At 54.3% G+C, this 71208-nt stretch overlaps 2 long non-coding RNA genes across 3 annotated transcripts; one reads left to right on the top strand and one right to left on the bottom strand.

Moving 5' to 3' along the window:
* Positions 1 to 10680: 10680 nt before the first annotated feature.
* On the bottom strand, positions 10681 to 47686 carry LOC119567612. 2 transcript variants are annotated; one of them, XR_006285943.1, is made up of 3 exons: positions 47616 to 47686; positions 35409 to 35506; positions 10681 to 15802 (listed from the first exon to the last, which is right to left on the bottom strand). It is a non-coding gene; the product is annotated as an uncharacterized LOC119567612 (long non-coding RNA). The 2 variants fall into 2 exon arrangements; XR_006285942.1 differs by lacking the exon at positions 47616 to 47686 and having other exon boundaries at positions 10681 to 15226; positions 15632 to 15802; positions 35409 to 35617.
* LOC122463012 lies at positions 47477 to 50630 on the top strand. Its single transcript, XR_006285944.1, has 2 exons — positions 47477 to 47773; positions 50540 to 50630. It is a non-coding gene; the product is annotated as an uncharacterized LOC122463012 (long non-coding RNA).
* The last annotated feature ends 20578 nt before the right edge of the window (positions 50631 to 71208 follow it).

Consider the following 71208-nt stretch of genomic DNA (forward strand, 5'->3'; position numbering starts at 1 on the left):
GGGGGTGGGAGGTAATAGCCCCTATATAAGAAAAAGTCCCAAAAAACGGGAAGAGGTGGAACTAAACGCCTTTCGCTCGGCCCGAAATGAAACATTGGGTTTTGATTTCAAGGCTTCTTTTTTGAAAGGGTTGAATTGATTGACCTAAAACGAAAGGAAATTTCTGAACGGAAAAAAAAGATATTTTGAACGGAAGATGGCAAAACAAAGCGTTGTGATTTCTTCAGCATTTAAGGGTGGTTCCCGCTCCCTGAAATGAGCAAACTGGCGAAATCGACATGAACTCGCAAACTGTTTCACTGTTGACTCATCTAATTTTTTGCCAACATTTTTTGATTGAAATATTTCAGCTAGTTGTAAGTGGGGAGGTTTGTGATGGTCTTTAGTGCCTAGGGGAATCCACACCTGTTTCAAAGCAGGTCCCCCAAGAAAGCTCGCCCTTGCACTGACGTGCTTTACCATTAAGCTAGAGGGATCCCTTGGGTGCCTGAGAAGCAGAGTTGTTACCCATGATCCTCATCTCGGAGCTTACAGCTCCTTTGGCTACCCTGGGCCCGGGCCATGGAGCGCCTTGAAGATAAGGATCAAGGCCTTGAAATCGACTGGATATTCCAGGGGAAAGCAGCACGGAGAGCACAGGACAGGTTTCCACCGGCCACCACTTATCTCCCACAGCTTCTTGCAAAAGAGCTGGTCTCTTTGTTGTGTGCTTGCATAGGGCTGGTGGCCACAGATACTCCCGTATTAATAATTTGCCTCTGATCCTGGGCCTCACCCCACTGCTCATTGAAGTTCATGCAAAGCCACTCGCGAATGTCAATGAGCTTTGGAACAGCTGCCTTAAGTTTCCTTAACAGCCTCTTGTGAGGGACCCGGGCCCCAACCACACACAGTCTAGGGGTGGGAGCTGCACAGCACGTAGGCACAGTGTTCTTTCAGTCTCATCCCTCTACTTGACCACACACATGCTGTCCTCTCCCACCCTTATACACTGTCACACTTGGACCGCACGCGCCCGATTCCACCGCTGCGGAGTGTCAGCAGCTATCGACACTGTGACTGGATCAGCTGCCTCAAAAGTGTGTGTCCCAGGCTCTTTGCTATACAAATCCCCACTCAGCTGAGAAATTTCCATCTCAAACGAGGCTCCTTTTCCATTTTCCTAACCAGGGCTGTTTCCCCTGCCCCGGAGGCGCTCTGTTTAGCGTGAATGCAGTAATTAATACTGATTCAACCAGACTGGGCCCCATTCACCCTTGCCCTTGCTCCCTGACTCTCCAACTGGACTACATCTCCCATAAGGACAGACTGAAAAAATTGGGTTTGTTTAGTGTGGAGAATGGAAGACCGAGGGGGGGGACTGATAACGGTCTTCAAGTACGTAAAAGGTTGTTATGATGAGTGAAGTGACTTGCACAAAAGAGATTGTGGTCGAACTGGGAATAGAATCCCGGAATCATCGAATACTAGGGTTGGAAGAGACCTCAGGAAGTCATCTAGTCCAATCCCCTGCTCAAAGCAGGACCAACCCCAACTAAATCATCCCAGTCAGGGCTTTGTCAAGCCTGACCTTAAAAACCTCTAAGGATGGAGATTCCTTAGGACTTCTCATTGTTCTCCTTATCCACTGGGGACGGAACAAGTAGCCTTGATCACCTTGATCAATTGGTCCTTCAGCCCTCATATAGATTGCGCCGATCACAACACGTCTTCCGTTCTTCTCTTACCCTGGCCTTCCTTCTCCGTGTGCAGCCAGGCTTTTCCACGATAAAATCTTCCCCTCTTTGGAGGTCAGCCGAGTGGTGGTTTCAGATCCCATGGATACCACTCGGCGACAGCTGCAGTCCATTGATTGTCAGGGAGCCTCGCTCTATGCTCGGCCCATCGCATTTTCCTGTACCTGCTTTCAACAACGGCATCCTGCACTTCGCTCTGCTGTCTGTTCACTTCACTGGGGACTCGATCCCGGATCAAAAGGACAAGAAGCAACGGGCTTAAATTGCATCAAGGAAGATTTAGGTTAGACATTAGAAAGAGCTTCCTAATGGTCAGGGTGGCTAAGCACTGGAATAAGTTACCTACGGAGGTTGTAGAATCACGAGCACTGGAGGTTTTTAAGAACAATTACCTGTCAGGGACGGTCTAGATAATACTTAGTCCTGCCTCAGTGGAGGGGGCAGGACTAGGAGACCTCCTGAGGTCCCTTCCCGTCTTACGATTCTACGACGCTTATTGGCCACAGGACTGTCATGATGCACTGCAGTGGCTCAACAAGAGAGGAGGCCATGGTGCATCATGGGAGATGTAGTCCGGCTGGGGAGCCTGGCCTATAGAGAAGAACAGAGGCATGAAGCATCTGAATTACAACCCCCACAAGGCTTTGGGGTAGCATTTCTGAATTGAAACGTTTGGTCTTCACCTATGAATATTTGGGTTTCAATTTTTTCCACTCAAAAAACTGAATTTTCCATGGAAAAAATGTTTTCTAACCAACTCTGTTCAGCAATTTTGAGTGTTCATGGGATTTGGGTTGTAGGGAAGTTGTGGAGAAAGAAAGTTATGCAATAGGGGGGAAAGGCTCCAGATTTCTGGAGCACTGGGAAATACTAGCTGCGATTTCCTGCATTGCGTAAAAGAAACGCATTGCACAAGGCAAATATTATGCAAAAACTGAAATAGCCCACTGATATTTCTAGAGGGGTGGAATTAACACCAAGACACATTCCATGTGCTACTTACGGCCCTGGTCCTGCAAACACTCACCCATGGGCTTTCGGTCTACGAGTAGCCTGCTTGACTTCAAAGGCTACTCAATGCATCTAGCGAAGTACTGTACTTGCATAAGTCTTTGCAGGATTGGCGCCTATGGGCGGCATTTTCAAGAGCATCTAAAGCCCGGAAGGCCCTGCTCCAGTGACACGAACCCCTGGAAGGGTCCTGCACACTCTGAAAACAATATGCCAGGGATGCAAGGGGCATTTTTAGTAATGATGCCAAGAAGTGTGAGAACTCTCTGGCATATCACCAGGCTACTCCAACACCCATCTATGAAGATATTGACAATCCAGTAACAGCCCTGTAAATCTACACCAGTTAAACCCTGGAGCACAGCGCCTTGCCAGCCACAACTAGTTCTCACAAGCCCTCCCTGTACCATAGTCACATTGCTCTGGTAGCTCCCAATGGGCCTCATTCTTTTTCTCTTGTTCTTGGGAAAGGGACAGAGGTGGGTCAAGGCAGCTTGAAGCCCCCTTTGTGCTCTGTATTCTGTGGACCCGCAGGGCTCAGCCCGTAGGATAAGTTAAAGCAGCCTAAGGGCAGCAGTCCAGCCTCTCCCCCCTTTGCCTACCTGGCCGAAAGCTAGTGCTAAGGAGACAGCTGGCTGCAGGGCCCAGCCTCAACTTCCCCTTCTGAGCATCCACTTGCTGCTTCCCCTTCCCTCTAAAAACCGGCCCCCCGCTGACCCCTCCAGGGATCTTCCTGCAGCTGCAGTGCCTGCCCCGCCCAGCTCCCACCCAGTGGGTTTGTTTCACAAAGTCCTTTGAAGCGTGACAAAGAAAACACACACACACATGCACACTGACAATTTAATTAGAACCAAACCCAGGCTGCACCTGGCTGATAGGTGAGGATTAGTTAAAGCATTGGACTCGTCCAAACAGGATTCGCCTGCTCCACCTATCCAAAGCCAGTCATTGAGTAAACACCAGCTGGTTTGGATCCAGGCCTTCAGGACAATAGGCAGAAGGAACTCACAAAAGAAGAATCGTTACTGAAAGCGAAAAGCTGAACTATTCAGTTTGCACCCCGCAGGGACAGTGATTCCAACCGTCAGCGTTTTTGAACTGGGGCAAAAGTTTCCTGTGAAAAATTCGGACTCAATCTTTGGATGGAAACTTTTTGCTCAAGAGTTTTTCTCTGGAGGGAAAAAAGTTTCGACCAGTTCTCTTAAAAAGCCTCCTAAAAATCCAAACTTTCTAGGTTAATAATCCAACGTAGCGTTTACATAGCACGCTGCGTGTTGAAAGCAGTGCACAGACACGAACAAATTAAGCTTTACAATACACACACAAGGTAGGTGTGCAAATATTATCACTCCACTTACAGATGGGGAAACTGAGGCAGGGAGGTGCAGTGACTTGGTCATGGTCACACAGCGCATCAGTGACAAAACATTGATTCTTCCAGACCCCACTGATTTTCCTCAAACCCTCCTCTCTTGAGGCCAGTCCTGACAGGGGCATGGACTTGGTCTTATAGATCTTTTCCCAGCTAACTCTTTTAGGGTCCCGTCTCTTTAAAGACAACCAGATGCCCAATGCCCATATTCTCCTGGATGGCGGCTCCAGGATTAAAGCCGCGTCTGTTTTGCTTCAGCCCAAGAACAATAATTTGCAAACCACTGACCAGAGAAATGGGCCGGCGGAGTATTAACTACAGTCAAAGGAGAGGGGAGAGGCTGGGACACTAACATGAGTCCATGCCCAGGGTGTTCGGTGGGTATGTCCACACAGGGATAAAAACAACCCATGGCTGTCTGGACCTAAGCCCTAAACCAAGCCTCTGGGGTCTCGGGTTACACTCAGGGCCTGCTCAACCACTAGGCAAACTAGGCGGTCGCCAAGCGCGCCAAGTGGTTGGGGGTGGCGGTGGAGCGGAGGTGAGCTGGGGTAGGGGGGCGCGGGGAGAGGGCGACGGGGAGCTGCCAGGGGTGGAGGGGGAGGGGCCGGCGGGGAACTGCCGCGGGGTGGGGGCTGCCCGGACCGAGTGGGGGGGCAGCGACGGGGAGTTGCCACGGGGGGGCACTCCCTGGGCTGAGGGGGGGGAGCTGCCGCGGGGGGGGCCTGCTTGGGTCGAGGGGGGAGGGGGTGGCAGGGAGCTGCCGCAGGGGGTGCTCCCCTGGCCGAGGGGGAGGGCAGCGGTGGGGAGCTGCCACGGGGGGGCGCCTCAGGGCGGCGGGGGGGGCGGCGCAAGGTGGAAGTTTCGCCGAGGGCGTGAAACCTCCTTGCACCGCCCCTGTCTACACTACAGAGTTAGGCCGACGTAAGGCAGCTCACACTGACCTCAGTCTACAAGCCTCGCCACCACAATGCTGCTCCCGCCGACGTGAGCCACCCACGACGCCGACCTCATCACTCCACCTCTGCGGGAGGCGCAGCGTTTCGGTCGACGTAGTTCGGTCCACCCGGGGTCAGGGGGGACGCGGCGTTGACTCTTCCGGCTCTCAGGCCCGGGGCGGGGGGCAGGGCTCCGGGCTCTCCGTGCCCCACCGCGTCGGTTAATTTGGTGAAAGTGCCCCCGGCGAGGAAGCCCCCCACCGCCAACACAAGGCGCATGGCGTGGGTGTGAAAAGCCGCCGTAATTACCCCGGTGGCTGTGGGCCGACGTATGTTCGGCCGACTTCATAGTGTAGGGGTGGCCTGAGTCATCCCAGGGGAGTCAGAGGGAAATTCTGCAGAACTGACTTTCATTGCATCAGATATGAAAATGACTCCACGCATCGGTGTCCTGGTGAGCTGTTTCTCTTAAACCCCACTCGGTTTCCTCCCCCACATTCCCATCCTTTGAGGTGTCTGGACGGTTTGAAGTTGTGGCCCAGAACTGCATCTAGGAACTGTAGGGGGTGGGGGGGAAATGGAAGGTTTGGCTGGTGGGAAGGGGGCAGCTGGGGAGGCAATTCGGGAGTATGGGAGAAAGGCATGAACTGGGTCTCGCTGCTAAAGCTCCCGGCTGCCAAATAGCTCAGGAGGAGGAAACATTTTTACGAATCCGCATGGTTCACACCCGACATGAGACAGATTCCTCAGGGAAGGAAGGGCCCTGTCTGTCATGTCATACATACCACTCCCACGCCAACGCGAGGAAGTCAGCATGAACCGGCATCAGCCCCTTGACTCCCAGGGGGCAACCCCCACCCTACGCCAGGGGCAGATCGGGCCCCCTTGATCCAATGGAGCAACACCGCTCTGCGCCAGCTGGGAAACCGGCCCTGTTCGCTTGGGACGGGCATCTGCTCTCTGCAGCTCTGGGCAGACGCTGGCTGGGGCGCCCGAGGTGGCCGAATGAAGCAAAGCCCAACGGTCAACGTGACGTGGCTTCTCTGCCTGGCTGTAACGGGATAACTTCTGGACACCGTGGCCGATCGATCCCAAAGTTTTGGGGAATGTTCTAGGCATCCGTAGGCAGAACCCTATCGATTTGGGTAAAAATCCGGGGGAGAAAGGGGCACACAGAGACCCCCTGGCACTGGGTTAGCTCCCCATCACCTCTACCCAGGTCTGTAATTGTCTCTGGATCAAAGAACTGGTTGATGGCAGCTGTTAAAACCTCCCAGCCTAACAACTCCCCATCTCAGCTCTGCCCAGCGTTCCCCTGGAGTTTAAAAGGGGGACACCCTGAACGACCGATCCCCCTCGCAGAACGAAAAGCAGGGCCGGCCTTAGGGAAAACGGCACCTTGGGCCAACTCGTACCTTGGTGCCCTTTCTTTGAGTTTGAGAACAGCAGCGCGGGGCGCGGGAACCAGCTCGCAGCCCCACAGCCCGGCCGGGCTGCCCAGGGAGGAGTTTCCGAGCCTGGGGGCTCCCCCGGCTATACACCCCCTGGCCCCCTTGGAGGAGGAGGAGAGCGGGTGCATGGCTCCTGCCTGTGCCCGCAGGAACCCAGTCGCCGGCCGGCTTGCTCTGCAGGGTTGAGCCCGGCTGCCTGGGCCTCCCCGCCAAGCTGGCAGCTCTGGGTGGCATCACTCAGCCCCCCATCTGACCCGCCATTCACCCCCACTCCAGCAGCCGACGCCGGCCAGCGCGCAGCATTCAGACAGCGCCCCCTGGGCCCGCTGACCAAAGAGCCCTGGGCGGTCGCCTACATCGCCCAGCCGTAAGGCCGGCCCCGATGAAAAGAAATAAATCACACAAGCTGAGCTATTCGCACATGTCCCTGCGAGAGAGGGAAAGGGGAGGGGGGCACCCAGGAAACGAAGGGACACCAGGATCCCAGGTGGGTACAAGGAGCTCAGCCAGCACAAGGTACAAAGGATGCGACCCTCTAGTTAAAGCTGCAGCCAGAGGACCATGGCGAGCCTTATTTTGACCTCCCGCCCCCGGCTTCTCGTAGGAAGGGGATTTTCCATGGGAACATTTGTTCTTAGTTATAAGGGAATAAATTATTTTAGTGGAATCATCACAATTGCAGGCCAGGGCCCTTTCCTACGGGAAGGCCTTGGAAACGAGCCCTCTGCGCAAGTAGAAGAAAAACTGTTTTTATTGAAAAAAGGGCCCAGGCTGCAGCATTTGGCTTGAAGTAGAGCCGTTGTTGCAAACTCATCGCTTTTGCTGGGTCTCTGCGGCTGGGGCGGTGGGGCTGGGTGGGCCCAGAATTGCAAACACGACAGACGGACGCTTTCAAACCCAGGAACCTAAAGCCGGTCAGCTGAACGTGGCCTGATTCTCACATGGTACCTAACCCCTGCTGACCCAGTGGGGCTTTGCCCTCCTCTAGCGGACACACCACAGCAGAGTTTGCTACTTGCCTCTTCATTACCAGAGGGGCCCTTGTGGCTCAAGCAGTGAAGGCTCCTGTTTTCAGTCCCCAAGGCCCCCGGTTCAGTCCCTGCAGCTGACCCCAATGCGGGTTTGTTCCCAGTACACCCGGCGGCACCCCTGAGCTAACGGGCCAGGTGTGTTAATAATCCTGGGGCTGTAGCAGACGCGGGTTAGCCTGGGCTGCCCGGGGCCTCAGCCCCTCTGACTGGGGTGCCTGCCTCTAGGCCCCCCAGGGTGACAGCGCTGGGCTGGGAGGGGTGATGCCAAACCCAGTGGAGTCAGGGGAGCCTTTCCAGTGGGCTCTGTCCCTGTCCCTGGGGCCGTCAGAGGGGCAGGGTGGGGCATGGAGAGGGAGGTTCATGCCAGCAGGGCCCACGCCCAGGGCAGCTCTGATCCTCACTGGCCAGGCAGGGACAGCTACAGCCAAGGGACCGGCTGAGCTGGGCCGGGGGGAAGCCCTTCTCCTGCTGCCCTTATCCAGCCTGTCAGACTGGAGCCTGGAGCTCTGCTGGGCACCAACCAAGGAGAACAGGAACAGGGAAGGGAGCTCGCATATAGATTAGCGGGAAGACAATAAACAGGCTCTTTGCTTTGTGATAGGGACGTGCCAGCTAGGGAAGAACAAACTGACTTGATCCTTTATCCAGAGCTGATAAGTGATTGCCAGATGTTCCAGTAAATGGTTAATCATTGTTCCAGCCTGGTAGAGGCCAGTTGGTCCAGAGGCGGCTTATATCCAGCTGGAACACAGCCTGCCCCAGGTCTGTGACATGCTTGGACGATCCAGGGGTCATCGACCGTTTATCAATGGCACCTTCGCGTGACATTTGAGCTCAGAGAGTACGTGGACCGGTAAAGAGCTGAGAAGAAAACAAAACTGAAAAAACTTGTCATGTCACCAAGCTCCATAGGTTTCATTTCTCAGAAAAGGCTGCATTGCACTGAACTAGAAACCATGGTTTGAACACTTCCCCGCCCTGCAATAGCTCTGCACCAGATTCCCAGCGCTTCTCTAGGGGAATCGAAAGGCAGAGAGACCACAACAGGGCTGAGTGCAGCTGCCTGAAGCCAGGGGTTGGGGCCACACCAGGCCTGCTGGGGCTCACGCTGGGTCCCAAAGGGGCTGCCCATCTCTTGGGGGGTGCTGGCATGTGCCATGCAGCAGCCACAGAATCATAGATCATAGAACCATAGAATATCAGGGTTGGAAGGGACCTCAGGAGGTCATCTAGTCCAACCCCTTGCTCAAAACAGGACTAATCCCCCAATTTTTGCCCCAGATCCCTAAATGGCCCCCTCAAGGACTGAACTCACAACCCTGGCTTTAGCAGGCCAATGCTCAAACCACTGAGCTATCCCTCCCCGCTCCCTCACCTCCTCCGTGCCCTCTACAGTCAGGGTGTATCCTCACCTCTGGGGGCCTTGCAGGGGGCTTTACGTCTCACCCCCCCACCCCCACCGATTGGCCACTCCCTTGGCCGCAAGGGCCCGTCCCAGCCAGTGTCTTCTCCCGACGCCCTCTCTGGGTTTTCCGTGGCACCAGCCCTTCTTCCAAGTCCAGTGGCGGTTCAGTCCCCATCCGGGGCCTTCCCAGTCCCAGCTGCTGCACGCCCAAAAGGTCCTTCCCCCTCCGGGGCTCCCCTCAGTTCTCCTCACTCTTGTCGGGGTCCAAGGTAGAACGATTAACCATTTACTGGAACACTGGGCAATCACTTATCAGCTCTTGATAAAGGATCATCCCCTGAGAGGTGCCTGCAGCATGAACTTACCCCAGCATTGTGGGATGAACCAGCAGAATTCGCTGCTGTTTTCTGTCTGCACAGAAAGCCCCGGCCTGTTCTGCCCTGCACTAGTTATGAACCGGGGTCACTTCGCTGAAGTCAGGGGGGACATCGAGAGCAGAAGCCAGCCCTGACCCCATGGACGGCCGTGGGGTCGCTCTGCATGTACACCGGGCTCATGAGAATCCAGCCCACAGCCTCCGGGCTTGTCGCGCTCTGCTCTGTGCATTACTCCGCGGTCACGGGTTGGCAGGGGTGGGAACCGTCTTTCAGTTCTTGCCGGGGTGGGGGGGAAAGGGGGCAATGGCAGGGAAAGGGGGCTCGGGGTATAGGAAGGCCGTTGGCCTGTAACAACCACAAAGCTTTGGGCAAACCACTTAAGAGGAAGGTGCAACTCACAGCCGTTAGGCCCCAGCACTTCCCTTGTGTTCGGGGGTCTTTGTCCTTTGGGGGAGGGGGCACTTCCCTAACACAAAGCAAACAGCCTGTTTATTGTCTTCCCGCTAATCTATATGCGAACTCCCTTCCCTGTTCCCCTCCCGTTCTGGGTCCTGCTCCGAACTGGGGCTGAAGGACAGGGCTGGGGGTGCAGAGCCAGGCTGGGGCAGAGTGGGGCTGCTATTGGAATGTTTTCATTTAACACCCTCTTGAGCACTGCACCCCCTGACCACGGCACCCACCAATAAGTCCAGCCCTGCCAGGCCCTTTGCAATGCGTGAGCAATGCATAGGAGACGGATTGCAGCAGGGAACCAGGCCCTGAGCCCTGGCAGAATAAAACAGGGAACTTTGCACAACTTTACAGGCCAGCTGCAGGATGTCTGTTTGTTCAGCTAGACGGCTTCCAGGGAAAACCAAAACTGTCTGTTGGCAGAGGGATGGGGCAATCTGTCACAGATAACTGATTTAACGATCAACTGCACAACACTCCTTCCTAAGAATTTTCCTTGGCTTTGTGTACGTTCCAATTCAACGAATCCCACAGGCTGAAGTTGGGACATGTTTAAGTTTGAACATGTAACAGGAGGAGGAAATTCGCTTTACCCCACGGCTTTCTGGGTGGGTGGCTCAGATCAGGTCCACCCTGGAAAAGCTTTGCTGGTACAGCTCGACCAGCATGGCTAGATTGGCTAACCCGCTGTGACAGGATCCCCGGGGTACAACCTGGGGCTGTGGGGCTGCTGTGCCCCCTTAACTCTCCAGCCTGGGCTGTCTCTCACAGAGCTATGCCAGTGACAAGCAGCAAACCCCTTCAGGTGCTGTGATCACTCAGCCATCAGCATGTGGAGCCCCACGCCCAGCTAAATTGCATGGATGTTCCCTGAGACACTCATGAATCACACGGAGAGAGGCACCAGACAATCACCCCAGCCCTGCACCTCAGAAATATACCATCTTACACTGCTCAAGGTTCCCTTGGACAGGGCAAGTTGGTTAGTTACTTCACCACTGACAAAAAGGTAGTGGACGTGCAAGCGCCCTTGTTAACCTGGGCTGAGATTCCCCCAAGCACTTCAACCCAAAACACACTGTTTTAGGTAACATGTAGGACAGATTTATTAACTACGGAAGGATAGATTTTAAGTGATGATAAGTAGCAGGCAGAGAGATAAGAGTTGGTTACATATGAAATAGACATAAAATCGCAGTCTAAATTCTAACTTTCACAGACTAAGCAAGATTTGAATCAAACAGTCTCTCACCCTGATAGATGCTGATAGGCTCATAGGCAGCTTACAGTTTATAGGCGCTGACTCAGTGGGTTCTCTGGGGCTGGAGCCCTCCCTCCCAGCACTTCCCGCCCGCCACTGATCAGCTGTTCAGAGGCATGCAGGAGGCGCCGGGTGGGGGATATGGCAGAGCAAGGGTGGGGCACACTTAGGGGAGGGGTGTATTGAGGCAGAGAGAGGCAGGGCAGGGTGGGGCCTTGAGTGAAGGGGTAGAGTGGGGGTCGGGCCTGGGGCAGAGTGGGGGTCAAGCACCCCCAGTAAAATTAGAAAGCACCTATGATCTCAACACTCAGACTGAACTCCCTTCCAGCCTGGGACCAATCTCCCTGGTTCAAAGTCTCTCTCTTCCAGATGATCTTCCAGGTGTTGAGACGGGGCAGGGTTGGGGGAGGCAAGTGATGACGTTACTCTCCCGCTTTTATACTTTCGTCTAGCTGCTAGAAAGATCCTTGCTGTGACATGGGGGTCAGGCAATCCACCTCGGGTATGTGCCCTCCCTAAGGAGCCTCGGGAGAGTGAATTCTTCTTGATCGGCTGTCAACACCTGTCTGACTAGGTGGTTGCGCCTTTGTCACAACTGAAAGGCTGGCTGTGGCGTCTCCCAAGATAGTTCAGTAACACGTATAGCAATATTTCATAACTTCACGCACAATGAGAGTCCTAACATACAGCCCAACCGGACATTAATGTTCAACAGATGAAGACTTCTTAAATGATACCTCCCAAGGCACACTTTGCACAAACCGTCGCAGAGTCATATGACAGTGGTGAATAGGGGGGTGCTAGGATGCTGCTTTGGGGGCACGGAGAGTCACACCTTCCAAGTGGAGATGTCGTTTATCCCGGCAAAGTGGGCATTTGCCAGCAGAGCTTACACCAGTTCCCCAAGAGAAAAAAGCTCTCCCAGCAAAAGCACGTTGATGGCGGGACAACAGCATCTACACTAGGGCTTTTGCCAGTATAGAAAGATCACAGAAAATCATACCCCTAAGCGACACGGCTACACTGGCAAGTTTCCCCTGTAGACCTGGCCTTAGCCACAAATTTATGGGAACAAGCTGGACTTTGGAAAGTGGCTTTGGAGACCAAAGACTCCTTGAAAAGCTCTGCTCTGTTATTAAGCTCTAAGAAAATCGGTATTGGAAGGCCTGGAATCGGTTATTTAAGAACCCGCCCTGCGCTCTGCCTTTGAATCACATCTTCAAGCCTTTCTGGGCAAACGCGAAGGGTAGAAATTTACAGTGACAGGACGCACCAGGTGTTTGCTGCGCCTACCTGAGGACCCACCGGCTGGGCACACCTTGCGCTCTGAAGGAGTCCTGCTGGAAGGGAAATGCTGCAAGCTGAGAGCTCCGGTGTGTGCCTGGAGATGTCTCCATGATCAGCCGCGGGCAGAACCAGCAAGAGTTGGTCCTCCAGTACCTAGAGGGTCTGGGAGCAGGGGGAGGCCAATAAGGGCCCAGCAGGCTGGCTCTAAAGGGCTATTTGCTTCTAGGAAGGGCTAATCCAGGTAGAAACCAAGATGGGGAAGGCTGGCTCTCCCTGCCCTAATCCCAGTAACCTGGCCGGTCAGGGCCATAACTTTGACAGTATTTGCCTTGAACCTCTGAGAAAGGCTATTATGTTCTGGACTATAATGTCCAGGTGGCTATTTGCAGTTCATGATTAATTCGTTTTTCCATAAACCCGTGGCGAACCCGCTCTGTGGGGTGCTGGGCTCAGGTGAGCCCTGAACACCTACGTTGAAACGAAACAAACCTGAGATTCTCAATAGATCCAACTCGCAGTGAAGTCAATGGCAAAACTCCCATTGGTCTCAGAGGGGCATGTTCACGTCCGTAATCACATGACTCCAGGAGTTGGGGAAAACAATAACAAAATACTCAGAAAAACTAGAATGGAAGTGAAGGGCCCACCCCGAGGAGCGTTATAGTTACAATAGCACTGGGAGGTCCTGTTGTACAAGTTGCTGCACAGACACACAGGGAGAGACAGTCCCTGCCCTGAAGAATTTACTATTTAAGGTAGACAGAGGAAGGATTATAACACCTATTTCACAGATGGGGAGGTGAAGCATGGAGAGACGACGCGATTTGAGCAAGGGTACCCAGGACACCTGTGGGAGAAGAAGAGCTGGCACTTGGATCTCCTGAGTTGTAACCCAACACTTTGGCCATGGGGCCATCTTTCCACTTGGCTCAAGCTGCAGGACCCAACTGGCTGGCAGGCAGCAGATGCCACCTTGGCACTCTTTGTCCTTGCATCCGGGGCTGCAGGAGGCTGCATCAACCGGTGGAGTAAGTTTGCGCAACTCCAATCTTCCAAAGGGGCGGTTATCCCAGCCAGAGATCACCTGAGAGCAGCGGAATTCCAGCCAGGCTCCCTCCCCTGGCCATGCTCCCATATGCCCCCTACACAAGGGTGCAGAGGGTGTGAGGGAGTGGAATAGGGCAGCTCTTCTAGTTCTAGACCATCTGATTCACCCAAGGTGAGCGAATCCTTATTTCCCCAGTCAAGGCAGTTTTATACCCTTTGCGATGCTAGATCACTGCAAAGGGGCCATATCGGGATGCAGGCATTTATTGTCAAATAGTGACTGCCCAATAAATAAATTACAATAATTTAAGCCCACTGGTCTGGGAGAGTCCTAACCCAAGAACCCCATGTCAGATTACTTTCAAACTTGGTAGAACTATTCTACCTTGGACCCAGACCCAACCTACCCATTTTGAGGCCATTGTGACTGGATGTGGGGGTGAAAATCAGGTAGAATCTCGGTTGCAAGCTTAGCTATGGATTGACTCTCATTTCTCCATGATACTGAAAAGATCCAGGGTTCGGAGGAGCTCAGTAAAATTATTATTTCTCAGGGTCTGCCTAAAACCGGGACACTAGAACAAATAAATGCTCTCTAGAGAAAGTGGTTGGCTCAATGAGTAGCTGTCAAACCTACACAGCTACCATATGCGATGAGTTTGAGTCCTACTCGTAATGACTTTCTAATACCAAGAACTAAAGGACTCTTTAATCTAGCTGAGGGAGATAGAACAAGAAACCAATGGCTGAAACAAGCTTGACAAATTTAAACTAGAAATAAGGATTGTTGATGGCGCACAAAAATCAGGTTTCTATTGGAATGACAATTGTAAGCAGAGCTTGTCGGGAACTGGAATTCCTGAAATTCCAGCATCTTGGAATTTTTTCTGCTGAATTGGAATGAAAAGCCAATATTTCAAAAATGTCTTCTGAAATAAAAAGTGTGAAAAAAGTTAGATTCAGGACGATTGAAATATTTTGATTAAAAACATTAAATCACTTTGATCAGGTAAAAACATTTCATTTTGACTTTATTTTTTTGATTCAGTTTGTTTTGACTTTTATATTTCATTACTATATTAAAATATTGTAGATATATTTAATCTGATATATGAATATTATACTTACATTTAAACAAAATGAATCATAATGCGAGGGCTGAAATGAGAGGCAAGGTGGGTGAGGTAAACTTTTACTGAAGTTGAGTCAGTCCAACAAAAGCTAATTCCTCATCCACCTTGTCTCTCTAACATCCTGGGGCCAACATGGCCACAAACAACGCTGCATACAAAGCGGGAAAGAAACATTTCGTCCTTATCGAAATGAAACATTTTCCTGTTGAAAACGCCATCAAACTCGGCACATTCCCACAAAACAATGGAAAACTCTTGCATCTAAATTTTTGCGACCGGCTCTAGTTACAAGCTTAGCTATGGCGTGACTTCTATCCCTCCATAATAGTGAAGAACGCAGGGTTAGCGGGAACTAACATAAGCTTGTGTTACAAGTGCCTCTCCTGCTGAGCCATAGAGGACATAAACTATTACGAACCCCACTCACAAATGTCTGACCTTTTAGCTCAAGCTGGAGGCGCTCATGCGTTTAGTTCTTGAGCACTCAGGTTCCACTCCTATTGTATCTAGTCCGGTCAGTTGTTGTTATTATTGTTTCTCAGGTATCACCTAAATTTGGGACCCTAGAATATATATTTTTTTCAAAGTAGGTGGCCCAAGATGATGATCCGTTTCTATTAAAGCTGACCCGTAGTCATATACTGTAAGTTTGAATCTGGTTGTCGGCAACTTTCTACCATCTGATACCAAAGGCTTTTTTAATCTCATGGCACATAAGAACCGCTGGCTGGAATATAAAAATCAGGCAAATTCCAGTTAGAAATAAGACTCACATTTTAAGGGTAGTTAAACACTGGAGCAAACTAGTTAAGGGATGGTCTCGATAATACTTAGTCCGGCCACAGGGGACTGGACTAGATGACCTCTCGAGGTCCTTTACAGTCCTATGATTCTGTGAAACTGCCAAGGGAACTGGTGGATTCTGGATGGCTTCAGATCTAGAATGGGTTGTCTTTCTGGAAGATTTTTCAGCCAGACATAAGTTATTGGGCCCGTTAAAGGCGTTACTTGGTGAAATTCTCAGGCCACGGTCATACAGGAGGTCAGACTAGATGAGCTAGGGTTCCATAAAATCTGTGAAATCTGTATAACAGGAGAAGAACAGAAGTCTCTTATTACTGGTGATTCTCACCCGGGGACAGGATACGGAATAGTCTCACCCCAACAGCAGGCCTCTGGGAAATCCCTGCTGGCATTCCTTTCAGGGTCTTTCATATCTGCAGCCCAATCAGAAGGCGGATGGGATACTCATCAGCAGAGGAAGTTGTCTGTAAGGCTCCATTCATTCAGGGCATTTCCCCACCTATTATCAAAGTGATTCAACAAATAGCTCTAGACTCCTCACCTAGATGCCACGCTGCCTTACTCACAGAAACTGCATAGTTTAATGTACAGCTAGGTAAGGAGGTTTTTTCCCTCATTTCCTGTCGGTTGCTTTTTCTAGTTTCTACCACTGCCCCACTGTTACCCTGTGCCATGGGCTGGAGCTAGGAAAGCTGCTTTGAATCAGCATTGCCCACTCTCACGGTTTTAATGCAAACCTCACGATATTTGGTGTTTTCCTTAAGGCCCCAGCTCCTGGAGTCATGTGATAATGAGAGACTCTCGGTTTTCCTTAAAGCAGCAGCCCCCAAACTTTTGAGGGTTGTGCCCAACCCCCAAGAGCCGGGAGCAGGGCGTGGCTGGGGGGAGATGCAGGCAGGGGTAAGGGGGCTGCAGGGATGGGGATGGGGCTAGGAGCAGGTCCGCGGACCAAGCCATGGCCACAGACTGAGGCTGGGAGCGGGGGCCGCAGTGGGGTGGGAGCCAGGGCCACAGCTGAGGGCTGGGCTGGAGTAGAACCCCCGGCGGGTAGGGACTGGTTGCGCTTCTTTGCCACGCTGCCCCCTGGGGGGCTGGCCTGGACCCACCGTGTCCCCCAAATGTCTCATCGCGCCCTAGTAGGGGGGCACACCCCACACTTTGGGGACCTCTGCCTTAAGGGAAAATGTACGTGTCTAGCCCTGGTGGAACCAGAGGAAAATCTTGAAAACATGACCCCAAAGGCTCAGAAACCAGAATGCAAATATACAGAACCCAACTTTTATTTATTTTTTGAAATCTTATGCTTTTCAAGAGTTTCGTGTTTTTGAGGGGCCTGGCCCATAATTTTTGAGCACATGGGCTGACAATACTGTATGTACTCCCAATATTCTACACTTTGCCCTGACTCCCAAACCCTAGAACTGGTCAATAAATTGACAAAAGGGCAAAACATTTCAAAGTTGTTTTCATAGATCCATACAGGGTAAGTCCAGAAGCTACCATTAGATCATTACTATTAGCCAGAACCCCTTGTCATGGAGACTGGGGAAAGCTGGTATGGGACAAAAGGGGAGCCATCCAGACCCCCTGGCGTGGAGGAAATTGGGAGCATCCAGAACCGCTAGCATGGGGGAAAATGGGAAACTTTGGGGTCATAGTTCAGGGTAACTGCACCTGTATCCCCCCTCTGTGGTCCTCCAAGGGCACCCACTCTAGGATCCCGGCTCCCCACCTCTCTTGGGCAGAGGCCTGGGTCTCTCTCCCTCCTGACTGGGGTTTTTCCAGGCTGCACAGTTCCCTACCTCTGCTGCAAGTTCCCCAGCCAGCCAGACTGGCTCACCAGGCCGGCTGTGCCTTCTCCTCAGAGGCTATAAACAGTGTCATTGTCTATAGTGAAGTTATCACCCAGCGCTCTCCAAGCAAGCACATTTATTCTTAAGGTAAAAGCATTACAGAGAAAACATAGGACAGAACCTGGCCTGTGACCAGCTCACCAGAGATCACCCCCCAACTCCAACAAGAGATCTGGCCAGGGTCAGTCCTTCAAACCCACAGATAGGTTTTCCTGGGGGTGCAAGTTCATAACAGCTGTTAGCTCAGAACCAGCACCCCCATGAATCTGTGAATAAAGAGTTTGGGTCTTTCAGCTGGGGACCCTGAGAACAGTTTCTCTGCACACAGTTGCCCTCTCTTCTGGGCAGAGCTTCAAAGGGCTGAGACAGAGGGGAGGGAGAAGTTTGAATTCACCTCCCCCTAGATACTTCCCAGGAAATCCACTTTACACTGTCACAAAAGTTCATCCTCGCCTTGGAGGTCGTTCAGGACAGTGCTTTGCTCATCCAGGCCCACGGTAACATGAAACCTTTGCATTTCAGACATAAACATTGCATTGCTTACACAGGACTCCAAAGATACTGATGCTGAATTCAATAAGATCTCCCAAAAAATACTGCAGGAAATTCATAGAATCATAGAATATCAGGGTTGGAAGGGACCTCAGGAGGTCATCTAGTCCAAACCCCTGCTCAAAGCTGGACCAATCCCCAACTAAATTGTCCTATCACCTTTGGTATGGGGACAATGGGGGGCCACACACAACCGCTGGCAGGGGCAGATGTGGGAATTTGCAGGAAGACTTTGACACCGAGGGTGTCTCCCCCGTCCCCAGGAGCTAGTGGGGTGGAACGGAGGGAGGCAAAGAGCCCCTGGTGTGTGCGGTGAGCTCGGCCTACACAAGCTATGAAGCGTGCAGCCTCCTAGCCCAGACTCCGGAACTCCTTGTCCCCAACCTGGGGACCTCGACCTCCCCGGCCCTCCACTTGACCTCAACATTTACCCCTGTGCCAATCCCATGTAAAATGCCACCCAATGAGTTCCCTCCCAGCACTGCACCCCACGCAAATGATCCCCCCTCCTGCATGCAGGTGTAAATGCCACACGCCGTGGGGCAGAGGGGAATCCGCCCCGGACATGCGGGTGGGACAAGAAGCAGCAGCAGATGTTCCCAGCTGGTTAAATGCTGGTTTCCCAGCTCCCTGGTAACACCCACAGGGAGCAGAGGAGTCTGGGGTTCGGTCCCTCTTACTGACACATTGTCCCAGATCAAAGGAACAGAATCCACTAGAAACCGACCAGATTGCAAGTCATTTCATGTCCCATCCCTGCCCCTCAGAATCCTCTGCTAAGTTTTGTGGTGTCACCATCACATTTTACCCACTTCCCCGTTCGTTTCCTCTTTCCTGTTATCGCATGACAGTCACACAGAGAAGTGAAAATGATTAAACATCGAGAAAACAACGAGCCACTGTTATAAAAAGCTGCCTATGACCTATTTTCCATTGCGTGCATCTGCTGAAGTGGGCTGCAGCTCACGAAAGCTTATGCTCAGATAAATTGGCTAGTCTCTAAGGTGCCACAAGTCATCCTGTGTTTTTACAAAATGAGGCTGACTTCCCACCACAGCCGTTACTAAGCGGGTGGCCTCAGCCACAGGTTGCTGATCTGAGTGTGTGTTTCTCTGTCATGAATACTGGCCTTGAACCACAAACAGGGAAAGAAAACTGCAGACCACGCAGCACAAACCAGAAATGAAAAGGGCGCCCCCGGGGTCTGGGGGGGGGGGCACCACAGGAAAATTTCCGCGTGGGCCACTGGAAAAAGAGAAGAGGGGCCCACGTGGGCCGCGCCGACCTGTGGGCCTGCACGAGACCCATGTCGCCCGCCCCCCCCGGCTGCAAATGAGGAACTTGCATTGGCCCATCCAGCCGCTCGAGCAGAGACCCTGCACGGATCTGCACTGCCCTAGGCCGGGCGGGCAGCTCCATGGCTGCAAGTGTGGTCATTACAGAGCAACCTGAACAGCTCCCCCCCCAGGTCCCACCCCGCCTGGCGCTGGGGCGCTCAGAGCCCTGCCGGAGGAGCTCAGCACCTGCCAGGATCCAGCCCTGTGATTCTGTGTCCAGAGAGTGATCCATTGGGCACAGAGCTCTCCTGCCCCCCACTGCCCCTCCCCCAGCCCTGCCCCCCCTTCCTACACCCTGTGCATCCACCTGCAGCTGCACCCCCACAGCCCTGCCCCCCACTGCCCCTCCCCCCGCCCTGCCCCCCATTCCTACACCCCGTGCATCCACCTGCAGCTGCACCCCCGCAGCCCTGCCCCTCACTGCCCCTCCCCCCGCCCTGCCCCCCTTCCTACACCCTGTGCATCCACCTGCAGCTGCACCCCAGCAGCCCTGCCCCCAACTGCCCCTCCCCCCGCCCTGCCCCCCATGCCTACCCCCTGTGCATCTACCTGCAGCTGCACCCCCCCAGCCATGCCCCCTACTGCCCCTCCCCCAGCCCTGCCCCCCATTCCTACACCCTCTGCATCCACCTGAAGCTGCACCCCCGCAGCCCTGCCCCCAACTGCCCCTCCCCCAGCCCTGCCCCCCATTCCTACACCCTGTGCATCCACCTCCATCTGCACCCCCACAGCCCTGCCCCAACTGCCCCTCCCCCCGCCCTGCCCCCCATTCCTACAACCTGTGCATCCACCTGCAGCTGCACCCCAGCAGCCCTGCCCCCAACTGCCCCTCCCCCCGCCCTGCCCCCCATGCCTACCCCCTGTGCATCTACCTGCAGCTGCACCCCCCCAGCCATGCCCCCTACTGCCCCTCCCCCAGCCCTGCCCCCCATTCCTACACCCTCTGCATCCACCTGAAGCTGCACCCCCCCAGCCATGCCCCCTACTGCCCCTCCCCCAGCCCTGCCCCCCATTCCTACACCCTGTGCATCCACCTGCAGCTGCACCCCCCCAGCCCTTCCCCCAACTGCCCCTCCCCCCGCCCTGCCCCCCATTCCTACAACCTGTGCATCCACCTGCAGCTGCACCCCCCGCAGCCCTGCCCCCCACTGCCCCCCGCCCTGCCCCCCATTCCTACACCCTGTGCATCCACCGGCAGCTGCACCCCCGCAGCCCTGCCCCCAACTGCCCCTCCCCCAGCCCTGCCCCCCCTTCCTACACCCTGTGCATCCACCTGCAGCTGCACCCCCGCAGCCCTGCCCGAACTGCCCCTCCCCCAGCGCTGACCCCCATTCCTACACCCTGTGCATCCACCTGCAGCTGCACCCCCACAGCCCTGCCCCCAACTGCCCCTCCCCCCGCCCTGCCCCCCATTCCTACACCCTGTGCATCCACCTGCAGCTGCACCCCCACAGCCCTGCCCCAACTGCCCCTCCCCCAGCCCTGCCCCCCATTCCTACACCCTGTGCATCCACCTGCAGCTGCACCCCTGCAACCCTGCCCCCAACTGCCCCTCCCCCAGCCCTGCCCCCCATTCCTACACCCTGTGCATCCACTTGCAGCTGCACCCCCACAGCCCTGCCCCAACTGCCCCTCCCCCAGCCCTGCCCCCCATTCCTACACCCTGTGCATCCACCTGCAGCTGCACCCCCGCAGCCCTGCCCCCAACTGCCCCTCCCCCCGCCCTGCCCCCCATTCCTACACCCTGTGCATCCACCTGCAGCTGCACCCCCCGCAGCCCTGCCCACAACTGCCCCTTCCCCCGCCCTGCCCCCCCTTCCTACACCCTGTGCATCCACCTGCAGCTGCACCCCCCCGCCTTGCCCTAACTGCCCCTCCCCCCGCCCTGACCCCCATTCCTACACCCTGTGCATCCACCTGCAGCTGCACCCCCACAGCCCTGCCCCAACTGCCCCTCCCCCAGCCCTGCCCCCCATTCCCACACCCTGTGCATCCACCTGCAGCTGCACCCCCCCAGCCCTGCCCCCCACTGCCCCTCCCCCCGCCCTGCCCCCCATTCCTACACCCTGTGCATCCACCTGCAGCTGCACCCCCACAGCCCTGCCCCAACTGCCCCTCCCCCAGCCCTGCCCCCCCATTCCTACACCCTGTGCATCCACCTGCAGCTGCAGCCCCGCAGCCCTGCCCCAACTGCCCCTCCCCCCGCCCTGCCCCCCCTTCCTACACCCTGTGCATCCACCTGCAGCTGCACCCCTGCAGCCCTGCCCCAACTGCCCCTCCCCCAGCCCTGCCCCCCATTTCTATCCCCTGTGCATCCACCTGCAGCTGCACCCCCGCAGCCCTGCCCCCAACTGCCCCTCCCCCAGCCCTGACTCCCATTCCTACACCCTGTGCATCCACCTGCAGCTGCAGCCCCGCAGCCCTGCCCCCAACTGCCCCTCCCCCAGCCCTGCGCCCCATTCCTACACCCTGTGCATCCACCTCCATCTGCACCCCCACAGCCCTGCCCCAACTGCCCCTCCCCCAGCCCTGCCCCCCATTTCTACACCCTGTGCATCCACCTGCAGCTGCACCCCCACAGCCCTGCCCCAACTGCCCCTCCCCCAGCCCTGCCCCCCCATTCCTACACCCTGTGCATCCACCTGCAGCTGCACCCCCACAGCCCTGCCCCCTTACTGCCCCTCCCCCAGCCCTGCCCCCCATTCCTACACCCTGTGCGTCCACCTGCAGCTGCACCCCCGCAGCCCTGCCCCAACTGCCCCTCCCCCAGCCCTGCCCCCCATTCCTACACCCTGTGCATCCACCTGCAGCTGCACCCCCGCAGCCCTGCCCCCAACTGCCCCTCCCCCAGCCCTGCCCCCCATTCCTACACCCTGTGCATCCACCTGCGGCTGCACCCCCGCAGCCCTGCCCCACGGCCCCTCCCCCAGCCCTGCCCCCCATTCCTACACCCTGTGCATCCACCTGCAGCTGCACCCCCGCAGCCCTGCCCTCAACTGCCCCTTCCCCCGCCCTGCCCCCCCTTCCTACGCCCTGTGAATCCACCTGCAGCTGCACCCCCCCAGCCCTGCCCCCAACTGCCCCTTCCCCCGCCCTGCCCCCCCTTCCTACACCCTGTGCATCCACCTGCAGCTGCACCCCCGCAGCCCTGACCCCAACTGCCCCTCCCCCAGCCCTGCCCCCCATGCCTACCCACGTGCATCCACCTGCAGCTGCACCCCCGCAACCCTGCCCCCCACTGCCCCTCCCCCAGCCCTGCCCCCCATTCCTACACCCTGTGCATCCACCTGCAACTGCACCCCCGCAGCCCTGCCCCAACTGCCCCTCCCCCAGCCCTGCCCCCCATTCCTACACCCTGTGCATCCACCTGCAGCTGCACCCCCCGCAGCCCTGCCCCCAACTGCACCTCCCCCAGCCCTGCCCCCCATGCCTACCCCCCGTGCATCTACCTGCAGCTGCATCCCCGCAGCCCTGCCCCCAAGTGCCCCTCCCCCAGCCCTGCCCCCCATTCCTACACCCTGTGCATCCACCTGCAGCTGCACCCCCGCAGCCCTGCCCCCAACTGCCCCTCCCCCAGCCCTGCCCCCCATTCCTACACCCTGTGCATCCACCTGCAGCTGCACCCCCGCAGCCCTGCCCTAACTGCCCCTCCCCCCGCCCTGCCCCCCATTCCTACACCCTGTGCATCCACCTGCAGCTGCACCCCCCAGCCCTGCCCTAACTGCCCCTCCCCCCGCCCTGCCCCCCTTCCTACACCCTGTGCATCCACTTGCAGCTGCACCCCCACAGCTCTGCCCCAACTGCCCCTCCCCCCGCCCTGCCCCCCCTTCCTACACCCTGTGCATCCACCTGCAGCTGCACCCCCACAGCCCTGCCCCAACTGCCCCTCCCCCAGCCCTGCCCCCCATTCCTACACCCTGTGCATCCACCTGCAGCTGCACCCCCGCAGCCCTGCCCCCAACTGCCCCTCCCCCAGCCCTGCCCCCCATTCCTACGCCCTGTGCATCCACCTGCAGCTGCACCCCCCCAGCCCTTCCCCCAACTGCCCCTCCCCCCGCCCTGCCCCCCATTCCTACAACCTGTGCATCCACCTGCAGCTGCACCCCCCGCAGCCCTGCCCCCCACTGCCCCCCGCCCTGCCCCCCATTCCTACACCCTGTGCATCCACCGGCAGCTGCACCCCCGCAGCCCTGCCCCCAACTGCCCCTCCCCCAGCCCTGCCCCCCCTTCCTACACCCTGTGCATCCACCTGCAGCTGCACCCCCGCAGCCCTGCCCGAACTGCCCCTCCCCCAGCGCTGACCCCCATTCCTACACCCTGTGCATCCACCTGCAGCTGCACCCCCACAGCCCTGCCCCCAACTGCCCCTCCCCCCGCCCTGCCCCCCATTCCTACACCCTGTGCATCCACCTGCAGCTGCACCCCCACAGCCCTGCCCCAACTGCCCCTCCCCCAGCCCTGCCCCCCATTCCTACACCCTGTGCATCCACCTGCAGCTGCACTCCTGCAACCCTGCCCCCAACTGCCCCTCCCCCAGCCCTGCCCCCCATTCCTACACCCTGTGCATCCACTTGCAGCTGCACCCCCACAGCCCTGCCCCAACTGCCCCTCCCCCAGCCCTGCCCCCCATTCCTACACCCTGTGCATCCACCTGCAGCTGCACCCCCGCAGCCCTGCCCCCAACTGCCCCTCCCCCCGCCCTGCCCCCCATTCCTACACCCTGTGCATCCACCTGCAGCTGCACCCCCCGCAGCCCTGCCCACAACTGCCCCTTCCCCCGCCCTGCCCCCCCTTCCTACACCCTGTGCATCCACCTGCAGCTGCACCCCCCCGCCTTGCCCTAACTGCCCCTCCCCCCGCCCTGACCCCCATTCCTACACCCTGTGCATCCACCTGCAGCTGCACCCCCACAGCCCTGCCCCAACTGCCCCTCCCCCAGCCCTGCCCCCCATTCCCACACCCTGTGCATCCACCTGCAGCTGCACCCCCCCAGCCCTGCCCCCCACTGCCCCTCCCCCCGCCCTGCCCCCCCTTCCTACACCCTGTGCATCCACCGGCAGCTGCACCCCCGCAGCCCTGCCCCCAACTGCCCCTCCCCCAGCCCTGCCCCCCATTCCTACACCCTGTGCATCCACCTGCAGCTGCACCCCCACAGCCCTGCCCCAACTGCCCCTCCCCCAGCCCTGCCCCCCCATTCCTACACCCTGTGCATCCACCTGCAGCTGCAGCCCCGCAGCCCTGCCCCAACTGCCCCTCCCCCCGCCCTGCCCCCCCTTCCTACACCCTGTGCATCCACCTGCAGCTGCACCCCTGCAGCCCTGCCCCAACTGCCCCTCCCCCAGCCCTGCCCCCCATTTCTATCCCCTGTGCATCCACCTGCAGCTGCACCCCCGCAGCCCTGCCCCCAACTGCCCCTCCCCCAGCCCTGCCCCCCATTCCTACACCCTGTGCATCCACCTCCATCTGCACCCCCACAGCCCTGCCCCAACTGCCCCTCCCCCAGCCCTGCCCCCCATTCCTACACCCTGTGCATCCACCTGCAGCTGCACCCCCACAGCCCTGCCCCAACTGCCCCTCCCCCAGCCCTGCCCCCCCATTCCTACACCCTGTGCATCCACCTGCAGCTGCACCCCCACAGCCCTGCCCCCTACTGCCCCTCCCCCAGCCCTGCCCCCCATTCCTACACCCTGTGCGTCCACCTGCAGCTGCACCTCCGCAGCCCTGCCCCAACTGCCCCTCCCCCAGCCCTGCCCCCCATTCCTACACCCTGTGCATCCACCTGCAGCTGCACCCCCGCAGCCCTGCCCCCAACTGCCCCTCCCCCAGCCCTGCCCCCCATTCCTACACCCTGTGCATCCACCTGCGGCTGCACCCCCGCAGCCCTGCCCCACGGCCCCTCCCCCAGCCCTGCCCCCCATTCCTACACCCTGTGCATCCACCTGCAGCTGCACCCCCCCAGCCCTGTCCCCAACTGCCCCTCCCCCAGCCCTGCCCCCCCTTCCTACACCCTGTGCATCCACCTGCAGCTGCACCCCCCCGCCTTGCCCTAACTGCCCCTCCCCCCGCCCTGACCCCCATTCCTACACCCTGTGCATCCACCTGCAGCTGCACCCCCACAGCCCTGCCCCAACTGCCCCTCCCCCAGCCCTGCCCCCCATTCCCACACCCTGTGCATCCACCTGCAGCTGCACCCCCCCAGCCCTGCCCCCCACTGCCCCTCCCCCCGCCCTGCCCCCCCTTCCTACACCCTGTGCATCCACCGGCAGCTGCACCCCCGCAGCCCTGCCCCCAACTGCCCCTCCCCCAGCCCTGCCCCCCATTCCTACACCCTGTGCATCCACCTGCAGCTGCACCCCCACAGCCCTGCCCCAACTGCCCCTCCCCCAGCCCTGCCCCCCCATTCCTACACCCTGTGCATCCACCTGCAGCTGCACCCCCGCAGCCCTGCCCCAACTGCCCCTCCCCCCGCCCTGCCCCCCCTTCCTACACCCTGTGCATCCACCTGCAGCTGCACCCCTGCAGCCCTGCCCCAACTGCCCCTCCCCCAGCCCTGCCCCCCATTTCTATCCCCTGTGCATCCACCTGCAGCTGCACCCCCGCAGCCCTGCCCCCAACTGCCCCTCCCCCAGCCCTGACTCCCATTCCTACACCCTGTGCATCCACCTGCAGCTGCAGCCCCGCAGCCCTGCCCCCAACTGCCCCTCCCCCAGCCCTGCCCCCCATTCCTACACCCTGTGCATCCACCTCCATCTGCACCCCCACAGCCCTGCCCCAACTGCCCCTCCCCCAGCCCTGCCCCCCATTCCTACACCCTGTGCATCCACCTGCAGCTGCACCCCCACAGCCCTGCCCCAACTGCCCCTCCCCCAGCCCTGCCCCCCCATTCCTACACCCTGTGCATCCACCTGCAGCTGCACCCCCACAGCCCTGCCCCCTTACTGCCCCTCCCCCAGCCCTGCCCCCCATTCCTACACCCTGTGCATCCACCTGCAGCTGCACCCCCGCAGCCCTGCCCCAACTGCCCCTCCCCCAGCCCTGCCCCCCATTCCTACACCCTGTGCATCCACCTGCAGCTGCACCCCCGCAGCCCTGCCCCCAACTGCCCCTCCCCCAGCCCTGCCCCCCATTCCTACACCCTGTGCATCCACCTGCGGCTGCACCCCCGCAGCCCTGCCCCACGGCCCCTCCCCCAGCCCTGCCCCCCATTCCTACACCCTGTGCATCCACCTGCAGCTGCACCCCCGCAGCCCTGCCCTCAACTGCCCCTTCCCCCGCCCTGCCCCCCCTTCCTACGCCCTGTGAATCCACCTGCAGCTGCACCCCCCCAGCCCTGCCCCCAACTGCCCCTTCCCCCGCCCTGCCCCCCCTTCCTACACCCTGTGCATCCACCTGCAGCTGCACCCCCGCAGCCCTGACCCCAACTGCCCCTCCCCCAGCCCTGCCCCCCATGCCTACCCACGTGCATCCACCTGCAGCTGCACCCCCGCAACCCTGCCCCCCACTGCCCCTCCCCCAGCCCTGCCCCCCATTCCTACACCCTGTGCATCCACCTGCAACTGCACCCCCGCAGCCCTGCCCCAACTGCCCCTCCCCCAGCCCTGCCCCCCATTCCTACACCCTGTGCATCCACCTGCAGCTGCACCCCCCGCAGCCCTGCCCCCAACTGCACCTCCCCCAGCCCTGCCCCCCATGCCTACCCCCCGTGCATCTACCTGCAGCTGCATCCCCGCAGCCCTGCCCCCAAGTGCCCCTCCCCCAGCCCTGCCCCCCATTCCTACACCCTGTGCATCCACCTGCAGCTGCACCCCCGCAGCCCTGCCCTAACTGCCCCTCCCCCCGCCCTGCCCCCCATTCCTACACCCTGTGCATCCACCTGCAGCTGCACCCCCCAGCCCTGCCCTAACTGCCCCTCCCCCCGCCCTGCCCCCCTTCCTACACCCTGTGCATCCACTTGCAGCTGCACCCCCACAGCCCTGCCCCAACTGCCCCTCCCCCCGCCCTGCCCCCCCTTCCTACACCCTGTGCATCCACCTGCAGCTGCACCCCCACAGCCCTGCCCCAACTGCCCCTCCCCCAGCCCTGCCCCCCATTCCTACACCCTGTGCATCCACCTGCAGCTGCACCCCCGCAGCCCTGCCCCCAACTGCCCCTCCCCCAGCCCTGCCCCCCATTCCTACGCCCTGTGCATCCACCTGCAGCTGCACCCCCGCAGCCCTGCCCCAACTGCCCCTCCCCCCACCCTGCCCCCCCTTCCTACACCCTGTGCATCCACCTGCAGCTGCACCCACACAGCCCTGCCCCCAACTGCCCCTCCCCCAGCCCTGCCCCCCATTCCTACACCCTGTGCATCCACCTGCAGCTGCATCCCCACAGCCCTGCCCCCAACTGCCCCTCCCCCCGCCCTGCCCCCCATTCCTACACCCCGTGCATCCACCTGCAACTGCACCCCCACAGCCCTGCCCCCAACTGCCCCTCCCCCAGCCCTGCCCCCCCTTCCTACACCCTGTGCATCCACTTGCAGCTGCACCCCCACAGCCCTGCCCCAACTGCCCCTCCCCCAGCCCTGCCCCCCATTCCTACACCCTGTGCATCCACCTGCAGCTGCATCCCCACAGCCCTGCCCCCAACTGCCCCTCCCCCCGCCCTGCCCCCCCATTCCTACACCCTGTGCATCCACCTGCAACTGCACCCCCACAGCCCTGCCCCCAACTGCCCCTCCCCCAGCCCTGCCCCCCCTTCCTACACCCTGTGCATCCACCTGCAGCTGCACCCCCGCAGCCCTGCCCCCACACTGCCCCCTTCTCATCTCCTTTGCATCCATCTGCAGCTGCCTCCCCCCCCCCCCCGAGCCCTGCCCCCTTTCCCACCCTCTGCTAATTCCTTTAGTCCAAACCCCTGACCCTGGTTCTGCATTTCCTTCCCCACTGTCACCTCAGCCCCCAATGCTGGGAGACCCGGTTCTTCTTTCCCCTGCTCTTTGCTTCCTCCTGCAGCCGCCCTGCCCCTTTCCCAGGCCACCCACAGAGCCGAGCTTCGCCTGGTGTGATCTGAATCTGCTGTGTGAGTGTGTGCGTGGGGGGGTGGGGGTGGGGGGTCTGGGGGCCACACACGGCTCCTGGCAAACAGACTGCACGGGACCCTCCTCTTCTCTTGAGCGCGCTCATCAGCAGAGCCAGGCCACCCTCACCCCGGCGGTGCGCAGCCCCGATTCTTCACCACCGGCCGCCAGGCCAGAAGGGACCCCCCAGGAGCACCTCTGCTCTGATGTCCTGCATCTCCCCTGCCACAGAACCTCCCCCACCCACTCCGGCAATAACATTGCCCCCCTACCGCCGGCAGGGAGCCGCCCACGGGGCCCCTCTGAGCCCTCTAGAATTCTGTGCGGCGCCGAGTAGAAATAACAGAAACAGCTGGGGATAACATCTGCCGGAAAAACAGGCGGGTGCATCCAGCGTTCACGGCTTAGAGCAGAAAACCAACGTGATCACTGGAGACAGATGAGCTTGGCTGTGTCAGGGCTGCAAACATCACATCCCTCCAGAGAGCAGGGAGTCGGTCAAGGGAGGCAGGAACCAGACGGACAGGCTCAGTTACAGCCCCGCTGTGTTCCTATTTCTGGGTGTCCCCGTAGCACCTAGGAGCCCCAGTCGTGGCTGTACAAACATCTGGGCCCTGCCCCAAGGACCTCTCTGCTCAGGCTTGCAGAGCCCAGAGCCTCCTGCAGTAAGGGTTCACAGCGGGGACGGGTCCTATGGGGCACCTCCCCCTTTTCCTCCCTTGCACTGGGTGTCCCAAGGCTCCAAAATGAGCCCTGCTGAGCTGAGGCTCCCTAGGCTAAAGGAGACAGGGGCTCTAGCTAACGTGGTGCCCAGGGCCACCTCGCAGTCAACACGTCACCCTCACTGTGCCCTGCCAGGGAGGGAAATGCAGCCACCCCCCTTTGGCACGTGGGGACCGGAGACACAGAGAGGCTGAGTGACTTGATCAAGGACACCCAGGGAGTCGGTAGCAGAGTCAGATATTAAACCCATGTCTCTAACTCCTAGCAGAAGGGTTTAGACGGGTGCCCTAACCACTGGGCCATCCTGCCTCCCCTCTGCAGCCCTTGAGCTCAGCCAGAGGCCGGGATAGAGCGTCTGCCCCTTCAGCACATAGGCTCAGGGACCGCCTCAAGGGACAAGCCAAGCTGAGGGAGACCCCCCTGTTGGAGAGAGACCCCAGTACGGCCTATTGTGCATTCCTATCCTTGCCGTGTGGGGAGGGGCCATTAACTACCCAGGAGGGGGGACCTGTGACGAAAGAGGGTGCGGGCTGACGCAGGTTAACCCCACTCCCTGCTGATGGCACCCAGGGTGCCCCCCAGGGCACCAGGAGCAGAGAGCCCAGCAAGTGCTGCTGTGGGCTTGCTGCCTGCCTCCAAGGGTGGGGGTGCAGGATTTCGCCCCCACAAGCCATCAAGGTCCTGCTGCATGAATGGGGGCAGGAGAAGGATCACCCAGGATATTGGACAGGAAAGGAGGGAGAGAGGGGGCCACGGAGGGACACAACCCCTCCCCCAGTACACCTCTGCTCATGCCCTGAAGCAGGATGGGTAGATCCCTCCCAAACCTGTTTGCATTGTAGTGACTGTGGTACCTCAGGATCTCCCCATTCTGCCGATAAATGTCCAGTGCCCTGTCTGAAGGCTGTAAAGCCCTTGGCTATGATGAGATCGTGTGGCTGGGAGTTCGACAGGCCAGTTGCCCCAGGGAGTTGAAAAAGCCCCATTTTAAATGCCCTGCCTTTCACTTTTACGGACTGTTCCCTGGACCCTTGCACGGTGATGGGAAAGGGAAACCAGCAGGGCTCACATTCCAAAGATAAGCGTTCTGAATGATCTCTCCTAACGAGATCTGTTCTGACTTGTATAATACCCAGAAAGTTTGTAATCCTGTTTACTGGTAACTGAAATGAGGACAGACAGGTTCCTTTGGAGTTTGTGTTGGCAACAAACTCAAATGCTGGTTATATAATGATGCCTTCGGCTGCTGGCCAGTTCAAAGCTGGAACATAGATTAGCAATCCGCAGGGCTAGCAAAGATTGCTAGGAAAGGAAGAACAAAGGGCATCAGGCATTAAGGGACCATTGAAATCCCCACTCAGAGGGGAAGGGCCAGGAATTCTCTGGGGGCTTTTGGACCCCTGAAGCTCTTGTTTCCCACCCACATCACAATGAGCTCTGCCCTCTCCGTGACATGCAACACTCCCCGAGGGCTTCCCCTGGTGGCAGGAGCAGTAACCCCAGTGAGTGGCACCATGGGGCAGAGGGGCTGCTCCCTGGCTGCCTGAGACTGGCAGGATCAGGGAAGGGGGCACAGTAGGGTGACCAGACAGCACATGTGAAAAATCGGGATGGGGGTGGGGGGTAGTAGGAGCCTATATAAGAAAAAGACTCAAAAATCAGGACTGTCCCTATAAAATCGGGATATCTGGTCACCCTAGGGCACAGGATTAAGTTGCTGGTGGACACATATGTCTTGCTGCGGAGATGGGGGGCAGGACAAGGAACACGTGACCCACCCCCAAAGTGGGAAGGCAGGAGGTGGGCGCAGGCTCTCACCACTGCACTAACCCACAGAGAGAGCCCCGTATGGAGGATCAGGGTAATGTTACCTCAGGGTAATGGTCCCTCTCCCAGCTCCGCCATGGGGCCGTGCAGCTGCATGTTGACCCCTGCTGGGAACAGGGGGAAATGCCGCAGTTTGCTCCCTGGAGAGGGAGCTGCTAAAGCAGTGTCACGCTCAGGCCCCTGACCCTCCCCCGCAGCACCCCCAGCCCACAACAGGCTCCTAGAGGCAAAAGCCGCATAGCTGAAGAAGCCTCAGCAATAGAGAAATCGCTTACACAGCAATGAACTCTGACTTTAAAACCAGCCCCTGCATGCTCAGCGATCTTCCCTGTGCGTGGTGCGGGCTGGGGCGTTTATGGGAGAGACCAGAGGAATTTACTGCTCAAAATTTCCTTTCACTGACACTTGTCTCTCCTTTGCCTTGCAAAGTCAGCACAGCTGGGGAAAGAGCGAGCTGGCAGATGTCTTATCCCTAGGGTAACCAGATAGCAAATGTGAAAATTCAGACAGGAAGTAGGGGGTAATAGGGGCTTATATAAGAAAAAACTCCAAATATTGGGACTGTCCCTATAAAATCAGGACATCTGGTCACCCTAATTATCTCTGGTATCGCAAATCCTGCAGCCCTGTGACCTCTTCCCCTCCTGCCTCCAGTGACCCCTGTGCAGCCCCCGTCCCCTTCCCATCATGCCCTTGGTGACACATGCTACCCCCATCACCTTCCCATCCTGCTGCCTCATGGGGGGGGAAGTGGGGGGGTCATGTGATCCTCTAGATGGGATCATTGACCCTCCCCTGGGCCTCCCTCAAATTTTAATTGCTAAAGCTGGGTGCCCCCAGGTGCCCTCCACTCTGCCCCCTACCCCTCTCCGCCCCCCACCCAGCACACACACCCTGGCACCAGTTGCCTCCAAGTACCACAACACTTATGATAAAATCATGAGTGCTGGCCAACAATGCCGAGTTAACCTGAAACACATGAGCAGTCACACTGAATCCATGTGAGCAAAGTCCGGTGTGTTTTTAAAGGTTTGCAGGATAAGGGTTCATGGTGGGAGGAGTGAAATGAATGAAAGAAAGAATCGATATCAACTGAAAATGTAGATACAACAATTGCTTCTAATTTTTATTTTTCAGGAAGCACAGACACTACATGTAACAGTAGCAGATTTTTAAACATTTCAGACAGAAGCTGGGTTTTCATTTCATTTTATTTACTGTTGTATTTCAGTATACAATGAGAAAAATGACAAAGCCTGATTCTTATAACTCAGGATGGTTGTGTGGCTAAGGTCATGCACTACGATCAAGAAATCCAGTTTTGGTTCCTGATATGTTAAGGTGTGTTTTACACTAGAGCTATTAACTAATATGATTGTACCATGGGCAAGGGCACCGGGCTTTGTTCATGTTACATTTAATCCTAGGATTATTCTAACATGGCCAAATTCTTGAACGCTCTGTGCTTCTGTTTCCCATCTGTACAATACAAAGGCAGCACTATTCTTTCTTCCCCCACCATGTGTGTCTTGTGTATGTAGATTGTGAGCTCTGTGGGGCAGGGACTATCTCTCACTGTGTGTCTGTGCAGCGCCCAGCACAATGGGGCCCTGATCTCAGCTGGGGCGGGGACTGTCTCTCACTGCATGTTTTCTTTCAGATACTTAAAGTTCCTGTAACCATCATGTAATAAGATTGTAAGTTCTTTGGGGCAAAGACTGTTGTTTTGTTCTGTTTGTACAGCGCCTAACACAATGGGGTCCTGGTCCATGACTAGGCTTCCTAGGTGCTATGATAATACAAATAATAATGCTCCCATTCTCCTCTGTAGTCCGGGCTCTCTGACTGAACTACATCTCCCAAGATGCACCACGGTCTCCCCTCTTGGGGAGTTGCCTCAGTGCATCATGGAAGACCCATGGCTGCAGTGCATCACAAGAGATGAAGTCTGTCTGGTGAGCCTTGCCCATATAGGGACATGAAGCAGATGAACTACAGCTCCCATGATGCTCCGCAGCAGAATTTCAAACTAAAATATTTGGGGTTTCAGCCAAAACTCAAAACCTTTCCATTTTTGGGTGTTCAGCTTTTCAACAAAAAGTCTAAATTTTCCACGGGAAACAGACCCTTTTCGCGTGAAATTTAATTTAATTGAAATCCCAATGTTCCATCAAAAAACAGTTTCAGTAGAAAATGTTCAACTAGTCCTAACTGCTAACACCTTTACAGTCCTGTATACCCACCGCACATACCACAGACCTCTCACTTCTGCAGTCTGTACAGTAAAGTCAAATTTATATGCTCTACACACTCAACTATTCAATATAAATACCAATCCACACACACGCATGCACGCACATGCATAAACACACATACGCTACTTCTACAGACATTAGCAAATACCTGAATGATGCTGGTGTTTGTGGGGATTGGAACCCCACTGTGTTAGACACTGTACAAACACTAGGAAGACATGGAAAACTTACACTGAGAGATGACAAGTGTGACGAAGTGGGACTGTTCTTAATGTTTCCTCTGAATATTGTGGGGGTGCCTCAGTTTCCCCTATGCAGTTCTTAAGTATCTAGGTGGTGGGATAAGGGTGTATGATCATTGCAGAGCCCTAGAGGGCAGGTGTGTGCAGGGGTCTGGACACAGAGAATGGCCGACACCCTGTTTCCTGGCAACTGATGGCCTGGCCCTTCCCCCCTGCAAGGTGAGAGCTAAAGGGTTGGAGAACAAAGGAATCAGGTGCCCTCCTGGCCCAGGAAAGGGACAAAGCCCAGAGAAGGAGGGGCTGGAGAGAGTTTCAGTTTGGGGCTGGCTGGGGACATGGAGTGAAGTGCAGACGTGGTTGTCTGGCTCACTGCCCCTGAAAATGGACCCAGCTGAGGCGTCCTGTTCTCTGCACCCACAAGCTCTGGTTTAGACCATGTTCCTGTCGTCTAATAAACCTTCTGTTTTACTGGCTGGCTGAGAGTCACGTCTGATGGCGGAGTTGGGGGGCAGGACCCTCTGGCTTGGCCAGACTCACTGTGGAAGCGCACGGAGGGGCAGAGGATGCTGAATGCTCCGAGGTCAGACCCAGGAAGGCGGAAGTTGTGTGAGCTGTGTGTCCTGGAGACAGTCTGCTCACAGAAAGAAGACTTCCCCAGAGTCCTGCCTGGCTTCGTAGGGAGCAGTTCCAGAGCATCGCCCGGGGACTCCGTGACAACAAGTAAGAAACAAAGTGTGTATGGGGGATACAATTAAAGAGGTACAATATTTTATATACTTTTTTTTCTCTGCCCAGCAGTCTGAATGTAGCTGGTTGTTGACCATCAATGTGGGGAACTTTATGGCTCCATATAGTCATGTGATGATGAATGTGAGCACCAAATGGGGAATTAGGCAAGTATATCTGGTTTTTGTTCTCTATACTTTTTTGTTTACTTCTTTTTTTCTGGGAAGTCCATGGGCAACATGTTAACCGATAACAAAAGAATCTCACCACTTCTATGTTAAGTTTCTGTCGGCAGTCACGAACATATGTCACTTTGGACAGGTGAGCAATTCTGTGCTTTAGACCCTTCCTGAGGCAACGTTCCAAATATCTATGTTCCCCCACTGTTTGTGCTCAATAGTTGGCTTTTCTGGTTCATCGGCATTGATCTTCGTTAGCATCTAGTGGTTTAAACGTGGTCTTTGGTTAAGGCATTAGCTGAAAACTCGATGACCTGGATTCAGTTCCTGGCTCTGTCACAGGTTATCATTTTTCGTTCTTTGGTCCAAGCTACTAGCCAATCAGGACCCCAGAGAGTTGCTTCTATTAGAAGACAAAAACTGTGCCTAAAGTCCTGTTTCCCAGACCACAGTAGCAACAAACAGTCGCGGGCAGTTTCCTTTCTCAAAAATTCCCAAGTCTCCCCCTGCAGCAAGCTCTGTGCCCAAGGAGCCCCGTCTCTCTGCTCCCTTTCAGATCACACTCACAACTGCTGCTCCTGGCTCCCTGGCTTAAAACACACACAAGCTAGAGCCAGTGTTTGTATCCAGGGACCTCAGCCCACATGGCGCAGCTGTGACCTGCCAGGCAGCCTAGTCCTTGGGCAGATGCCTCCATTGTCTGCGGCTATCCTTGCCACATAAAGGGGCTTGATTGTGCCTTCTGTTGTATCTGAGCACCTTCCAGTCACATTGAGCAATGTGACTTACACCTGTTCCGTGTCTGTCTCTCTCATTGTCTTCACAAGAGAAGAATGTTTTGTGTAGAGTGTTTTGTTTTGGTGCAGGTTTTTTTAGTTTTGTATCTACGTGCTGCTGTCAGGTTCTTAGCTCCGCATTGTTTCCATTTCAAACACAGCTGTTTACACACAACATCCTTTTATTTGGTTTCTAAAGGTCTAGCTCTGTTGTGGAAACGTTGCCGTTGGGCGTAAGAAAAGAGCTTCTTGTTTTCCAAAGCTTCCCCTTGGAGCTGAGTTAATATTGACAGTGTCCCTTCGGCCCTGAACATTTAAAAGCTGCAGGTGGGTATTTTCTCAGACCTAGCGGGATCACTTATTGACCACATGAAAAGCATTATTAACTAAAGATCAAAGGTGGGATTCTCAAACGCTCTCCACCCTGGCTTCAATGAGACCAGTTAGACCAACGGAGACCACTTTAGAAAATTTGTCTCTAAGGTTATTGAAGTGGAACGCAGACAAATACATAAACCAATAGAAATCACCATTTAACTGCATGCTTTGCCCCTTGAAACTCAGACATTAATCATACCTCACTGTCTAACTCTCCATTGTCCTCCTACATTCCACCTCACTCAGTCAACGGGTGGACTGGGTTGGAAACTGGCAGAGGTCATTTCAGCCAACTCACTGTGGGAGGAGATCAAATAAAGAATGCACAATGGCTCAGTATAAATAGCAATTGACATACTCTACATACCACATTGGCGGGGCCGTCTCTACCCATACGCAAAGTATGCAGCTGCGTAGGGCACCGGGAAATTTGGGGCACCAAATTTCCAGGTGCCCTGGGCAGCTGGGTGCTGCTCCAGCCCCTGCTCCGCCTCTTCCCCATGGCCCCCGCCCCTTCCCCACCCCAATAAATTTATTCGTCTCTAAGGTGCCACAAGGACTCCTCGTTCTTTTTGCTGATACAGACTAACACAACTACCCCTCTAAAAACTCAATGTTGTCTTTAACTCCTCTGGCCATAGACTTCTCCCTGTATCTTTTTGCTTATCTTATCAATTTTCTACAATTCCTAACTTCTCATTTATATTCCTTTCTGTCAACTTCCCCTTTTCCCCACTTGTTATAGGTTATTTTTATAGCTGATTTCACTTCCCATTTACTTAGTATTTCCTCACAGTCACAGAGCCGTCTGCTATTTCCCTCTTGGTTTTACTGTTACTCAGTTTTACTTCTGCAGAAACCAAACATTTTGGATTCTCTTGAACGCTTCCCACTCGTTCTCAGTAACCCGTATTGTGAGGAGTTTCTTTGTACGGACCTTATCCAGTCTGATCTTGCTCTTCATGAGATATTTGATATTTATGAAAAACTGTTTGTTAATTCACAATAGTCTTACTGCAGGAGCTCGTCTGCTGTTCCTACCAGCTATTGTGGAGCAGAGTGAACGATTCAGGGATCAACAGATGGCTCATTCACTGCACAACTTACATACAAGCTTCTTTGTAGGACTGAATGTCTAACTGAGAAACCTACCATGTGCTGTGTGAGAGCAAAGGCCCTGATCCTGCGAACACCCATACATAAGTAACTTTACTCCCAAGTCAATGGGACCATTCATGTAATTATTGATATTGCAGGAACACTCAGCAGCCCCCAGCTGAGATCAGGGCCCCGTTGTGCCAGGCGCTGCACAGACACAGAGTGATACACAGTCCCTGCCGCGGCTGAGATCAGGGCCCCGTTGTGCCAGGCGCTGCACAGACACACAGGGAGAGACAGTCCCTGCCCCAGCTGAGATCAGGGCCCCGTTGTACCCTGCTAGGCTAAGTGACTTGCCCAATGTCACACGGAATCTGTGTCAGAGCTGAGAACTGACTCCACGTGGTCCCCTGAGTGCCAGCCCAGGGCCTGAACCACTGGGCCATCCAGCCTCTCTTTACAAAGCCCTAGAACAACACTTAACTGCACGTCAGGCCACACCAGCCACATTGGACACATCGGAGCAGGTGAGCCTGTGTTACGAGGCACCGAGGAAGAGCCTTGGAGACAGAGCAGATGGGTCCAGTGGGAAACAAGACAATTGGGATCGAAGCCCCGGGAGCACTGATGACACAGACAGCCCACGACATGGTCCACACCGGGGCAAGGGACCCTCATCAGACAGGGTGGGCAGGGGAGTCAGTGGAAATTAGGATGATGTGCGGGGCACAATGGGGAAGTTCTGCTGAGCTTTGTTAGTACTTAGCACCTGGCAAACATTGCAGGGTGGTTTCATCTGTAGGGAAACGCAGGGCGGTGGAATTCCCCGCGTATCCTCACCTGGCCACACGGCCTCTCTCAGGTCAGTGTCCCAGCCCAAAGCCCCCTGGGGCATTTTGCTATTTCCGCATGGGTTATATGAGGAAGAGGAACACAGGGAAGTTCTCTATTTGAACTCCCACACTGAGCCCGGGGAAGACTACACTGGCAGTGAATTCCCCAGCATAGCCAGGTGGCCACAGCTACGCATATCCTTGTGGGGTAGGCACGGCCTGCTGGGAGGGAAGGGGTTTTCCCCTCGGGGTAGGACCACCTCCCGGCGTGATGGTAGCTACATCGACAGCAGTGCTCGTCCATCGACACAGAGGCAGCTACACTGGGGGTGAGGTCGGCACAGCCACGGTGCTCGGGGGGGGGGTGTATTTTCACACCCAGACCAGTGTCGCTATGCCAACCCTACAGTTCTAGGTGTGGACCAAGCCTGAGTGTCCCATACCTGACCGTGGAAGTCATGTCCGACTAGGGAGGCATTTCTCTGGGCCGTGCTGCCCTTGAGGGGGCTTCACACAGCTTAGGCCCATCCCCAGCTGGTCAGTCGTTCTGTCAGAGGGGTTTGCTGGTGGAAAATTCCGTTTTTGATTAAGCAACGTGGTGATGTTTTTTTGTGGGGAAAATTTCAATTTTTAATCAACGCCCCCAAATGTTTAGCTAAAAACTTTCCCAGTTCAGCTGAAGATTTCCAGGTTTTGGAAGAAACGTCAAGATTTTCCACACAAAAACTGCTCACTATTCTCCAGCCCGCTCCAATCACCAGCGCTTGTCCAGCTCTCTTAGGTTGGCTCTGTAGAAGCCTTGCCCTAGCCGCCTTCGTCCTTCGTTCTGGTCTCAGCAGAAGACAGCCCAGACGCAGGCGGAGGAAATGGAGCTCACACAATCGGTCAGGGAAAAGATCTATGAGCCGAGGTGGATTCACAGGATCAGTGTCACATCACACGTGGGCAGGAAGAACATTTCCACACCTCGCTGAGGGGAGGCACAAGGGTGAAGAATTCAGAGCGATCAGAAACGGACTTCACACACCAGCGAATGTGACCGGTTCTCACAAGAAATTGACTTTTATTCACTCTAATAGCCTGATGTGTGTGGGTCTGATTAACATCTATGTCAAAACCTGGGTGTATCTGAGTGTGATCACACCTACGTCAAAGCCCCTGGGCTATTCCAGAACAAGCTTCACACCCCGGCCCCCAACTCGCCCACACCCCCGTGTGTTGCTTCGTTCCCATCGTTACCCAGCCCCCCGCTGCTGGGTGTGTGACACGTCTCAGTTCTCACCAGTTTGCCCCAGCAGGCGTCAGGGGGAGGCAGGAGCCCATCCCCCACGCACCTCCGAAACCAGGGTGGCTTGGAGTGAACCAGGCGTAGCCAGGACAAGTTTTGGGACAGCCAGGGGGAAGCGACATAGTGCTGGGAGTCAAGGGGGGGGGGGGTGGCGTTGGAGGGAGTCCAGGAGACGGATTGGCCATGGTGGGGGAAGGGGGGAGCTTGGAAGTGTTATTGGGAGGGGTGGGAAGAGGCTGGGGCAGCCTTGGAGCATTGTTCTCATCTGCCCTGCACCCCAATAGCCCCCCCCATTTTCTCATTCTGTCCCCCCCCCCCCAGCCGCACCCTAGTCTGACCCTGCCTCGAGCCGACACGGCCCCACCATGGCCCCCGGGAGGAGTCCCACAGCTGACCCACACCCAGAGGAATGGGGAAGATCTTAGCTGGGGTGGGGGGGGCAGGTGTGGCAGGGCTGCCAAGGGCGTGGGGGCCCCACCAGGGACTCGGCAGCCCCCAGACGGCTTTCTCACCACCTCCCTCCCACTCCCCCATCCATCTTGTGGGAGAATCCTGGCAGGGAGTGCTGGCCCTTTAAGAGGGGTTCCAGGCCCAATTCTGCCCTGGACAGGTGAATCCTGGGACTTGTAGTTCCCAGGGCTGATGGGAACTATGGGCTTCACTGCAAGGCATGCTGGGAAGGGAGCTTTATATAAGAATGTCCTGTGTTGCTCACTAGGTGGATGTGGATGTGGGAGAGGACAAGACAGGAGCTCTGGGTCTATCCCTCGGTGCCTGGGGGGTGGAAAGGGCTTGAGAGGGAGGCTGGATCTAGGAGGGTTTCTGCAGTACTCAGAGGAGGGAACAGGGGTTGGGCAGTTTCCCTGGGCATTGAAGGGAGTGAAGTGGGGAGAAGCTGAGATGCAGCTGATGGACCCAGGGCAGGAGCTCATGGCAGAGGGAGCGTGTGAGCTCCCTTACGTCCCTGAGTAGCCACCTGGATGTGGTGAGCTCAGACCCCTGCGCTGAGGGGCTGAACCCCTAACAAAGGTGGGAGAAGGTCCAGGAGACAGGGCTGTGGCCAGGCACGGAGAGGGCTGGGTCAGAGTTCGCTATTGTTTTGTTTTCCTCTGGCCTCCAGCAAGGGGGTAACGGGGGTGGTTGAACTGCAGAGCTAAGCTGCCTAGTAAGAAGAGGGAAACTGAGGCAGTGTCTGTGTCTTGACATGGGAAAGGTTTTGGTTCACTATTACAAGAACTAACTCTCCTGCTGGTTCAGGCTTATTTAACAGTGCCAGTCCCTTGTACAAAGAGGGAGCACTTTGGCAAAGGAAAGGAAATCCTGGAGAGGAACTGAAATGGGAACATTTAGAGGAAATAAACAAGGGGGTGGCGGAAGGGTGATTACCTCTTCCTGCCATTGTTCTTCTGTTCCCGCCGTGTCCCCTGACACGATTATTGGGCAGAGTTATTTTGTCACAGCTTGGTCTCACTAGATTGTGGGCCCTTCCCAGAACACAAACCCCGCTCACAATGAAGCGTTGCTATTCCAGGATACAAAGCCAGTCTAAACCAAGCCCCAGAAATCCGCCTGTGTGTCTGAATAACATCCCACGCTCGGCGCCAACCTAGCCGTTCCCTTCCAACTTCTCATCTCCTGGTTTATAAATTAACTGGCCCTGATTGATGGCAGCTGCTGGATCCCGCCGTCTGTTTTTGTGTGATCTGAGCAGCCCCATTACTGTGGCTCTGGTTTCCTTGAGACCCAGCTGGAGCACACAGCCTATCCCATGGTCAATGTACTGAAGGTTGCATGCTACAGGGCCAGATTCCCCAGCTGGTGTGAATCCGTTTTAGCCCCACTGGAGTCACTGGGCCAGTCCTCTAGCTGAGGCAGATAAGCAGAGCTCTGGTGGAGTCAATGGGGCCAGATCCCGAGCTGGGGGGATTCTGTGTTGCTTCACTGAATGGCGGTATGATTTCCCTGCATCTTAAAGTGCTGGAAAGTCTGGGATGCTTTGCTCTCTCCCTGTTAGCAAGGGGTGTTACTGACCAGCCAGACGAGGCATAGAAACCTCTGCAAAGCAAACTCCTCAGCAGCGAACAAGGTTGTTTCTGAGTGAAGAGCGTCCGTGCTTTATGTCTTGGCACAATTCTACATAAGCAATGGGCCAGTGATTGTGATCCAGTTTCCTTTCTTGCCTGAAGATGGAGGAGATTTCCTGGGTAGGACGTGAACATTGATGGTTGCACGGAAAGCAAAAAGATTGTGACTTTGGAGAACAGCTGTGCACCCCTGGCAAAGAACCATCACCCTTCGCTGGTGTCAGAGAGGCTGTAGAAGTCTTGGGCAGCCAGGGAACGTGTCATGGGAGTGAAGCCAAAGGAATTACGCTGACCTAACACTGGTGCGATGGAGGGGAGGGTCAAACCCTTACACAAACGAGTGAGCAAGTTTTGCAAGTTCATTTTCACTGTCCCTAACGTTCAAACTAGTGAGCGGATTTACAGGCAACTCTTAAGAAAATTCCGTCCAGGCCCTTAAAGCTCCATTCTAGTTCTCATTAGAGCTGGTAGGAAATTGGGCCAGAAAGAGAGAGTGAAAAAGACTCAGTGGGTCAGGACAGCCGGGAGGTGGGAGATCCAGGTTCCAGTCCCCCGCTTCCCGCTCTAATGCCTATTTAATTATTCATACAAAATGGAACCGCTTCAATAGGAGAGAGAGAGCCCTGCCCCAGGATCCCCCAGAGCCCTGTGGCTGGGCACTCATGTGGGAGGTTCAAGTCCCGTTTCCCCATAAGGTGCCGGGGAGGTGTGTGTGGGGGGGCATTGAACCCCAGGTCTCCCACATCTTCACTGAGTGCCCGAGCCACTGGGCTAAAGAAAGGTTATAACCTGAGCATTGCAGCACTTAAGTGCCTTTGTGGATCTAGCCCTAAGAGCCGGGGGGGCTGGTGAGGAGGTGGGGGGCTGTTTGGACTCATAAGCAGGTTAGATTAATTGGTACTGTGTGTGTAGTGGTGTTGGGGACTCGGTACATTGTGCTGCGGCGGGGAGGGGGGGGGGAAGCTGTGGGACTCCCCATGGGGGCCCCTGAATGGCTCCTTGTATCCATCGAGGGTGTGTCCTTGCCCGGATCTAGTCAATGGCTCTATGTCTGAGCAGAGCACGTATTTCTGGGCCTAATCTGCCTCCCCCCCGGCAAAAGCTGTGGAGAGAAGCCCAGGGATTTGGTCTGAGCTGGTGAATCCCGGGGACATGGTGTGGAATTCGGGGCGCACACAAAGAACTGGGGTGCCCCTCCCCCACATGGTTTCTTTGCGGCCTGGCTTTAAAGAACTTTAACTTCACTTTAAAAAATAAGCTACTGGCTGGTACCGCATCTGGTAATGACTGATATTAACGTCTTCTCTTCCTGGTACTGATAAAACACGGAGCTGATCTATTGATAAAGGGAACAGGATGTCCGCACTGGAGAATCAGTGAGCATACTCATTCGATAATACAGTATCTAAGATCTCGAAATCAAGATTAGAATGAGTCAAAAATTCCCCATCCAAACTGTTAATTGATGGAAAATTGGGTATTTGATGAACTGAAATTATTCACGGACAGTGCCTGTTGAGATTTTGTCGACAGATCCTGAAAGATTTTGAGGCTTTTGATAAAATGTCAGCATTTTTGCGGGGGAAAAGAGTACATTTTTCCAGCCAGCTTTATTTGAGATAGTGACGGCTGCCATGGTGAATGCTAAGACAGATGAGTAAATGGCAGATTTTTCTAAGGTGTGTTGTTATCGCTCCATCTCCTGTGTGTTCATCTCTTCAAAAACATGTTTCCTCACGCTTGCTTCTTCCTTTCTCTCATCCTTTTCCAGTCTGCTAAAAGGACCAGCAAAGAAATGGTTAATGCTGGCATTCAATGTGCCACAATTATATTTAAGAGTTAACACTTCTTGAAATTAACAGGGGTGGAGAATTCACACCTCTCTGATTCGTTGTTCTGGATCCTCTGTACACCTCAGTGACATGCAAGGAAGTTCCCCCCTCCTTGGAGAGATTGTCTCAGGCTCTCTGCAGACTCAGGCAGATGTTACTGTATCGGTTATACGTGGGTCACATTTAGAAGAGTTCCTTTGAAGCTGTGATGGCTGGACACTCACTTTTTATTTTTAAACGACAGATGAGATGCTACAGAATGTAAATATGCCCTGTAGACCCACATGAGTACCTCCGGCAGACAGGGCATTTCCAATCCCTGATGAGAGGGTGCCTGGTTTATATAAAAGAGGCTGCCTGAAATAAACCATAGTATTATATTGCTGGGCACTCAAAGAACTCCAAGAGCAGCGAGGGAAGCAATGAAGAAGAAACTGTCATTCGACCTAAAAGATGGAAACATTTTACACCCATGTGGGGGGGGTTTCTAATTTAAGACAGTAACGAGCTGTCCAGCACAAGCCTGATTCTTAAAGAATTCGAGCAGTTCTCAGACTGGATCAGCTCTGGAGTCCGTCTACATCTTTGGGATTTAGTAGCAGGAGTGTTATAGTCAAGACACAAGAAACAATCCTTCCACACTACTCAGCCCTGATGAGGCCACAGCTGGAGTGCGGTGTTTAGTTCTCGGCACCACACTTCAGGAAAGATGTGGACAACCTGGAGAAAGTCTTAAAAAGGAGAACCATAAAAATGGTGCAAGGTCTGGAAAACATGACACATGAGACAAGATTGAAAAAATCTGGGTTTGTTTAGTCTGGGGAAGATAAGACTAGGGCGGGACAGGATGACATTCCTCAAGCATTCAAAGGTAGGTATAAAGAGGAGGAGGAGGAATTGTTCTCTTTAACCACTTGAGGACAGGACAAGAAGCAAAGGGCTTCCGTTGCAGCAAAGGAGATTTATGTTGGACATTAGGAAAAACTTCCTAACTATCAAGGTGATGAAGCATCAGGACAAATGACAGAGGCAGGCTGTGGAATCTCCATCACTGGTGGGTTTTAAGAGCAGGTTAGACACACACTTGTCAGGGATGGTCTAGAAAACACTTAATCCCCTGCACTGAGGGGCAAGTTCCCTCCTGACCCCTAATAGTTAGAGGTTGTCTTCTGCCCTGGACGGATTGATGGATCACTTGATGATTCCCTGTTCTGTTCATTCCCTCTGGGGCACCTGGCATTGGCCACCGTCGGAGGACAGGATACTGGGTAGATGGACCTTTGGTTTGAGCCAGTATGGCCATTATGTTCATATTCCCTGAAATCCGGGAGGGTTTATAGCTCTTCGAAAACCCTTGGGTGTCTGTCAGAATCTTTACTATTACACCTCTGGATGTTCTATTATCCATAGAAATGCCTCCTTCAGTTTTGAATCCTGCCAAGCTCTTGCCCTCAATAGTCTCTTGTGGCAGTGAGTTCCGCTGGCTAATTGTGAGATTAAAGCAGTGCCTTCTACTAAGTTTAAATCTGCCACTTTTCCATGTAATTAGCTGTTCCGCTGACACCCTCTCTTGTACTCAACCCATCCTCCTGGTACGTCTTGTGTGTGGATCCTCGGCCAGAGGAGAACACCAAGCCGCATTTCCAGCTCGCTGATCAGACACGGTGGGTTTGGCTTTTCCTCTAACTCATCCACCAGTGTAACTCTAGAAGGGAGGGACCTCCCCACATAGTAAAAATCGGAGTAACCAGCCTCAAGAGGGGTGTTAGGTGATATCCAGATTTGAACCAGGGACTTTCACAGCTGAACACACCAACAGTTACAACATGAGCTAGAGAGCCAGGCTTTAGAAGCAGGGGCGGTGATGGCTTATAGTCTCTGTGGATTGGGTACAGCAGGGGACACATAACACACTGAGCGATGGGCCACACAACCAGAACAGCTGCTGATTGAGGGGCTGTGTGACAGAGCTGCTGGGGGAAAGTTTGCGGAGGTTCTCCTGGTGTGAACGGTGCAATGCTGGAATATCTTTTGGCTGGAGACACCCATGGAGCTGGCTGCATCTCCGGGCGGGGTGTGGCAGCAGAACAGATATGATTCATCCCAACTTGCTTACGGGGTTTAGAAACCCAATTCTCATTTACATTTGGGCAGCCAAATCCCATAGGTGGGTTTGAATCTGTCAGCCCAGCACCACAGGAATTACCCTGCCTTTCCAGTTTGGAGCATTGCTCATCTCTGGCAGAAATCAGACCCCGGCCTGGTCCTCGGCAGGAAGGAGCCATCGTCAAGGCATCACGGTGAGATCTCATGGCCCTGCCCTATTTCAAAGCCTACTGGCCGGAAACTCCCCCCAGCTGGGACTCCAAAGAGAGGAAGAGCTGGACAAATGCTACAGCTGGTCCCGGGCAATTGCAATGGGTCCGTTGGTACCATCTTCCCCTGCCCCGCACGGCACAGAAAGGACTCCATGGTTCTCAGAGACCCTCATTAGCACAATGGGAAGGGAGACGAGAAGTGCCATGTGAGGAAATCACTGTCTCACTTAAACAGACTGAGCCACAGGTAATTCCGGGAAGCTGACACACAGCGTCCGTCTCCTCTGCCCTGTCAGCAGTTGGCACAGGACCAGCGACGCCAGGCCCATGCAATCTCCAGGCTGCGCCCAGCAGAGGTGGCCGGGCAGAGACATGGAAGCGTGAGATACCCCTGAGCCTGCTTCCGCCTGCTCGGACTCAGAGGTAACCCAGGCTGGGGCAGGCTGAGACTCGGGGGTATCACAGAGAGCTGGGAGGGAGCAGAGACTCCAGCCATCCCCAGGCACAGGGTGAGCCCCTCGGGGGTCCATTGCAGAGTGGTGCCGTCACAATAGCCCTGAGGCTGCTGGAATTACGCTGGGGGTCGACACAGCCCCCTTCCCCCGGTCTGGTCCCAAGAGCAAAACTGCCGTGGCCCCGTTTTCCCTTCTCAGCTGCACGGAGCAGACGCTGGCGACCTGAGCAACCAGCCCCGAGAGTTTATCTTGGCACCATTCGTACGTCACTGCTGGGCAGCTGTTCACGCACGGGGGTGCTGAGAGTCACCCCAGCCTCGTGTTCACAGACAGCTAAATGGGTGAGGGGGAGCAGCCCATGCCCGTCCCACCCACGTGCAAATCTAGCTGTTCCCTTGATAGCTTGGGACAGACACACAGCCCAGCATGCTGAGCCAGGGCCCGCGGCTTGCGGGAGGACACAGACACCAGGGGCTTCAGCAGGGGGTCAGAGAATGACCCCCCGCCCACAGGACCTGCACTTTATTAAGGCCCCGCAGTCCAAGAGCTGTGACAAAGGGCAGTTTCCTGTCATATCCTGGATTAACCATCCTGAATGAAATAAAACCTCATTGAACTCAGTTTCATATCTTTGGGGAGCTTTATATGTAAAATGTCGGTGTGTTATTGTAGGGCTGTACGTAACTGTTCTGGGAGGTGACCTAATCTCGGGGTAACGTTCGGAACCTCAAAGAACAGTTTGGGACAGTGCCGTGTGTAGGGGGTTTCCTAGGCGGTACCTGGGAGGCCTTGAGAAGCCAGGCCCTGGGGAGAAAAGCCCCATTGTCAGCTGGTTACCTGCACCTGGGAACTCCAGATCATAGATTCATAGACACTGAGGTCAGAAGGGACCATTATGATCATCTAGTCTGACCTCCTGCACAGCGCAGCCCACAGAATCTCACCCACCCACTCCTGAAAAACCTCACCTATGTCTGAGCTATTGAAGTCCTCAGATCATGGTTTAAAGATTTCAAGGAGCAGAGAATCCTCCAGCAAGTGACCTGTGCCCCATGCTACAGAGGAAGGTGAAAAACCCCCAGGGCCTCTTCCAATCTGCCCTGGAGGGAAATTCCTTCCCGACCCCAAATATGGAGATCAGCTAAACCCTGAGCATATGGGCAAGATTCACCAGCCAGATACTACAGAAAATTCTTTCTTGGGTAACTCAGATCCCATCCTATCTAACATCCCATCACAGGCCATTAGGCCTATTTACCAGATTGGAGAGCCCTGAACAGTGTAAAGGCTGGACTGACCTTTTCCTGAGGGTGCCAATTCTGAGCTGAGGCTGCTATGAACTTGGGACCAGAGCAGAGCCCCCTTTGTGGGGCTGAAGGGTGAATCTTCTCCCAGCACCCATGCTGGGGTGAGCCCTGGTGAGCTTACTTGAAAATGAATCTAAGCTCACAACGAAACCCTGGGGGAATGGATCCCCAGGGGCATTACTCCTGTGGGGAGACAGATCCACCGGTGTCCCATGGCCACCTTTCACTTTGTTACAACATCACATGGTGCACGGCTCCCCAGAGAGAGACCAACCATCGCAAACTGCAGCGACCCTCCGGCTGCCAGTTATCTCACACACCCATGGCTAGGTCAGGCTCTGAGCTGGGTCTGGGATCTCCCTGGCAGTGCTGAGGCAGATCTGAAGACACCGTTAACGGTTAATCATCTCACAACAAGTGGTTATCTCAATATGAGAAAATGAAATCAAACCAATGCCAGTCCCTACTCCTTCTTTTGAATACACATCTCATTTCCTGTCATTTTACAACCGTTTGCTATGTTTTTCAATGGGATTCTCCCCTGCCACTGTGTGAAGGACCCGCACAAAACTGGGAAACTGACTTAACTAGAGGAAAGAAGCCACGTGAAAGATGAAGGCTGAATAACTGACTATACAGGGTTTTACTTTCAAAAGTGTATAGAGTCATAGATTTTAAAGGTCGAAGGGACCAGTATTGCTCATCTAGCCTGACCTGCACCACACAGACGAAAGCATCTCACCAAGTGACTCAGCCATCAGGCCCGTGACATGTGCTTGAACCAGACTGTGGTTTCTGGAAAGCCCAATCCAGCCTCGGTGCAAAGACTCCAAGGGCAGGTCTACGCTACCCACCGGATCGGCAGGTAGCAATCGATCTATTGGGGATTGATTTATCGCGTCTAATTTAGAAGCGATTAATCGGTCCCCGAGTGCTCTCCCGTCTACGCCGGTACTCCACCACCGCGAGAGGTGAAGGCGGAGTCGACGGGGGAGCGGCTGCCGTCGACTCACCGCCGCGAAGACGTGGCGGGAAGTCGACCTCAGGACGCCGACTTCAACTATGCTGTTCCCACAGCTGAAGTTGTGCATCTGAGATTGCTCCCCCCCCCAGACCCAGTGTAAACCAGGGCCAAGGGGTGGACAATCCACCTTGCCCCGGGGGAAGCTGCTCCAATGGTTAATCACCCACCTTGCTAAAAATGTGGGCCTTAATTCCTCTTTGAATTTGTTCCGCTGCAATGTCCTGCCTCTGAATCTCATTCGCCCTTTGTCTGCGACTCGGAGAGTAAAGAGCTGTCTCCTTTTCCTTGGGTGGAGACTTAGAGACCAACACCTCCCACACACCGGGTGAGTGCCCCAACCACTGGGTATATGTGGGGGCCCTGGCCCCGCCACCTCGTCCAGGGGTTTAGTAAATGGTCCCTAAACCCCCTGGAGAATCTAACCCCCAATTTTATTGTTTGGTCTAAATGATTTGGTGAATTCATGGAGCGTTTTGGCTGGCCCGAAACTGTGTTTTGCGTGGAATACACAATACAGTCAGCACCCCCAGCTCTGTTCTTTAGTCTCTCGCTGTAAGGCGGGTTTGCCCAACCTCAGATCATTCCTGTTGTTCTTCTCCATGAATGCATTTCATTGTAATCTGTGTTTACACTCCTTTATATAATGGCTAGTTATTGGCACTGTAATAATGTCACGCTAGTGCTGCATAGAAAGTAAATGTCACAGCTGCCCATGAATGTACTGATTGTCCTCAGCATCCTACCCAGGAATGAACCAGATCTGGTGGTACTGATTAGGAGTTGCCAGAGATTGACAATGTTCCCCATTCAGTGGTGAGAAAGCCAGAGCCAGCCGGGCTGCAGTCGTATCTCTGCATCAGTGTGCGGGGCCTGATTTACACCAGTGTGTGGTCATTTACGCCAGCGCAAAATGCTTCCATATCCCAACGCTGGATACTCGCCTTGCACTAGGGTCAGTGACTGCATGAGGGGCAGGACCCTGGGGAAACAGGCTGATAGCCTTCAACTAGGTGGAGAGGGCATATTTCTATGACAACACATTCTGGTCATTTCTAGCAATGGAAGGACGAAGAACTCTGTGAGTTCATTTCCTGGAATGTTGTTTATGCGTATCCCAGAGCCCCTTGTTAAAAAATGAATCCCTCCTGATCCACATTAACAAAGATGTCCCCAGTCTCATTATATGGCCTCATCACCATAGTATCTGAGCACCTCACAATCATGAATCTATTTATACTCATAAACACCCCTGTGAGGTACACCCCTGGCTGGTACACCCAGATAAAATTTTTGGCCAACACTTTTTGGTGTTCCTGAGAATTTTCACCGGATCGGTAGAAATTTTTCAGTTGCTTTATAACTTTAAAGGAAAAACAAGGAGTTTGGTTGCTGAAAATGGAAACATTTTTGGTTTCCAAAGAAATTCCCTCAAAATCTTGTCAAAGGTGAAATTTTCTCGCAGAAACATCTGTCTTGAAATGAAACATGTTGACCAGCTCTGCTCTGCAGTGTCTCCTGAGTTATGAAATGTCTGGATTTAGAGCTAACACAATCACCTCTTCAGTTGAGGAGCTTCCCCTGCCAATGTAATTTGGCAAGAAACCATGAAGTAACTCCTCTCTTTGGCAACTGCTGAGGCCTCCAGACCCCTGGGGCTTCAGTTCAACCCTGCCCTGGCTCAGTTTACACAGAGAAAATTGCATTTGACTATCCCATGACCCTAACGAACAAAAAGGCCGTCGGTCAGCCAGATGGGACATTTCCCTTCTTCAGTTTGGATATACTGCTGCCTAAATCATTCCCAACTCTTCTTTAAAGCCTTCCACAGGGAAATCATTATAATTAATACTAAAGAAAGCATCTAAAAGCCTCCAGGTTGGGCTCCACTGTGCTAGACACTGCACAAATATACTGCTCTGCTGGGTGGGAGATGCTGATGGATGCCATCAAGTGAGTCTTTGCTCCTAAGACAGTCGCAGACCTCGTCAGAGTCCATGGGTGGCTAAGCACCTTCCATCAGACTCAATGGAAGAAGCCAGGAAACCCCTGTTTTGTAGTAAAGGCAGCTGGGGACAATGGAGGGACCATCCAAGGCACATGGCAGGGCACAGCTAGGCCATGTGGGCCGAGGGGTTTCCCTGATTGCAAATGCAGGGGCTAGGAGACTGGTTTGCAGTCGGTGTGTGTTAGAGGTGGGAAGCAATTGTGAGCATGGCCCTGAGAGGGAACAGAGAGACTGAGCTTTTTGGGCACAGAGCTCAATGGAGGGGCAGGCTTAGGGATTTCTGAGCAAGTACAAGGCCTGTGGTTTTTGTTTCTGTTGTGTTCTTCTGAAATACAAGAGATCACACCAAGAATAGACCTGACTCATGTCACCAATTTCTCATTCTAGTGGAAAGAACCCTGCAAGGCCCCGAATCCGGGCAAACCACTCAGGCCAAAGGAGCAACAATAGTAATAAATATACTGTTGTTATGGTATCCCATCGCTTCAAATGTGGGAAAGTTCCAAGTTCCAAAAGTAGACTAATGGCACGTAACAAAGACCTGGGTGTGAAATTTACCAATGTAGGTAAAATAACTCAATGGAGATTTTTTAGAACTGTCCCATCGTCAACTCTGTCACAGAGACTTAGACCTTGTCTACACTACCACTTGCTTCGGTATAATGTACATTGCTCCAGGGTGCGACCCGCTGCGTCCCCTTGAATGACATAAGTTACATCACTGGTGTGGATAACGCTATGTCGGTGGGAGAGCTTCTGGTGTAGACGAGCCCTTAGACTCCTAAATGATCCCAGACACAGTTCTGAGTCAGAGGATGTCCTGTGATACCGAAGGCCATTCCTCTTGAGTGGAATTTGTCACTGTGCCCACAATTCACAGTGTGAAACTGAATGTTTCTGTGCAGTTACCTGCTGTGGTTTCTGTCTTATCTCAGAGGGCTCCCGGGAGCAAGGATTTCAGGTACTTTCCATTCGCAGTTAGAACAATGTCCATTCTTAGCAAGGGAGGTGTGCAAGCCCCGGAAAGTTTTACAATCGCTCAGGGTCAATGTCCTGAACCTCGTTCTGCCTCCTCTTCTTCACCAGGTCCATGTCAGAAATCTACTTTCCACTGTAAGGTTGACACCGGAGCAGGCTGAAAAAGGTGCCACAAAAATCGTCCCTTTCAATCCGTCGACGTTTCATCAAAAAAATCTTCATCAACGTTTCGAATTTCAAACCCTTTCTACCCACTCCAGCCTCATCACCAGAGTCTAGTCTGCTGGAGGCTCCTGTGCTGGGCGACCAGCCACCCCGAGGCCAGACGGCTGCTACGCCTCATTGGCACACATGTGGTTGTGGAAACCTCTAGACAGCAGGTCTAGACGCTCGTAGAGCCGCTATCCCTGATCTCAGCTACACGTAACAATGTGGGTGTCCCTGTTTGGAGGCGCTGCCCCCCAGCTCGCTCATTGCTCAGGACAGAAGCCAAGTGACACTCACTGTGGGCAGTGAACCACCACCTGGAACCTGAGGGCTGTTCCCTCCCTAGCTGAGGTCTCTCAGACCATGTAGGATGTCCATGGGCGTGGAGATGCTGTGCTGGATTCTTGGTTAGGATCCGTCCATCCCCATCGCTCCACTCGGGTGGCACAAGGGATCCGGATTCTAGCCGGAAATGGCCTGCGGAGAGTTGCCCCGGTGGTGTAAAGCTGGAGGTGCTGGGTTACTATGCCGACAGCCTGCTTCTTCCACCGCTGATGCAGGGGGCATGTCAGGGGTGTGGAACACCACTCCATTGACACCCATCCCCATGCACTGGGTCTCCTAGCATAAGTTAGAGTATTGTTATGTGTAGACAAGTGTAGACACTGCCCTGAAGAGTTTAGCTGACACAGAGAAGATAGACAAAGGACGGAGCCTTGTTCCCATTTTACAGCTGGGGAAACTGAGGCACAGAGTCTTGCCCCAGGTCACCCAAGGACTCAGTGGCAGAGCCGTGAATTGAAATGCGAACTGAATCCCAGCTTGTTGGGTCAATCACAAGACCAACCTTCCCCCATGTGTCCTTCACCCTGGACCTGTGCAGAACCCTCCGCTCCCTCATGTTAGGGCAGTGAGAATTTTCTCCAGCTCAGGGGGTTTGAATGCACTCTAAGAATCTGTGGTAACCTGAGGCTCTGGTTACCGCGGAGCCTTTCTCAGCGCAGCAGCCTCTGCCAGGGCAGCGGGGTCGTTGGTGTTGACACACGAGGTCTGCCCTCTCATGCCCTTTTGTGCTGCTCTGGAAGTATAAATACACCTTAAAATGGATGCAAACAGCCCCCTGGAAGTCCCCTGTGCAAGGGACCTCTGTGGCTGGTGTGGAGTTGTTGTAAAGACCTTGCAAACACCCTGCTCCCAGGCCCCCCAATACGGGGTGGATTGGGGGTGTGGCCACAGCACACTCCGCTATGGCTTTAGCCCATGCTGCCCAGGCCCATGGGGAGCAGAATATAAATTAGAGCAGTCCTGAGGCTGCTCTAAATTCCGCTGAGGGCTGGACAGGGCCCTGCAGAGCCCCAGAACATGGGGAGCACAAAGGAGGCCTCTGTTGAACCTGCCTTATTGATTGAATGCATCATGTTGATTCCCAACCATGTGCTTCCTCTTAGGGAGGGGAGACTGTGACAAGAGGCGTTAATTGTGGGGAGTTGGCTACGCTGTATCTCCACAACCAGCTGCCCTTGTTTTCCGTCTGTTCAGATAAGACCCTCTCACTCGACGCTTTGCTTGTTCTGGGAAATTCGCCCGTTGATGGTGACAGATGCAACTGCCTGCATTACTCAGACACTTTATCCGGCCTGTGCACATTTCCTACTGTGGGCAAAGCCGCAGGGACAGCGAATGTTCTTTTCTACCCTCCCTTGGTCCTGATCTCAAACCAGCCCCAGGCCAGATCCCCACTTTGTGTCAATCGGCCATAGCTCCATTGGTGTCAATGGACAGTAGGTCCAATTTACACCTGCTGATGACATGGCAGGTTGTTCGCTAGTTTGTCAATGGGCCGTCAAATGACTTGAGACCAAGAACGAACCCTGCAGCTGGGCCGGAGAGTCCAGCTTCACAATGGAGAAACATCTGACAGTTATTGCAACATTACCCTGCCCTACGGACGCCAGACCTCCCCTGCGTGCAAAATCCCTGGTCCTGTTCAGATGCAAACACAGCAACAAAGCCAGCTTTGAGGAGGAGCTGATCACATCCCCCAGCATCACCCGGGCAGGGCTGTCTCTGGAGCAAAGGCTGGTACCTCTGGAGCACCGAGGAAGAGCCGGGTTCTGTCTCCCAGCCAGCAGCAGAGTAACTGTGGCCAAGGCTGGATCTTACATACCCCAGTCACAGTCTGACGTCACCACTGCAGTGACACCCCCCTGCTCTGAGTGTGTGTGAAGTGACAGCCCCTGCCAATGGCATGGAAGAGAACCAGAGCCAGACAGTCCCATTAGAGTGCTGAGCTGAAATACCCCCATTTCTCTGCACTCAGGAGAGCGGGATTTGGAGTTAAGACACTGGCCTGGTGCTTGAAAACCATGAAGTAACCTCCTAGTGTGGTCATGGAAAGCAGTTTGCAGAAGTAGGTTGTTATCTGGAGACTGAGCTGGAGGTGTTGCAAAAAAAAAAAAACAAAAACAAAAAACCCCTGATCATCCTAGATACAGAACTAGTGGTTTAAGATGTTTACTAACCAGCATGGCCTTGCATAAAGAAGGAGTGGCTGAAGATATTTCTACATATGGATGAATGGATTGTGAGTTCTGGGAACAGCATCTACAAGAAACAGTAAACAAGGATCCTGGGAACTACAGGCCAGTCAGCCTCACCTCAGTCCCTGGAAAAATCATGGAGCAGGTCCTCAAGGAATCAATTCTGAAGCACTTAGAGGAGAGGAAAGTGATCAGGAACAGTCAGCATGGATTCACCAAGGGCAAGTCATGCCTGACTAACCTAATTGCCTTCTATGACGAGATAACTGGCTCTGTGGATGAAGGGAAAGCAGTGGACGTGTTGCTCCTTGACTTTAGCAAAGCTTTTGACACGGTCTCCCACAGTATTCTTGCCAGCAAGTTAAAGAAGTATGGGCTGGATGAATGCACTATAAGGTGGATAGAAAGCTGGCTAGATTGTCGGGCTCAACGGGTAGTGATCAATGGCTCCATGTCTAGTTGGCAGCCGGTATCAAGTGGAGTGCCCCAAGGGTCGGTCCTGGGGCCGGTTTTGTTCAATATCTTCATAAATGATCTGGAGGATGGTGTGGATTGCACCCTCAGCAAGTTTGCAGATGACACTAAACTGGGAGGAGAGGTAGATATGCTGGAGGGTAGGGATAGGATACAGAGGGACCTGGACAAATTGGAGGATTGGGCAAAAGAAATCTGATGAGGTTCAACAAGGACAAGTGCAGAGTCCTGCACTTAGGACGGAAGAATCCCATGCACTGCTACAGACTAGGGACCGAATGGCTCGGCAGCAGTTCTGCAGAAAAGGACCTAGGAGTTACAGTGGACAAGAAGCTGGATATGAGTCAACAGTGTGCCCTTGTTGCCAAGAAGGCCAATGGCATTTTGGAATGTATAAGTAGGGGCATTGCCAGCAGATCGAGGAATGTGATCGTTCCCCTCTCTTTGGCATTGGTGAGGCCTCATCTGGAGTACTGTGTCCAGTTTTGGGCCCCACACTACAAGAAGGATGTGGAAAAATTGGAAAGAGTCCAGCAGAGGGCAACAAAAATGATTAGGGGGCTGGAGCACATGACTAACGAGGAGAAGCTGAGGGAACTGGGATCATTTAGTCTGCGAAGAGAAGAATGAGGGGGGATTTGATAGCTGCTTTCAACTACCTGAAAGGGGGTTCCAAAGAAGATGGCTCTAGACTGTTCTCAGTGGTGGCAGATGACAGAACAAGGAGCAATGGTCTCAAGTTGCAGTGGGGAGGTTTAGGTTGGATATTAGGAAAAACTTTTTCACGAGGAGGGTGGTGAAACACTGGAATGCGTTACCTAGGGAGGTGGTGGAATCTCCTTCCTTAGAAGTTTTTAAGGTCAGGCTTGACAAAGCCCCGGCTGGGATGATTTAATTGGGGATTGGTCCTGCTTTGAGCAGGGGGTTGGACTAGATGACCTCCTGAGGTCCCTTCCAACCCTGATATTCTATGATCCTATGATTCTATGAACTAAAACACAACAAAGGAGATGCTGTTTTGTGCCCATGGAGTCTGTTCCCATTCGCAGCACAACGGACTTTGCACATGCACAAGACCTATTAAGTAGAGCGGGTAGAAAATTTCCCCATGGAGCGGGTTTTTCATGGGAAAATGCTGGTTGGACAAAATCAAAATGTTCTGCGGGAACAGGCCAATTCCGATGCAATTTCATTTAGAAAAAATCAAAGCGAGTGGCTTTGGGAAGGTGAAACTCTCCATGTTGATTTTTAGTTTACGTTACATGATGCATCGCAATAGAAAATTTAAACGTTGAAATCGAAACCATCGACTGAAAGCCAAATTTTAGACACTCCTTTGGCGGGAGAGTTCGAATTCGGCCGTTTCGTTCCCGTCTGGAAGGAACGTCAACTTCAAAACCCTGACACTTCCTGCGAAGGGAAATTCCAGCCCCTGCCCAGCTCCTGCAGACAGACAAACAGCAGCGGGGGGACGAGGCCTTTGGCAAGGTCACGCTTGGTCTCAGGTGACGGGGCTCCCATTGGAGAGAGAGCAGCACTGGCCGGCTCACACTTCACCGCTGGCGGGAGAGGCAGGGCGAAGACGTAGCAGGAGCTCTGCCTGCCCCCCGGCAGCTAGCCCTAGCTCGCCCCATGGCTGCAGCGCCAGAGTCTCTTGGTTCTGAACCAGCCCTGCTCCCAGCACCCAGTGTAGGGGGTTTAGGGGCACAACCAAAGCATAGACAGGGTGCACAAAGCCCATCCGTTCCAGCTGCAAGAGCAGAGTGTGTGTGTGTGAGAGCCAGGCCCCAGGTGTTTCTTGTACAATCACAGGCGGGGCAGGAGCTATCTGGCAGTTATTTGTGTTGCTGGGGGAAGGGAAGAGGTGTTTAGTTTGAGGGTTTGGTTACACATTATCCCTGCAAAACAACTGCAGCTGTTCCCTGTCTGTGCAATTAAAAGCCTCTCAACACAGACCTTGTTTGTTCCGGGAAATGTACCTGCGGCTGCTAATGGATGCATCAGATCCCGTGTCCATTGCTCACACCTGTTATCTGGAAAGTCAACATTTCTCAGAGCAGGAAAAGCTTTTGAGACACTATGAGGCCACCTACACAGCAAAAAAAAACCTCTCAGCAGCTCACCGGGGTCAAGCTGCGTGGGGTACAAATAGCAGTGTAGGTGTCTGGCACTGGGCTGGAGCCCAGAGTCCAAGACCCATCCCCATCACTGGGTTTCAGAGCCCGGACATGAGCCAGAACCCACCTGGCTACATTGTTATCATTAGCCCTGCCCTGTGAGCCTGAGTCCCTTGACCCCGGAGGGGACAGGGATGTTGCTGTGTGGACGTCCCCTAAGTCAGAGCCTCAGAAACAAAGGGAGGTGTATGGAGAACAGGCCGCATTGCCAGCCGTGCCAAGGAGCACGGCCCATCTCACGGCAAGAGCAGAGTGATTCAGGCTCTTATACAATCACTCGCCTTCTGCCCTGGTCACTGCCGGGACCACCCCCGCTCCAACTGGGCGCAAAGCTGCAGGCCCAGTCCGTGGCAGGGCCGGAGAGATTGAACAGGCAAAGGAATCGGTCTTTCCTGTTAGAGGGCAGGTTTCCACGTGTCACAAGGTGGGATTTCCTGCCGACAGCCTGGGCCCCATTGCCACGGGCTGAGGGGAGAGGAAGGCAGGCTGTGGGCTCATGGGCAGGGTTCTCGCCCTCACAAGACCTGGGATCAATTCCTGACCACTGCTGCAAGCTCCCCTGGTGACCACTTGTGCCTCAGTTCCCCCATCCGTAGCATGGGGATAATAACCTTTCTGATGCAGGGTGGGGATCAAGTTACTTCCATCTGCAAATGGGATTAAAAACCCTTCCTTTGTCTAGTCAATTTATATAATAAACTCTTCAGGGCAGGGACTGTCCCTCGCTGAGTGTCTGTGCAGCTCCCGGCACAACGGGGCCCTGATCTCAGCTGGGGCAGGGACCGTCTCTCCCTGTGTGTCTGGGCAGCCCCCGGCACAACGGAGCCTTATCTCTTGTAGGGCCTACTATAATACAAATAACAATGGAATTGGTCTTGCCCTTTAGGGCGCAGGTTTCCACGTGTCAGAAGGTGGGATTTCCTGTCAAGTTAGGGCAGCCAGGTGCTTGTCCCCACCTGGACTGATGCCGCAGACATACAGCAGCTATTAATCCTTGGTCTTTGGTAAAGCCGGGCTTGGCTACGCCCAACCCTGCTCCTGCTGCAGGGAGAGCAGCACTGTCCGGCCTGCAGGTCACTGCCAGCCCCACAGGGTTGGTGATGGCATAGCAGGAGTTCTCCCTGTCCCCCTGCAGCCGGCGCGAGCTCAGCCCCATGGCTGCATGGGGCCCAGGGCAGCTGGTAGCTGGTGGTGGGCGTTTGCAGTTCTGTTCTAGCCTGGCTGCCTCTCGATGCACCGAGTGGGTTTAAAAGGCTCTGTGGCATCCGTTATTCGTGCATAAAAATCGTGGGAGCCTGATTGTGTCTCATTATAGACATGGGGTGTAGTTTCTCTTACAGCAACCACTCGCTTGAGGTTAGAATGTGTCACCCGAACCACATCCCGGCACTGTTTCGGTGTTTTTTCCAGTTACTCGTATATCTTGTGAACTGTTAAACATGTTTCCGTTCTTCTCTCTTCCTCCTCATTATTTCTCATTTGTTACAAGCTGTGTGACTAAATCAGTCCATAAACTCAAACACAACAAATAAATCTGTTAGTCTTTAAGGTGCCACCGGACTCCTTGTTGTTTTTGTGGATACAGACGAACATGGCGACATCCTGAGACTTGTCTCCATAAACTCATTTATTTTCATTGTAACCTATAATTTTAACCATGTCTCTGCCCCCATCCTTAGTCTTAAAAAAGACAACAGCTTTTAGCTCAGGCGTGACTAGCAGAGAGCAGTGTCAGGAGATTTCAGCTCAGTGAAGAAAGATTCAAAGGTAGAATTAAGTGGCTTTAGACTAGAGACATCTAGGCAGCCTTAATTATCGCAGTTGCTAAACCATCTGCTACAAGCTCAGCGTGAAGGAGGCTGTTTTTTGAACATTAAAAACCAGGACACTTTTGGGGTAACATTTTTAGGATAGTGAAACACCCCTGCAAAGATAAACAAACTTTAAAAAAAAATCCTTTTTCTACAGCCAGCCTCTGGCCCCGCCACACCACGTGGGCATATTTGTCAGAGTGGAGGGTTATGTTCCGTTGACTCAGTGTCTGAATGAATTGAGCAGAGACACTACAAATGTTTTCCACTGAGCAAGACAGCAGCTCGGGTCATGTCTGTGCTCATTCCACGCCAGACATTGCTCATCGCACCGAACGCTCCTTCCACGGGGCTGTCGGCTCCCGCTGGACACAGAGCGCAGTCGGCCCTCGGCTGCGATAACGTCCCACGTCAGCATTTTGTAGCCTGGGCTTGTCAAAGACGCCCATGGGAGAGAAACGCCCAATTCCCACTGAAAGCCAGTGGGGGTTGCGCTCTGAACCCAGCTTTGAAGAGCCCAGCTGTGGTTATTCAACATGGGAATGGTTCGAATGATGACAGGAAAAACCAGGACGTTTCAGCTTCATGGGAACGACAGTGGATTCACACCAGCCGGGATCGGGTCCCATCGATTAGCGGAGCTACGGCTGATTCACATCAGCTGGGCACCTGGCTCCAATGATTCCAATGGAGTCCTGGCCAATTTACACCAGATCGGGTTTGGCCCATAATTTTTTCAGAGCAGGGACATGCAAACCTGGTTCTATATTTGCCCTTGTGGTGGTATCTAGCCAAATTGTCCGGACAAAGAGCTCAAGACCTTTCGGGAGACAGTTTTTTTTCTTTTAAAAAACAAGGCAAGTCCATACAAAAAATACTGCTGAGCAAACATTAAGATGGCAGAGTGAGGCCCTAGAAGTCAGGAAATGCTAACGTTAAGCTCACCCAGGCACCCTTAACTCTGCCCCTTTGTGCACCTGTGTTACAATGCAGACTTTAGCTCCATGAGCACACGTTGGTCTTTCTGCCGGGCTCGCTCAAGGCGAGGGAGTCACTAGCCCTAATACGGCCACACAAGGGAATTGTGGGTAAGGACTCCCGCACTAGGTTAGGGGTGCACAGACTGTGGCTCCAGGCATGGGGGGAGCGGGGTTTTCATGCTTCACACTTCTCCCCCCTCAATCTGTATAAGTGGGCACGGAGGGGCAAGAAGAGGGTGGAGTCTCGACTCCCCACCTCCCTTCCCCAGGGCCTAATCCGCACCCCACTGACCACCGGCTTCAGCAGGCTTTGAATCAGCCCCCCAGTGCGCCTTGCAGCAGAGCTGGCTGAGTGCGTGGAGGGGCAGTTGGCTACATGTAGGGGTGCAGTGAGTGATTAGCCATCCTCCCCCAGAGCAGTGGGGGGCTCTGGGGGCATCTCTAGGGCACGGCGCTGCCTGCAGGCTCCCCTGCTGGAGCTGGGCTGTGTGCCAGTCCTTACCCCGCACTGGGGCTGGGCGCCACAATCCGGCCCTGAGCATGCGGGCTGGTCAGTGCCCAGTGAATGAGACCTGGGCCCTGGGGCTCCCTCCTCACTCTGGGCCTCAGTCTGCTCGCACGTACGGCCCGGATCCTGCAAAGGGTTCCCCGTATGCTTCACTTTGTGCGTTGTCTGTCGTCCCATTGCAGGGCTCAAAGCTCAGCACGGGGGGCACGTCCTGGCAGGATCGGGGCCTCAGAGTCAAACTCCACTGTCCGGTTTCACTGCCGTGGATCTGGGAGCGAGGGGAAGAAAACATGGGCTTTCTTTTTAAGACGAAAGTTCAAATATACGTGCTATGGAGTCGTGCTGTGGAGTTTCCACAGTGGAAATAAGATATTTATGATATTTAATTTTGGAGTTTGCAGAAATGCGACCAGCCCCTCTGCTAGCCCCAGCGACGTGTGGTTCTGGCCCTGACATATGAAATCTAAATATAAACAGGCCTTGCCCAGCGATGGTTATCGCAGGAAGTGGGGTGGGAGGGACGGAAAGAAGACGGACACTCACTAAGCATTGCACTAAGAATAGACACATAGGCCAGAAGGCCTGGAACTGGTTGCTGGGTCATTTCTTTTTCTGTTATTTCTTTGTTTGCCATTTCTACCCTGTAACCCTGTTTCCAGTATCTCCCCCCCGCCCCCCGACACACACACAGCACCTCTCTCCCCCAATACCAGGGGCTCCATCTGCCCCCCCCCCCCCCAGGCCAGTGGCTCTTTGTCGCCCCCTACCTCCATTCCAGGGTCCTCCCTTCTCCACCCCCAAATGGCTGGGGCTCTCTGTCCCCCCATTCCCTCTCCCCCAATGCCAGGGGCTCTGTGAACACCCCCGTTTCCCTTCCCTCCACTCCCTCCTTCCCCGTTCGTCTTCTTTCTGTCTTTGAGATAAGTAAGTGATTGAAGGCGTCAGCTTGTGAAAGTCCTTTGGGGGGCTATTGAGCGGGGGTGGCGGGGTTGAAGCAGGAAGGGGTCAGTGGCTGCCTTCAACCTGCTCTTTGATCTGTGGACAGTTGCAGAGTTGCGGGAAGCCGTGGCCATGCTCAGAAGCTGGCAGGGACCCCGTGTGTCCTCATTTTCCACCTACCAGCTCTGTGATTCCCCACACGCCCCATATCGGGGGGCTCTGGCCATTCATGCCGAGACCATCCCCTGACATTTTGGCGAGCTGGCGGCTTTGCGTGCCCAGTGACCTATTTAGGGCTGGTGGAGGGGTTTGGAGGGAAGATGATAGATAAAGACACGATTTGATCCCGGAGGTCATAGATTCCTTGACTTTAGCAGAGCTCCCTGACTTCTGCTTCTGCTTCAGCCCCCAGGGCTGGGGCAGTCAGCAAACACAGCCGGTGGCTCCTCCCATCAGGGTAACTGTTACCCCCCCTACCCCCGCGCCCCTCCTTGTGCCAAGGTTTTGCCCTCTGCCAGGGTCTGGCAGTGCCTCACCCCTGTGCTTAACCCGGGCTCCTACCCCCATCCCTGATTTTGCCCCTCAGCCCCGCTCCTGCCCCTGCCTCCAGCTGTTTGAACCCCCCCGCAACTGACCAGTCAGTGTCCACCCCCTGCACAGCCCCTGTCCATCCCCCCCAAATATTTCCCCCCTTTTAACCTCTGTGACTGGCAGGTTCTAATTCTAAGTAAGGGCAGAGTGAGGGCAGCGGCTTCAGCAGTGGTTACTGAGCATGCTCAGTTCAAGTACAAGTTAATCAGCAAATTCTGTCCAGGGGCAGTTTTTGACATGACACGTGGCCTGTTCCCCTCAGGGCCCCTCTGCCCCCCCCCCCCACAGACCCACCTTCCCTTCCCCCTCCTCTCTACCCAGGCAGGAGGCACGTTCCCACCCAGCCCCCACTCCCCTCGTCCCACCCAGAGCCAGTCCATCCCTCCGTCCATTCGTCCACCCCCCACTGCCCAGCCCCTCCCAGAAACCGTCACTTCTCTCCTGGCTTCCCCACTGAGCTGTCCAGGCTCTCGGCCGCACCTCCCAGCAGCCCAGCGCCCCACAGACGCCAGCCCCTCCATCCGGGCCAGGCACCCTTTGGAGTCCCCAGGGGCCGGGCTTCTTCCCTCAGCTCAGTGACAGGGCCTAGCCCTCCCCCGGGTCAGACACAGGCCCCCTCCCGGACTCGGAGTGCGGGGGGGGGTAAAGCCGAGAGCCGTCAGCGGTGATGGCTTGTCCCGTGTGAGGGGGTGAGCACTCGTGCATTGCACTGGGGTTCCAGAGGCCTGGGTTCTAGTCACACCTCTGCCACCGACCTGCTGGGTGGTCTTGGGCAAGTTACTTCCACTCTGTGTGCCTCTGTTTCCCCTCTCAGCCCCTGTGAGGAGTTGAGAGATGGGGTGTGGAGGAGGGATCCCAGCAGTGGGGAGGAGGAGGAGAGGGCAGGGGAGTGACGGGTGGGTGGAGAAGGAGGAGGAAGCGCTCAGCAGCAGGGAGGGTGAGGCTGGAGAAAGGGGAGTCAGCCTTCATGGACCCTGGGGCTGGTTCTTGGCTCAGATCCGCATCCTCCCTGCCACCCATGCAGTGCGCAGCGACCATCCCTGGAGCTCCCCTGCGGGGGCTGTCTCCAGCTCAGGGGCGTCCCCTGGGCCCAGACCCTGTCCTTTGCCTCCTGCCCCACAGCCCTGGCTGAGGATGGTGTGGGGAGAGGCCTGCCTCCCGGGGGACTGTCACCAGCTGGGGCAGGTTACAGCAACCGCCCCTTCCCCGGCTACTCTAGGCTACCCCAGAGCTGGGGCCAAGAGCCAGGGTCCCAGCACAGCACCCGCCCCCTGCCATGACCAGCTGTGAATCTGGCCCTTGGAGGGCGGTTTGTGGGGTGCAGAGGGCAGATGTTGTATGTACGGGGTGCATACCAAGAGTTATACACGTGTGCTGGAAATATGTTCTTAAAATGTATTTAGCCGCAGCTCATAAAGCCCAGCCTGCCCTGGACAAAGGAGAGTGGATTTACGTATCTGAGCAGCTTGATTGCAGAGAACAATGAAAAGTACATTGACGTGTAAGGTAAACAAAGCCATCAAGCTAGCAATTGCGGGAGGTGACTGCTGAGAAATCATAACAGGAAACAGAGTCTGCACCTCCAGAAACCCTTCCTGGCTCTGGAAACACATGCAATGAACTCTGGGGTAACAGAAGAGGGCGAAGAGACATGTGAGTCATCCGTTACCTAGAGGAAAAAGAGGAGTTCGTGAAAAGTGGATCCAGTTGAACTAGGAGGCAAGAGTAGCTGGAAACCAACTACAGGTGGGAAACCTGCTTAGCCAGAGATTGCAGCTTGCTGAAATTATGGTTTAATCGGTAGAAATTGTGCTTCACTCTGTTTTATTTGCAACCATCCCTGGTTCTTTCAGGCTTACCTGTTATCATGTAAATCTCTGTTCGTTGTTAATAAACATATTTTTATTCATATTTTATTTTAATAAACGTATTTTTATTTCAGTGCTCTGCGTTGAACTGGAGAGTCAGTCCTCAGCTCTACTCACAGGCTGATGTTTGCACTGTCTCCTCATCCAGTGAGAGGGACTGAGCGCTGCAGGGAGACGTCTCTGGGGAACTGGGGGTCATTGGTTGTTCCCTGCCAGGCGAGGTTTGGACGGGCAGAGCCGTGGAGTGTTTGGTAGCAGGGCAGACAGGCTGGTGTGGCAAAGCTCTTGTGTGCTGAGGCTGAGAGGGTAACATGGGCTCACAGTTCTGGGCACCCCAGGAGAAAGGTCCCAACCGTATATGTAAATTTCCTTTCAACTCCGGAGAGCTAGATTCAAGGCCCCAGGCTCCCTGTGGGACCTTGGTCACATCAAGCCATCTCTCTGTGTCTCAATTCCTCAATCTACACACCTGCCACCTGACCTCTCCCTTGTCGATTTAGGGCCTGATCCAAAGCCCATTGAAATCAACCTGGAGTTCTCTTTGCTTTACTGGGCTTTTATAAGGACCTTAAGTTGCAAACATTTAGGGGCAGGGACTGTCTCTTATTGTGGTCCTGTGCATCTCCCAGCACAATGGGGCCCTGATCTCAGCTGGGGCAGGGACTGTCTCTCCCTGTGTGTCTGTGCAGCGCCCGGCGCAACGGGGCCCTGATCTCAGCTGGGGCAGGGACTGTCTCTCGCTGTGGGTCTGAACAGCTCCTGGCACAACGGGGCCCTGATCTCAGCTGGGGCAGGGACTGTCTCTCCCTGTGTGTCTGTGTGGCTCCCAGCACAACGGGGCCCGGATCTCAGCTGGGGCAGGGACTGTCTCTTGCTGTGTGTCTGTGCAGCGCCCGGCACAATGGGGCCCTGATCTCAGCTGGGGCAGGGACTGTCTCTCGCTGTGTGTCTGGGCAGCGCCTGGCACAACGGGGCCCTAATCTTATTTGGGGCAACAAGCTGCTTCCATAAAATACATCATCATCATCATCATAATACTATAATAGACCTAAATGAAGCATGTTCTCTTGGAATAAAGACTGAGTTGTAAAGTGACTAATACACAACGTGGCATTTAAGCCTTGCAGTGATTTCTGGATACTCTCCAAACTTAAACAGGTGCAGAAAGCAAGAACCAAAACTGATACATATTCAAAACTGATATATATTCAAAACTTAACTCAAAATAACCAGAAACTGACTGGGGGATACAGGTGTTGGTCATATCAGGAAGCCATACGGATGTTTTTTTCTTCATGGGGAATCTGCAGCCTAATCAGAAAGCTGGGACTGCGAGAAGATCTGACAAAATAACCCCTTGGGTAGAAATCACTCAGTGTAATTTTTGTAAAGTGTTTTACAAAGTCACTGACAACTGCACAGGGATCTCGTCTGTTTCAAGGAATCACTTAGGAATAAATATTGTCTCCCATCCCGGGTACTGTCCACCTCGCACACACACAGCTGGAGGGTGCCGTTGTCTAACGCAGCCCTGCAGGGATGTCGGGCAGAGAGAAGTGCCCTTCCATCCCCTGGCACAGCCCATGTCAGCAGTTGTGTAACAGCTGTGTGGGGAGGGGCTAGGTAAGATGGGAGCACAGCACATGGGGGAGCAGCGCTAGCTGCTGTTTGAGATGGGGAGGATAGGCAGGGTTGCCAACTCGCTCCCAATATGTGCTGTGTTTCTGAAAGCCCCAGCTCCTGGAGTCATGGGAATCAGGTGATAATCCCAGCTCTGATTTTTTAAATACGTACGTTTCTAGCTCCTTTCATTGTGGAGACAAACCACAAAACCTGATCTGAGTGCGACCTAAAGGGTCAGAAACCGGAATGGAAATAAAAAAAACCCCAAACTGCTTTGTTATTTAAAGAGACAAGGATTTTACAGGCCTGACTCCTAATTTTTAAATGCTCTGGGACTGGCAACACTGAGTATGTGACACTTTCCTAAGGGGTGCCACAAAGCACCCCCCTAATCCAGTACAGCTTCTTTTCCTATCCTCAGAGGTGAAGGAGAACAGATTTTCTCCCTCCTCCTTGTAACAACCTTTTAGGTATTTGAAAACTGTTCTCATGTCCCATCTCAGTCTTCTCTTCTCCCAACTAAACAAACCCAGTGTTTTCAGTCTTCCCTCATAGGCCATGTTTTCTAGACCTTTCATCATCTTCTCTGGACTTTCTCCAATTTGTCTACATCTTTCCCGAAATGTGGCACCCAGAACTGGACACAACCCTCCAGTTGAGGCCATATCAGCGCGGAGTAGAGCGGAAGAATTACTTCTCATGCCTTGCTTACAACACTCCAGCTAATACTTCCCAGAATGATGTTTGGGTTTTTTTGCAACAGTGTGACACTGTTGACTCATATTTAGCTTGTGATCCAGATCCACTCTGACCCCCAGATCCCTTTCCGCAGTACTGATTCCTAGGCAGTCATTTCCCATTCTGTGTGTGTGCATCTGATTGTTCCTTCCTAACTGGAGTGCTTTGCATTTGTCCTTATTTAATTTCATCCTACTTACCTCAGGCCATTTCTCCAGGTTTTCCAGATCACTGAATTTTAATCCTACCCTCCAAAGCACTTGCAACCCCTCCCAGCTTGGTGTCATCCTCAAACTTTATAAGCGTACTCTCTATGCCGTGATCTAAATCATTGATGAAGACATTGAACAGAACCAGACCCAGAACTGATCCCCGCGGAACTCCACTCGTGATGACCTTCCAGCATGACTGTCAACCATTGATTACTTTCTGGGAGCGGTTTTCCAACCAGTTCTGTACCCACCTTATAGTAGCTCCTTCTCGCTTGCATTTCCCTAGTTTGTGTATGAGCAGGTTGTGCAAGACAGTATCTGACTAAAGAACCTGGAATTGGAGCCCCATCTCCTGAGTCCCAGTCCAGTGTCCTAACCACTTGGCCTTCCTTCCTCTGTCAGCACCTTGAGCTCCTGCAGAGAGCACCTCCCACTATGGGCTGCCTGCTAAAGGCACTGTCTAGCCTGTCAATGGGGCAGGGTCCCAGACGAGAACATAAGAACGGCCATACTGGGTCAGACCACCAGTCCATCTAGCCTGGTCTACTGTCTCTGATAGTGACCAGTACCAGAGCTTCATGGGGAGGGTACAGAATTCTGGGGAGGTCCACGCCTGTCTCCCCCTCCAGCTTCTGGCAGTCAGAGCTTTAGGGAAACCCCAAGCAAGGGGTTACATCCCTGACCATCTTGGCTCATTGATGGACCTATCCTCCAGGAACTTATCTAGTTCTTTTTTGAACCCAGTTATGCTTTTCACTTTTGCAGCATCTCATGGCAATGAGTTCCACAGGTTAGTTGTGCGGCGTGTGAAAAAAGTACTTCCGCTTGTCTGTATTACACCTGATGCCCATGAGTTTCATCGGCTGGCCCCCGTGTTTTTGTCCCGTGGGAAAGGGTCAGTAACACTTCTCTACTCACTTTTCAGAGGTACTTGCACAGTATTAAGGGCTGTAACAGCAGGGCATTAAGGGTGTGCCCTACTGCCTATGCAAAAGGGAGGGGGCAGTTAAGGTCGTATCTACTGCCTTACCATGGCCATTTCCTTGCATCACTCCCCAGCCCCGGTCTTCTCTTGCTGCAGCTTTGGGCCTGACCCACTGCCCACTTGGTGTCACTGGGAATCCTGCCATTCATGCCAAAGGGGGTTAGACCGGACCCTTTGTGGGATGGGTTGTGTTATACGCTACGCTGGCAAGAGCTACGGCCCCGATCCTGCACTGGGACCCACACAGGGCCCTGACAGCAGGATCGGGGCCCAGGCTCATAACCGGCTTTCCGAGTGTGTCAGCGGGACCCAGGAGCGGGTCCAAGGCTCGGCAGGGCAGGAACACGGTTGCTCGGGGCAGCCCGGAAGGAGGAGGAAGCCTGCCGCATGGCTCACGGCTGCTGAAGGCAAACCTGTGTGACTGAGATCAGAATCTGGCCTGACTCCGCTGACATCCCTAGCGACCTAGATCAGACCCTCGCCCTGGCAGTGCCATTGACATTGCTGGGTTACTCCAGATTACAGAGCCGAAGGGAGGGGCACAGGCTGGGCAGGCCACAAAGGAGGAAACATCCTAACTGATAAACAAGCTTCCCACATCTAACCCCAACAGACCTGACCTCACCCTTAGCCACACCCTCACTGGTTCCCCGTGAGAGCGGCTATCTTGGCCAGTACCGGGGCGTGAACTGGACAGCACCAGAGCCATCTGCATAAACGGCTACAAATTGAGCTAACGAAGCAGCCAGCCTCTGTCGCTGCGGCTGGAACAGGCTCCGGCCTGGTGCAGGCTAGAAAGTTGCACCAGAAAACCTTGCCTCTTTCCCCACAGCCTGTCCTGCATCTGCACTTCATTTTGTCTCCTGCCCTCCAGCATTTCCGGCAGATTTATCCCCCCCCGCAGAGCATCTTAATTCCCTCCCGGGGGAGCTGGTTGGCCCGGTGCTGTTGCTCAGAGAAGGCTGGAAGGACGTTGCTGTGGTAACTCAGGCCTGGGGCTGCTCTGAGCATTTCCAGCAGCTCCGTATCTCTGGCTGCAGAAAGCCCCAGTGATCAACACAAGCCTAAAATGCAGCTTGCTACTTCAGCAGACCTCGATGTGATTCATTAAGAACAAGACCACTGGCACGGTTCAATGACAAAGGTGCTCGGCCAGACAAGACCCAGTCCTAGCGCCCTAGCTGTCTGGTTACCGGTACGGTAATACACGAGTGTCCAGCAGCAAGGGATGTCTCAGTCAGCCGCGGGAATTTCTGCCGTCCCCTCGGCCGCACAAAGGGTTAAAGCGATATTTACACACGGATACAAACAACTCTCCTACCCCCTTTTGTGGTTCATGCTTGTGAGCTCCCTTTGTATTACGCTCCAGGTGTCTGGGGTAAAACATCCTTCTCTCTGGGGTTAGCTCGGGGTGTCCTCGGGCTAATCGTGTGGAGTGTGTTTTCACTCATACCCTGCACACAGACCATCGCGTCTTTGTTCCTTCCGAAGGGGGGCCTGTATTTTAGCCACGTTAACAATACTTTCGCCAAGATCATACAATGAACTTTTAAGCATCTGCTTTAATCCGTGGCCTAACGTGGGGTCACAGCCTCTGGTTCACGCCTCAGCTCTTATACCAGGCCCGGTGCTTTGGGCTCTGTCTCTCCTACAAGTGCGAGCGTGGATGTCCGTGTCTCCATATTGGGAGAAGAAGTCCTCCAGCTGCAATCCCACAATGCAGCCGGTACACTGAAAGGTGCCAGAATCTGCCATAAGCGGGGTCTTGGATCCAAAGACAGTCACAGACCTCGTTAAAGCCAGCTGGTGCCGGGCACTTTCACGTTCATTGGAAGGGGACAACAAGGTTAATACCCAGGAGGCCAGACTAAATCATCTAATGGTCCCTTGATCACTTGATGGTCACTTGATGATTACCTGTTCCATTCATTCCCTCTGAAGCACCTGGTATTGGCCACTGTTGGAGACAGGATACTGGGCTAGATGGACCTTTGGTCTGACCCAGTACGGCCGTTCCTATGTTTCCTTCTAGTCTTAAACTCTGAGAATCTATGATCATCCACTCTGTACCAGGCACAGGGGGAGAGCTGTGAGACGCCCTGACCAGTGGTTATGTCTCCTCTGGCAGAGGGGAACTTTCAGCCTCCATTCGAGGGAAATCACACTGGGTGTTTTCAGGATATGAGAGTTAGAAAAATGAGAGATTTTTCTGGGGAGCAGCGTGACTCCCATGTGATCTGGGCTGGAAATTGCTCGTTTGCTTTGATCTATTGATGGCGACAAGCTTTGGGCTCTTCACTAGCGGGGAGTTTTAGTCATAAAGGCCTTTTTAGGGGCTCACTGACATGCAAACAGCTCATACCCATGTGGAAAACAAACAGCAGCAGCTGACATGCAGTAATGGAAACTCATGTTCTGTTCCCTTATTGCATTATATATGTAATTGACAAAGACACAGTGTAAACAGCAAGTCCTGCTTCTAATGTATCCTCTGACGATGGCCCCTTGGCAAATATTTGAGGTCAATATTGGCACTAATGGAGTCTGATGGTGTCTGGGAAATTAACAAAATGTCCAGGGCTAAGTGCATTTCCCGGCAGAACAGATATTCACCAAAACAAACAAGGAACTGGCTAGTCACTCCGCTTGGGTTTTTAGTTAAACTCGCAGGTTCCATGAGCCCACCTGTCCAAACCAAAGAGAAAAGGGGGTGACAGGGTGTGAGAAGCATTTAGGATGGGAATCTCTCCACACCAGAGGGACAGGGCATGTTAGTAAGGGGTTTGGGCAGGGCTTAGGGGAGGGCTGGTCGAAAATCGTCTGTCAAAGCTGTTTTGATGGAAAATTGAGGTTTTTTTGTGGGGGGAAAATACTTGCATAGAAAGTGTCTACAGAACATTTTGACTCTTCATTGTTTTGGTTTTGAGAGTTTGGTTTTTTTCTATGCAAACAATAAATAGCTGATAGTCAGGCCCGGCTTAGATCACCTGTCACATGTAGACCCCGTGTGATGAGTCATGCCTGAGCTGAGGAGCCAAAGAGGTCATTATTTTGAGTCCTATGACGGGCCCATGCTAATCAACCAGGACCCAGCCAATCCACAAGCGATGCCCTAACGATGGGACGCCCACGGCAGGTATATAGGCTCCTGGTGGAAGCAGACTCTAGTCTGCTCAGTGTTGCTAACTTGTCTGAAGATTTCCAGCCGCTGCTTTATACTTCTGACAGACGGTCCCAGCCTGTTCCTGGCCCTGTCCCTGCCCCAGCCTCAGCCACCCCCCCGGGCTGTCCTGATACCCTCAGAACAGCCCCAGTCCTCTCACAGGGTCTGTCCCTCTGGTCACCATTTCATGTCAGTTCTCAGAGCCAGAGGGAGTGAGCTCCCGCCCTGGGGACAGCTGGTCGCTTTACAGTTTTCGGCTCTTGGATGGCTAGGCCACTGTCACCAGATCAAACCAGTCTCTGCCAAGTCCCCCAGCTGATGAGACTTCTCCAGCCTTGTTCACCTGCCTCGGGATTTGCATTAGTCACCCCCGGTGTCATTCGTTCCTGCCGGAAACTCGGTACCTCCCACTCATGGAACCAGGACACAATCCGCAGCCCAGAGATTCAGATTGCAAGACCAGAAAAAACCATTGTGATCATCTAGTCTGACGCCCTGGATAGCCCAGGCCAGAGACCTAATCTGAATAATTCCTAGAGCAGATCTGTTAGAAAAATACCCAGTCTTGATTTAACAGTTGTCTGTGATGGAGAATCCACCATGACCCTTGGTAAATTATTCCAACGGTTAGTTACCCTCACCATTAAAAATGTACACCTTATTTCCAGCCTGAATTTGTCCACCATTAAATTCCAGCTATTGGGTTGTATTAGATCTTCCTCTGCTAGACTGAAGAGCCCGTTGTTAAATATTTGTTCCCCATGTAGCTATTTATGGACTCTAATCAAGTCACCCCTTAACCTTCCCTTTGTTAAGCTAAATAGATGGAACTCCTTGAGTCTAGCACTACAAGGCGGGTTTTTGAACCCTTTAATCATTCTCGTGGCTCTTCTCTGACCCCTCTCCAATTTAGCAACATCCTTCTTGAATTGAGGGCACCAGAACTGGACACAGGATTCCAGCAACAGTCGCACCAGGGTCAGATATGGCAGTAAAATAACCTCTCTCCTCCTACTCAAGATCCCTGTTTATGCGTCCCAGGATCGCATCAGCTCTTTTGGCCACAGCATCCTTCTGGGAGCTCATGCTCAGCTGATTATCCCCCACTACCCCCAAATCTTTGTCAGAGTCGCTGCTTCCCAGGAGAGAGCCCCCTACCCTGTACGTATGACCTGCATCTTTTGTTCTTAATATGTACATTTAGCCATATTAAAACGCACACTGTTGGCTTGCTCCCAGTTTACCAAACAATCCGGATCGCTCTGAATCAGTGTCCCGTCCCCTTCTGTGTTTACCACACCCCCAATTTTTGTGTCACATGCAAATGTGATCAGTGATGATTTTACGTCTCCTTTGGGATACACCAGACATGGAGTAAGTTGCTACGCGAGGCTTTGAACATTCCTTGAGTCTGTAGCACCTGGCTCAGGCTGGTCTCCTGCCAATGGGCTGGGATTCAGTACAGCTGGCTCAGTTTCTAACTCTGCCACTGACTCCCTGTGTGACCTTGGTCAAGTCACTTTACGTTGTGCCAGGCGCTGCACAGACACCCAGCGAGAGACAGTCCCTGCCCCAGCTGAGATCAGGGCCCCGTTGTGCCGGGCGCTGCACAGACACACAGGGAGAGACAGTCCCTGCCCAGCTGAGATCAGGGCCCCGTTGTGCCGGGCGCTGCACAGACACCCAGCGAAAGACAGTCCCTGCCCAGCTGAGATCAGAGCCCCGTTGTGCCAGGCGCTGCACAGACACAGGGAAAGACAGTCCCTGCCCAGCTGAGATCAGGGCCCCGTTGTGCCGGGAGCTGCACAGACACACAGGGAGAGATAGTCCCTGCCCAGCTGAGATCAGAGCCCCATTGTGCCGGGCACTGCACAGACATACAGCGAGAGACCGTCCCTGCCCCAGCTGAGATCAGGGCCCCGTTGTGCCGGGCGCTGCACAGACACACAGGGAGAGACAGT

Source organism: Chelonia mydas, chromosome 14 (assembly GCF_015237465.2).
Source record: "Chelonia mydas isolate rCheMyd1 chromosome 14, rCheMyd1.pri.v2, whole genome shotgun sequence".
NCBI classification, from domain to species: domain Eukaryota; kingdom Metazoa; phylum Chordata; order Testudines; family Cheloniidae; genus Chelonia; species Chelonia mydas.